At 43.3% G+C, this 72,089-nt stretch overlaps 1 protein-coding gene across 1 annotated transcript; it reads right to left on the bottom strand.

The window, feature by feature from the left end:
• Positions 1 to 15,934: 15,934 nt before the first annotated feature.
• On the bottom strand, positions 15,935 to 51,346 carry LONRF2 (LON peptidase N-terminal domain and ring finger 2). Its single transcript, XM_017818460.1, has 12 exons — positions 51,282 to 51,346; positions 35,265 to 35,383; positions 32,032 to 32,154; positions 30,845 to 31,006; positions 30,201 to 30,426; positions 28,121 to 28,217; positions 27,641 to 27,755; positions 26,210 to 26,331; positions 25,509 to 25,667; positions 22,361 to 22,523; positions 20,194 to 20,343; positions 15,935 to 19,854 (listed from the first exon to the last, which is right to left on the bottom strand). The coding sequence occupies exons 1-12, from the start codon at positions 51,283 to 51,285 to the stop codon at positions 19,696 to 19,698; spliced, it is 1,599 nt and encodes a 532-aa protein (XP_017673949.1). The 5' UTR covers positions 51,286 to 51,346; the 3' UTR covers positions 15,935 to 19,695.
• Between the last annotated feature and the right edge of the window lie 20,743 nt (positions 51,347 to 72,089).

The raw sequence follows: 72,089 nt of genomic DNA, 5'->3' as shown, positions 1-72,089 counted from the left end.
TCTTTCATGACTGGGTTGTATCCCGGGTTGGGAGGATCCAGTTCTAGCCATGAGGTGGTCCAAACCTTATATTGCCAGGTCCTGCCCTTGGATTAAAACAACTCCATGCAAGTGCTACAGGCTGGGGACAGAGTGGCTGGAAAATGCCCAGCAGTAAAGGACCTGTGAGTGCTGGCGGACAGCAGTTGAACATGAGCCGGCAGTGTGCCCAGGTGGCCAAGAAGGCCAATGGCATCATGGCTTGTATCAGCAATAGTGCGGGCCAACGGGATCAGGGCAGTGATTGTCTCTCTGTACTCAGCACTGGTGAAGCCACACTTCGAGTCCTCTGTCCAGTTTTGTGTCCCTTACTACAAGAATGACATGGAGGTGCTGGAGGCATGTCCAGAGAAGAGCAGTGGATCTGGTGAAGGGTCTGGAGCAGAAGTCTTATGAGGAACAGCTGAGGGAGTTGGGGTTGTTTAGCCTGGAGAAAAGGAGGCTCAGGGGAACCTTATTGATCTCTACATCTACCTGAAAGTATATTGTGGCAAGGTGGGGGTCGGCCTCTCTCCCAAGTAACAAGTGACAGGACAAGAGGAAATGGCCTCAAGTCGCACCAGACAAGGTTTATATTGGATAGTAGGAAAAATTTCTTAACAAAAAGGGTTTCCAGGCATTGGAACAGGCTGTCTAGGGAAGTGGTGGAATCACCCTCCCTGGAAGTGTTCAGAAAACATGTGGATGTGGCACTCAGGGACATGGTTTAGTAGTGAATAAGGCAGTGTAAGGGTAATGGTTTGACTTGATGATCTTAAAGACATTTTCCAACCTTAACAATTCTATGATTCTATGACACAAACAACTACGACACTTGGCCAACACCTCCCCCTGCATACAGAGGACATCTTCTGTGATCAAGAAGGGCCACACACCACTAAAACTTCTCAGTGTCTGGGCATGTAATTTTTCCACATAATTGCCTAGATAGGTGCACAACTGTGGACTCCCAGCCAGCTGGGGTGGATGTGTGTGTGTGTCTGTCTGTGTGTGTGTCTGTACATTAGGTTATCTGGTAATCCTTCAGCCTTTTTAGACCAGAATAACTGTTCGAAAACAAACATGCTCCAGTTGTTGTTCCAGAATAGCTCATCAGGTGGCTTTGCTTTCCTGAAAAAGATTATTTCTCATGAATAATCACTGACCTCTGGAAATACAGTGGCTTTTCTTCAACTAGCATGCCCTAGTTAGAACTACTCCCAAGCAACTACTGGGAGATGATGTATTTTGTGGTAGTTATTATAGCAAATTTGCTCAGGTGGAGAAGGTCAGGAGAGGTGTTGACTAGAAATGCTCTTTGACCAACTTACCCAGAGGTTAAGGAGCAATAAGGAGCAGAGTGGAAGATTTTACCTAAGCACTTGCCACTGGCACAAAATTGATGCTGAAAAAAAGCAAAGTCTATTTTTGTCTCTTGTCGTCTGCACCTCAGTCACAGTATAGAATTACTCTGGTCCAGCAATGCCTGCTCGGAGAAGGGCCCATATTCATTCCACCTCCAGGGTTTCCATTAACACAGCAGTTACACTGTCATTTGGGCAGACGGCCCTAGTCAAAGCACTGCTTCATTTGATCTGCATCTGTCCTAAAGTAATATCCCTCTGCCCTTTCCATTCTGTTTCCCTGTGAGGAAGCGGACTGCTGTTTCTGTGAGCAATGACTGCCTCCATTTGACAGCAGAATATTTTGGAGCAATCACACTGAGCAGGCACGCTGCTGCTATGAATTACTGTCTATAGCACATTATGGTGACCTCCCTACTTTCCCTTTCCATTTCATATGAGGATGTAGAAAGGAAAGGCACCCTTGTGTGCATCTTAATCATTCAAATATGGTGCTTTTCAATGATTCTTTCAAGGTAACAGAAAGCAATTTTGTTGAAAAAAGAATGTTCAAATAACATGGATCCTACTCTCCCCTTGTGTTTGTCATGGTGGAATTTACAGGCAGCCCCTTTATTTCTACGGTGTTGAAAATTTGGTATTCCAAAGGTCCCAGTTCAAAATTTTCCCTTTTTTTAACCATCAAATTTTACTGTCAGGGTATCAAGTTACCATTTCATATAACCTCTCCCTAAGGAAATGTATGGATCTGATATTATAATGGATGCTTTTACTTCTACTGTAATTTTCCCCAGTCTCTGTGTCTTTTAAGATAAGAAAAGGCCCCAGCTAGGAAAGGAACCTATAACACAGGGAGTTTGCAATCCTCTGCCAACCTAAGAAAGACAAAATTTTGAGGCTTATTTATTTATATTTTTTGCTGTAGTACCCTGGGAAACCATGAACCAAACCATGCACACATCCCCAGAAAACCTTTTAATTAAAACATCTTGATTTGCAAAGGTCATTCTTTGACAGGGAAAATGTTGAATAGTCTTAGCATCTTTAAAATCTAGGATTCTTATAACTAATTTAGGAATGAAAAACTGTTATCTCAGGGGCTTTCTTTTGTAAGATAGATGAGAGAGATATTATGTAGGGAACATTTATTCTGAACGACCTTATGTTTTCTCTAAGGGACAAAGGATGCTCAGCTCTCAAGTTCTGTTTAGCTATTGTTAATGATAACAGTGACCTCTTGTGGATATTTCTAAAACCTTTTCTAATTCAAGTTATTTTAACCTGGTGGTAGTTTTGGACCTGGTTGTTTTGGGCATTTCTAATAAATTTGTTACTGTCAATAAAAGAATAAAGAATTTCTCCCTTGTCCAAGTTTATGACTAGACCCCTAATTTCATTGTACCAAATCTTTAAATTACAAAGGAAAATAGTACATATATTGAAGAAGAAGAGAGTTGTTTTAAAAAAGAAATGGATGGTCTTCAGGTTTATTAATTAAGCATGATACTGTATCCAGAAGTCACAAACAGATTTCGGTATTTCCAATTAAAGCTGTTGCATCTGTTTGAGCAAAACAAACAGATTGCTTGCTTGTTTTTCCTTAATTAAAAATGCCACTGACCATTAAATTGGCTTCTAATGAGTCAGTAATAACTGCACCTGGGCTAAAGAATTTGTCTTGTGACTTTGGACACAAAAGATATATTCAGACTACTGTCACAGGGTATTCTGTACCATACGTCTCTTTTTGGTTTCCACTTTAGACATGGGTTTAGCCATGCTATGGCTTCTCAAAGTCATAGACAGACACTTGGTCTGCAATTAGCATTCATCAATGTTTTAACTCAAGAGCCTGAGGTTTATACCAAAGCAGCTGAGTCTCATCTACACTTAACTTAAGTGACTCGTAGGTTTTTGGAGAAAAACGGGATGAATAAACACAGGATACCAACATCTCTTTCATTGAATTACAAAATGGTTTGTGTTGGAAGACAGCTTAAAGATCATCTAGTTCCAACACCCCCGCTATGGGCAGGGACACCTTCCACTAGACCAGGTTGCTCAAAGCCCCATCCAGCCTGGCCTTGAACACTTCCAGCGATGGGGATCCACAGCTTCACTGGGCAACCTGTTACAGTGTCTCACCACCCTCACAGTAAAGAATTTCTTCTAGGTTAGTGTCTAACCTAAATGCACTCTCTTTGCCGCTCTTGTAAAAAGTCCTTCTCCATCTTTCTTGTAGGCTCCCTTCAGGTACTGGAAGGCTGCAATTAGGTCACCCCAAAGCCTTCTCTTTTTTAGGCTGAACAAACCCAATTCTCTCAGCCTTTCCTCATAGGAGAGGTGCTCCATCTATCAGGTTGAAAAGTAATTATGTGGCTGGAGATGGGAAAAAATACCTAGTGTTTTTTCCTAAGGACCAGTCTTGGGAGAAGCCCCTCCTGTTTAATAACTCCTGAGGTTTACATAACTATAGAAGTGTTTTAAAAAGCTGAAAGACATCAGCACAGAGGAGGACAAGAATAATGTGTATGAAGACCCACAGGACTGAACTGAATGGAAATGAAATTCAGTCATGCAAAATATCTTTTGGAAGTAGCAATGAAAAGTTATTTGGAAGATAGGAACACAAACTTGGAAATGATGAGAGAAAGAAAGAGTGAGCTTATGATGATCCATCAGTGGCACTGGAATCCATTAAGAAGATTCAGTCTTGAGGGAGGTATGTCCTATCCAGGTGGGGAAATATTGGAATATAATATAGTGTGCATTTCTAGGCATCAGGTTACCTGAAGTCACAGGAATTCAAAAGAGGATCTAAAGCAGGGATGGGTTACTCTGACCATCAGGGAAGAGGAGGAAGCTATCCTATTCCTGCCAGCAAAAGGAGGGCTGATGAAAGTTATGGTTACTCTGCACAGGTCCAGTTGGGCTGGAGGGCATGGAAGGGAAAATATGCAGATCATACAACAACCACTGAGTCTACAGGCTTTTGCAGCCTTTGCTTTGACCAGTCAGTGTTTGCAGTAGGGGAAGGATCAAAGTCCCACAATCATGTGAGTAGCCTGAAGGGACCACAAACAGAATGATATGTAGCAAACGGAAGAATGGACACACCTTCCATATATGCCATTGGATAGACATAAGCAAAAATTTATATTGATGTAAAAAAGCAATCTGTTTCATGAACAGCAACTAAAAGGAGCATGCACTTGGCTGAAACAAGCAGTCATTTGAAATGTGAACCAGGATTTGCTAGTGGACTTTTGGCACATGCTGTCAATCGCAGTTATTAGCAGTGAATGATGCCAATTGTACACAATCATCTCATATTCAGAGGACTTACAGCAGAGAATACATAGCAAATTTTACGAAGTGCCACTGCAGTTGCTTCCTTTATCCAGGCACCACTTACTAACACAAATAACAATTTCCCCAACCCCCCCGGCAAAAAAAGTCATACTCTAAAAAGAAAAGGGAAAAAAAAGCATAAATTTATCTTCCTGACATTGACTGTCCTCTGTAGCTTTTTTCAGGATCCTGTGAAGTTTAACTGACTGGTAATGAATTTTTCCTTTTCTTTACTTATACAGTTAATTCACAGTGAAAATACCATATATATATAAATTTATATTCAGTAAAGCAGATAGCTGATAAACAGCCTAACCACAACATACTCATATTATTTTTTGTACACATCGTACTGAGCATTGTGAAACTGGGACACACAGTACTTAAAGCATTACATTACAATAGGAAACCATATTCCATTACCATTTCACATGGGGGAGGAAGGGAAAAAATACACTGTTCATTTTTTTTTTCTTTTTCTGTAATTACTTCTTAACATTCATCACTTAATATGATTTCAAAATTTCCACAGGTCTCAAAACCTCTCTCTCAAGTTTCAGAAACAGCAGCAGCCAGGTGATCACTGTTTCATGTAGGCAGTATCACTGCCCCACAGCTTTTGGTTGAGCCTTCTTGTCATTAAACCAAGTCTCTGGCCTTCAGATGTTTAATTACCTTTCTTCCAAGTGATGCATGGTCATTTACAATAATGTAATTGTTCTCCTGGCCAGTGTCTGAGACATGAAGTTCTCCTTGAAAGAAGAGGCTGAGGCAGAGCATCCCTGTGATTCCTGGGCTAAACTGCTCCACCAGTGTAGGACCAGCATCAGGGTGCTGCACCCCCAGGCAACCAACACTCATTTATCAGAGGAGCATCACTGTGTCCCACAGTTCAGCAAAAGGGTAAGGGGAAAACTGTGATAGTCCGGGTGAGGGGGCAGGAGGGATACAATGGCAGGATCTCCAGGTTCCTGCCTGGGAGCCTACAAAGATAGAAGCAGTGATGAATACTGCGGTGGTCACAGTGGGTCAGAGCAACATCCAGACCCTTGCAGTGTACTGTAGGGATTAGTCATGCTCTGAGGGCAAAAGACAACACAGAAGATTTAATACTAAAACAAGTAGTTCCCAGGGCTATCAGAACCATCCCAGCCTCATTTTCTCAATATTTATTTCTCCTTCTTGATCAATAGCCTCTAAAAATACAGATTTTTCCTTAGCAGGAACAGTAATTGGAATTAATGTCTCTCTCCTCTGCTTGGTCAACAATTTTCATCAAAGTTACAAGAACTGAGACTTCTCTATCACTGAGAAATCTTGCTGAAATCACCAAGCAACTTAAAATTTTGTGGTGGGAAGAGCTGTCCCTCCAGCTGTGAGGCCTTATGAAGTCCCACTGTTGTCACTGCTGGCAGGAACATTTGGAACCCTCTAGAAAGATGGGAAGGATTATTTCATGTTTTACATGCTCTGGGTATATTTTAACCACAATAATAACTAGTGATTGCAACATAACACTGTCTCTGTCAGTGGTTGTTATGGTTCAGTCCCAGCAGTTTGCAGGGGCAGAATAATGTATTTACCTCTCAGGAGCTGTAGGAAGAAGCAGCTGGTTTCAGTCATCTGGCATTGGGTGGCTGAAAGCAGAGGCACAGCCTTATACCCAGGCAGGGTTTCCTATCTAAAACTCTAGCAAGAGAAATGAAGCATTAAAAGGAGCCTCAGTGTCTCTTTCCAGAAGCAATAGGGATCTGAGTTTCTCTGTTGGCTGCTAAGCAGGATGTGTTGATGCAGTCAGGTTCACAGGGCTCTTTCTAAGCTTCTTTTGGGAATCCACAGGGGACTCATGGCTCCAAGGAGAAGGGATGAATTTTCCCAAAGTACAAATATTATACGAAAACTCCCAGAGGAATGCAGAACATACAGGCAATAACTGTCTGCACAAATGTGCCTAGGAAAAATACTTGCATATGTACAGCCCTCAAAGGCATAAAGTTACAGACAGGAACAGAAGTCAGTGGGACACAGCACAGTGTGGAGGATCACTGTGGGACCCTTCTCCCAAGTGTCTGGGAGGGTGGCAGGGTAGGGTCAGGGTGAAGCCCTTGGACTGGCTTGGTGCAGAACAGGCAGCTGCCTTTTTGTCTGTGCCTTTTTGCAAAAGGCAAGAGCTAAGCAGAGGTGAGAGAAGAGAGGGTGACAAGTCACCTGGTGTTCCTGTTAGTTGTTATGCAATGAGGGGAACTGGGTAACCAGTGGTAACCAAAGTAAAGGCTTCATGTGCTGGCTGTATGTCATGGTTCAATCCCAGCTGACAACTAAGCACCACACAGCCTCTCACTGCCCTCTCCCCAGTGGGATGGAGGTGAGAATTGCAGGGGTAAAAGTGAGAAAACTTGTGGGTTCAGGTAAAAAGCCATGCATGCCAGCAAAGCAAAAGAAGGAATTTTTTCACCCCTTCCCATGAACAGGCAGGTGTTCAGTCACCTCTAGAAAAGCCAGGCTCCAGCATATGTAATGCTGACTTGGGAAGATAAAGCCATCACTCTGAATGTCCCCTCATTCTCCTTCTTCCTCCAGCTTTATATGCTGAGCATGATACCGTATGGTATTGGGATATCCCTGTGGTCAATTGGGGTCAGCTGTCCTGGCTGTGTCCTCTCCCTACTCCTTGTGCACTCCCAGCCTGCCTGTGGGTCTCGTGGGGTGAGGGGCAGAACAGGCCTTGACTTTGCCTGAGAACTGCTCAGCAGTTGCTAAAGCATCCCAGTGTTATCAACACTGTTTCCTGCACAAATCCAAAATACAGCCCCACACTAGCTACTGTGAAGAAAATTAACTCTACCCAAGCCAAAACCAGCACACCATAACAACAGCTACACACAGCTCTGCGGCTGCCTGTGTTGTTCAGGAGGGGCTGAAGTGAGTGAGGAGTGCAGTGACTCAGGCTGGGATAGCAATGAGATGGCTTAGAAAAACCACCCAAGTTCTGGCTTTTTTTCAGACTCTCCCTGCTCCTCTCCTTACCCTCAAGTTCCTTTGTATCACAGTACAGGAAAGAGAAAGAGAGACAGAAAAGGTGTAGGGAAAGAAGAGCAGGGAAACTTGTCAAGGGTTTGCTAGATTTGGAAGATTTCAGAAGGAAAACATTTTTATAAATCATAGACTAATAGCATCATTTAGGCTGAAAAGACCCTTTAGGTCAACACATCCAACCATTATCCCAGCACTGCCAAGTCCACCACTAAAACAGGTCCTTAACTGCCACATCTGCACATCTTTTAAATATCTCTATCACTTCCCTGGGCAGCCTATTCCAATGCCTGACAACCCTTTTGGTGAAAAAATTTTTCCTAATACCCCATATAAATCTCCCTTGGTGTAAACTGAGGCTGTTTTTTCTTGTCCTCTTGCTTATTACTTGTGAGAAGAGATGAACCACCACCTTGCCACAGTCTTCTTTCAGGTGGTTGTGGAGCACGAGAAGGTCTCCTCCTGAGCCTCCTTTTTTCCAGGCTAAACAACCCCAGTTCCCTCAGCTGCTCCTCATAAGACTTTGTTCCAGCTCCACTGCCCTTCTCTGGACATGCTCCAGCACCTCCATGTCTTTCTTGTAGTGAGGGGCCCAAAACTGAACACAGGATTTGAGGTGCAGCCTCACCAGTACCGAGTACAAGAGCATGATCACTGCCCTGGTCCTACTGGCCACACTATTTCTGATCCAAGCCAGGATGCCATTGTCCTTCTTGGCCACCTGGGCACACCGCTGGTTTGTGTTCAACTGCTGTCAACCAGCACCCCCAGGTCCTTTTCCACTGGGCAGCTTTGCAGCCACTTTGCCCCCAGCCTGCAGCTCTGCATGGGGTTATTGTGACCCAAGTACAGGACCCGGCACTTGGACTTGTTAAACCTCATACAATTGGTCTTGGCCCATTGATCCAGCCTGTCCAGATCCTTCTGCGCAGAAGAGCCTTTCTGCCCTCCAGTAGGTCAACACTCCCACACAACTTGGTGTTGTCTTTGAACTGACTGAGGATGCACTCCAGTTCCTCCTGTCCAGATCATTGATAAAGATATTAGACAGGACTGGCCCCAAAACTGAGCCATGGGGAACCCCACTAGTTACTGGCAACTAACTGGATGTAACATCATTCACTACCACTCCCTGGCCTCAGCCATCCAGCCAGTTTTTATCCAGTGGAGTATGCCCATCCAAGCCATGAGCAGCTAATTAGTCCAGGAGAATGCTTTGGGAAACAGTGTCAAAGGCTTTACAAGAGTCCACAGCCTTTGTATCACCACTAAGAGGGTCACTTTGTCATAGAAGGAGATCAGGTTAGTAAAGCTAATGAAGAATACTTTGACTAGACCTTGTTCTGCTGAGGTTTCCCTCTTATCCTCAAAGGCATGGCTGTACTTGAGGAAGAAAATGGGAAGCAGCCTCAGCTGCAAGACTCACGGCCCCTCTGGCACAGTGTGATCACACAGCTCTCTCCTGCCAGCCCTCGTCCCCAGCTGGTACCGCATCCAGCTCATAGCAGAATCAGCACTACTTACAGCAGTCAAACCACACCAGAAAGTCTCCAGAATCAGTTCTCTTTTCCTTGTCTTGTGAATAGCTCTCTCATTGACATGCTTTGGATAGGCTGGGAGAGAGGGGAAGAAACACATCAAGCTGCAACTGGTGACAGAAATGTGGGATCCAGAGGAAGGGCTGAAGAAGAAGCCAGCAGGCAGGATGGGCCCAGCTCTGGACCAGAACAAAGCTGGCCTGTGCAGAATGCAGATGCTGAGAGCATCTCTGACTCTCCCAAGTATGAGGTAACAGCCAAGTATTCCCACAGTGCCTAACTCATAACTCTAGCATAGCTGTGAGCTGATGCTTATAAAGCTCAGAGGTGACCTCTCAGCTTCCATCTTTCAATGGCGAATTGAAGCATTTGAGATGCATGGGTTTAGTCTGATTAGCATCTGTACTTTGTGGCCACTTCCCTCACAGACAGCAGAAACATCTACTTCCTGTGAATGCTGCAGGCTGATTTCTATCTACCATGTGTTCTGCGTTGCTGTTCAGCTTTCTAAAGCTGCGGGCAGAGGAAATGGCAAAATTACCTGTTGAATAGAAAAAAAAAAACAAAAAAAGGCTAAAAATATTTTTCTATCACATCATGCAAACTCTGCTGCCAGTACAAACATCTCTAACTCATTCTGGCAAAGACCATCAATCCAGCTGCCTTTGGGGTTGCCTGGCTGCTTGCTCACTTGAGCCTCCATGAACCCACCACAGACCTTGTGTGGAGACGACTCTTTTCTCTCAATAATGCTGAGTCATTTAAGGTTATACAGGTGAAGGCTGATCATGAGGAATTACAGAAAGGGTCTGAGTGAGAGGCCAGCCCTGGACTCTCTGGTCTGACAAAGGTCTATGCCAGCCCTAGAAGTGCAACAAAACTGGAAAACACAAAGAGAGATTGTGGCTTAGAGGAAGAATCCCTTTTCTTGTTCAGCTCCTGGTGCCTCCTGTTGGTGCCTGTTGTATCTTCCAATACAAGAGCTAGGGAGAAGCTGGTAAGATCCTAGTCCTTTACACACCCTCCAGACACCCCGTGGACATCCGCACCAAACAAAGGTGTGGGTTCAAAAAGGTGTTCATAAAAATACAGAACTGAGATCTACTGAGGGCTCTGAAGCACACAGACATCGCATCTGGCTTAGGAAGTCTCTTCATTCTGGAGGCTGAGAGATGAAGTATTAGTATTACCCTGTACTCCTCTGGGTTTTGGCTACTGCTGAAAACAGAGCACTGAGTCAGACAGGCTTTTATTCCAGTCCAGACTGGTGGCCTTATGCTCCTTTATGGTGCAATGTACTCCAGGCCCTTTGGTCGTCATCAGCCGTATATGTAAGAGCCTGGGATTGTATGCTGTCCTCATTCAGTGGGAAACATGACAGAGGCAATTCCCTTAGGACACTTTCCTGTGATTTCTTCCAAAATTTATCACCACTTCTCCAGTCCTCTACTCCTTCTCCTTGACACACACGTAGCAGACCAAGACCTTATATTCCACTTAGGGAGATCAAGCCAAAACACTGTAAAGCCCTGCATATGTGCTTCTCTAGGAGATGCCTGCTAGGGTTCCCTATGCTAGCCACCAGTGTCCTATCCAAAGCCAGCTGGAGCCAAACTGCTCCTCTCGAAGTCTCACCCCCAGCTGTGCTCACCCCCCACACACCCAGGGCCCCTCATTGCGAAACTTCTCACTACCTAGAAAAACAATCCTCAAGGCTATGCCTATACAAGCAAATTAAGAAGAGCTGAGGAAAGCTTTAGGCTCCTGCCAGATAATGTTACACCCCCTTTCTCCTCACCTCCTTAAATTTGCACAATGCAGGACCCATTCCCAACAGGTTGTTTGTGTGAAGTTGCACATTTTGGATGGGAAAGAGGATTTAACACTGTGGACACACACAGCTGCTCTGTGCCAAGAGCGCCTGTGTCAGAGAACAGTCTCACACACAGCTTATGAACAGAGGCAGAGCCAAAAACGTCTGGTTTCCCTATGTTCCTTCTTCCACCTTGAATGAATCCAGGCAAAGCAATAGCATCACTGGCTAATCCTTTCCTGAGTCTTGTGCTTCGCCGCCCCCCCAACCCCCCGATGTGTTTTGATTTGCAGTGGCTGTTGCTTGGTTTCTGCCCAGGCGGGTGCATGTCGGACGTGAGCCGTGCACTCCTGTTCCAGGACCAGCTCCAAACCAATACGTGCCTGCAAGCAAACCCACTCCCCATTTGGGGACATATGACTCAAACGAGCACAGAAATATTTAACTCCTCCATGCCAAGAGATTTTCCAGCACTACACACACAAGGAACAGAGTGCTGAGCAAGAGGTAGACTGCAATCAGCAGTTGTCTGTCTAAAGGGGAACAGATATCACTGCTAAAAAAAAGATGTACACCCAGGCTGTCTTACAACTGGCAGAACATGAACTCTTACCAATGTTTTAGTACACATTCTCCAAGAGGAATTACCTGTTATTACTCATAAAGATAAAATGAAGAAGCCTTTGCACTGTATAATTAGCACATATTGACAATATTTGAAAGGATCTGGCCAAAGCTGACACTTATGCAGAGTCAATTGCTGCTAAGTAAACATGAAAATTACTTGCTTGAAAGGACGATCTGGTAAAGAGGCACCTCTGTGAAACGAGAAGCCTGCAATTCAGACACACTGTTCTGAACACAACCCTGTAACTGTCTATGCAGCAAACAAAACATTCAAGAGCGTGAAGAGTGGGAGGCACATTTTTTTTACAATTCCTTTATTTAGAAAAGCGTGATGGATTTGGGCCTCTCCAGCAGCAGAAAGTATACCAGAAATAATAGTAGTTCTGAGATTGGATAAAACAATACAAAAACAAAAATGAGGGGGAATTGTAAGATCTTTGTGTACAATTAATTTGAGGAATGTGTTGGTACACTGTGGTACTGAGGTCACAATATTGCAGGATTAAAGAAGGAAAAAGATGCCATGATTATACCACATTACTTGCTCAAAGTCAGAGCCTCCCTCAAATTCTGTATACAAATTTGGAAAAGAAAAAGCTTTCCAGGACATATAGAAAACTCAAATTAACGTTTGTAAGTACATCTGGTGTGGGGGCAGAGGCGACAGAGAACTGATTCATAACAACAGTGAACAAAAGAATAAAAACTTAGTCTATCTTCCAAAGTTTTTCCACACATACACTTAACCTTTGGGAATGGTGCACCTTAAGCAAATGAGACTGGATACTTCAATATTAGCCATTCATCTGGAATTGCTCTGGTCCCACCACAGAGCACAGTTCTTGAGCTTTGGGTGTTCCCCACACATGCTCCCCTTCATTCCAGTTCCAGCAGAGATCAAGGAATGAAGGAATCAAGAGGAGGGGAAGGAGGCTGGGATGGAAACGCACACGGCACACATACTCATTGATTTCTGGTTCAGGGTAAGTATCTTCTGTTCTCTTTGAATACCTCTATTTGAACCACAGTTTCCACTGGCAATGAAATTTTAGGGTGTACATCCTTTGGGTCTTACATCCACATAAGACCTCACAGGTTTACTTAAAATGAAATTGCTCTGAGAGTGCTCCATGTGAAGAAGCACCCGTTGATGTGCCTGTAGAGAACAGTATCCTTTCCAGATGCTACAGCATGTTTTCTGAAAGTATGGGCGGGGCTCCAGGCAGCTAACTGAGGGTGTCAGGAATGAAGTCACCCTTTAGCAAAGCCCGTGATGCAGCTTAGGCTCTGGTGACACGTACTTGAAAGGCAGAAACCAAATTTACTTTAATAGCCTTGTTATACTTCTTGATATAGAACCTGTTCTCTGTAAAAAGAGACTCAACTGCTGGTTTAAATGGAACTGCTGAAAGACGTGTTGGTGCCAGGTTCAGATCTCCATACAACCTCATGGCAATAGATCTCATCTGAACACTACAAAACAGAGAGAATGGGGAAATCTCATTGGTCCTGGGGTCCTTGCTAAGTAGACTTCCATTCCAGCAACGGATGATCTTTCTCCTTCTGCCCAAGCCAAGTAATTTCAGCTAAGAGAAAATAAAGCTGGCATGGAGCATTTAGGCATTTTTCTGACACTGACTCCTTAGCAACAGCAAGTCCATTTTCTGTTAGCCAACAAGGGCAACGAGCCAGCACTGTGAGGTGCCTCAGCCACCAGCAGAAAACGGAAGGTACTTGCTCCAGGACAGAGCTGAGCTCAAAGTTGGATATCTCCCCTCTTATGATAAGGACACCATATTGCATATTCCTCTCTCTTTTACTTTAAAAGTAACTTTGTTTCCCTGTTAGATCTGCTCTGACATGAGTCCTGCTGCCTGAACCTGCTCTCTTACTGCAGCTTTGGCCAAAGAACTGGCAACTGCAGCCACCAGTCAGCAAAACCTTCCTGGGTGTTCGGTTTATTTACCTTTTCTCTCTTTTCTCACTTGAAAAGAAAACCAGTGGATCAGCAAGGGAACAAGATCTTATGATGAGAAGGGACTGGGAATCAGAAGAAATACCTAGGACGATGAGCAGGGTGTCTCCTGTGGGCTTCATGAGCTGAAGTGAGGGTGGGAGGATTTAATGCTGTGGTGAACATGAATAGGTTGATGGGCTGAAGGGGCTACGGCCACTTTCCATACACCATCCTAAAGATGCCATTCTCAGGTTTGCACAGACACAAGACTGTAACTTGAGAAGTTTCAGCTCTGCCTCTGGAGCATCCTGTGTAGGAGAAAAGGGACCAGAGTTGTTTCTCTAACTTCATCTGTGGTGAGGTTAACCGGCCTGACCCCAGCACCAGTTTCTGTGCAGAAAACCCAGGTCCTCCCAGGAGCAGGGCTCCAACGTGGCTGTTGCACAAAAAGAGCAGCAGATGTTTATGAGAAAAAATGTAAGCAACGTTTACAAGTAAAGACATTTCTTCCATGTATGCAGGAAGTCTCAAATTTAGCAGACAAGGCAGAACCCCACATATGGTAGAACAGAGCTATAAAAGTTGTCAGCAAGTGATATTCATCTCGATTTAGAAACAACTTGTTCCTACCAAGTAACGTAAATGCGACTGAAAACATGCTTGTCTTTTAGCTGCAAGTGCAGTATGCACATTTGTTAAAGGAACTAAGGAAAGTGCTGGCATGGATTCACTTTTTTGCACCTCACTTGATAGTATCAGATTTGTTGCTCCAGATTACTCATCTTTCTTATTCTATGATTCAATAGCCAACAGCTTCCAGCAAGTGCTGCTGGACAGAATTAAGCAGCATTATTTTGGTTCCTGGTTTGATGAAGCAGAGCGATACATATAGCACAACAGACCACTAGGGTCTCCACACTCTAAGAATGGCATTACTCAGGGAAGTAGGCACTGAGATGCTGTCTTTCCACGGCTCAACATCTACTAACACAGGACATGCAGGTTGAGGAAAAAAAGTATTTATTAACTTCATGCAGCTACTTTACTCTATTTACTTTTGTTCTCAAGTCTCAGGGTGCACAAGGATCTGGGTTATAAAAAGGAAACCTTGATCAGTCATCTTTCCCCACCTCCTTCCTTTGGTGAACGATATTTCAAAAATGCTGTTGTTGCCCAGTGTACCAAAGCAGCTCAAGCAGCATTTACAGGCACTTGCAAGCAAAAGAGCAGTCCTGTAACTGATGTTTGTTTGCTCAGACATTCAGTGAATACAGGCGCAAAGGCCAAAGTCAATCCAATGCCGAAAGAAAAAAAAAAAGGCTAGCATTTACAAAAAATACCTTCACAATGGTTTTGCTCAGCAGCTTGCTGGCAGCAAGACGTAACTGAGAGATGGGATATTCCCTGCACAATCTGGCTCAACCTTGCCCTCACACAACTCCATTTTAGAATAGAACAGCCTGAGTTGGAAGGAACCCACAAGGATCATCAAAGCTTTGGTGCTGCTGCAGCGTGACCAGTGTCCCACCACCCCCTACAGTGGTGCCAGCCATGGCCAGTGTCTTAGTCAGAAACATTGCCTCTACCTTGCAACACCCTGAAGGCATTTTAATTCACTGGGCTTAGACAAAAAAGCATTTTTTGTTCTTCATTGTAACCACATATTTTTTTTGCATTTATTCTATGGGGCCAGTCAGGTCACGCTTAGGGCTAAAAAATTACCAAGAAGCTACAAAAGGAAAAGCCCACTTCATGATCCTACCCCATCTTTGTCACAACTCACTTCTGAGGAAGCTAAAGGTTCATCTCCTCCATCCTACCTACTCCAAGGGCCTCTTCCTCTTCCCCCTCACCCTGTATTTTGGGGACCTCCAGTTCCCCTTCAAATCCACCCCTAACATTCACACCCAGTGCCACAGGCTGCCCTGGGTCCCCAGCAAACCCCATTGTGCCACCATCTCTATAGCCTCCCCCACTTTTCTCGTACTGGGGCTAAAACCATTGCCATGAAACTTATGAGCCCCAACATCCAACCACTGCTTCTCAGATGCCATTTGCTTCTTAAAACCTCATGAGGCCAATGCTCAGCCCTTGGGGTCCCATAAGGGAAATCAAACTATCATCCCCCTTCTGACAGCAGCACATCAGTGGCTTGTTTCTGCTCAGACTATATTTACGACAGCTCTTAGCTCTTAATCCTCCAGTGATAAAGCTTTCTCCACGAACTCACACGCTTATAAATTCAACCTGGTTTATTCCAAATATCACATAAATTAAATACATTTCCCATGAATATTGCAAATATACATGAAATGAACATTGCAATCTTTAAAAAAAGTTTTGGCTTTGTTTATGCAACAAAAAGTGCCAAATGTGGTTAGAACATGAACTTCTCCTGTATTTACTAGATACAAAAAGGTGCAGATTAATAATTTATATTTATACATATGTACACACTCCATTTAATTTCTAGCTTTAAAACAGTAAAAAATGGTTTCAAGTTTATCTACATTAAACATACTCGTTTGCATCTGGTCAGAAGCCCCAGATAAGAGTTGATACAATCATTTCACAACTGCAAAATTAAGGCGCTACCAAAATACCAGTTCCACTGTGTAAAATGTAACAGGAATAGAGAGTGTACAGCTTTCTATTTATCAATTTAAAAGTGGACTGGAGAACAGGGAAAAAAGAGCAGTAAGAAACATGACAAGTTCTACAGGTTAGAAGTACAAAGAGATCTTGATGACTATCAAATGAACATATTAAAATACAGTAGATAAAAGGCCTCAGTGGCAAACAATTAGTATGCTTCTGAAAGACAAAAAAGGTTAAAATATATATATCATTTTGTAGCTTGAAATTTTACAGGTGAACAACAGGTGTAGAGGTAGAGGGATTTTTTTTTTTCTTTTTGGCCTCTTTACGATGTATAAAGAAGGGCCACATTCACCACAGTGAAAAGACTCATCATATATCCCAGCATCCTTGCTTGGATAGCAAGCAAGAAAAGTGTAATGAGCTAGAAAGGCAACGAATCCTGTCTATCTCTTCCAGGAGCTCAGCTCCAATGCTTTCACATGTACCTTGGCGACAAGTTACACCTAAGCATAGACTGGCTGTAACATGGACATCTCCTCTAGAGAGCAATAAGATAGCTAGCTTTTCCTGTGAGGTACTACTGGATGCTGTAGATATTATATGGCAGAGGTGATTTGGTAAAAATGAAACTGGTACTTTCCCTTAGAAAGCAAGTACCACAGGGCAGTGGTGATTTCATTTATTTATTAAAGCTTTGCTATTTGATCAGCATTCAATGTTTTGGAGGAAAAGTCAGCTTTGGGCTGCTAATATGATTATTTGCATCCATACACAGACAATTCCCTTGTTATTATCATTTATCCAAAACATCAGTCACTGAAATATTCACAAACCGCTTTAAACCTTGACTAAAAAAAAATCCCTCTACAGGGAAAAGAAAGTTCCGCTTTCTTTTCAATATCAATCACTCCATTAACTATGCAGGCCTTCATGAACACAGTAATGTCACTTCCTATGTAGAATGTCTTTACACATTACAGAACAGCAGTAAACAACCTCTCTTTTTCCATAGGGTTTTCTCTCAGAAGTACCTCAAAAGTAGGTATCTTGAACAAATCACTTTTGCAAAGAAGAATATTAACATTAACGTTTACTGAGGCAAAGCCAAGAAGACACTAACTAGCACCTTGATATTTTTTTTCTTAAATGCACTCCTATCTGTAAAATTAAGCACATATAAGATCGGGACCAGCAATATACAAATACAATTGGCATCCTCTTTCAGCTAAGCTAGTAATACTCAAAACTAGGCAGACACACAAACAAGCAAGATGAGTGAGTCTCGAAGAAATACACAGCATGGAAAGGAATGGGAAGAACAGGAAGCTGAACAGAAAGGATTGCAAGATCAAATACAGTCCATCTTCTGGTCCGAGAATTAGTTTGTGAAATCACCTTTCAGTAGCTCAGCTGACAGTGGGCTGAAGACCTACTGACTTCTGACATTTCCTCCCCCACGTACTTAACCAGTCCTTTACACTTCAATGAATTCCTCTTCCTCATCTTCAAATCCTGGAGGAAATGCATTTAACTTGAATTTTGAGTATTTTGGTGGTGGTAGCAGAACTTGCAGAAGGCTACTGTAGAGGTTATGACATCATTGGTTGTACATTATGCACTTCACAATTCAGAGAATATACTTACAAACTACTTAAATAGAAAAGGCGTGTTCAAGGTAGAGGCAGTTACAGTACATTCAGGGTATGTTACAGAAACCATTTGTGGTAGCCATTTGCTGAAAGGAAAAAAAACTCTCAATTTTTGTTTCCCAGACCACACAGGTTATAACTACAATACCCAAAGAGAGCAGGAAATATATCTCAATCACGGCATTTTAATGCAGTCTTCTTCCAGAATTCATGTGCAAAGTGGAAAAAAAAAAGTTTAAATACCTCTTCATTGACAAATAAGGACAAAAGAACTAAAAAAGAAACCAGGCACTTTGACCATGTAGGTAAGCAGCCATTTCTTCTTACCAGACTTCTGCACATGAACAAGTCTTTACATTGGTCTTGCTATACTTGCAGCACATGGAGATTCAAGTCAATTTTTTTTCCCTGTTGGTAGTATCAGTTCTAGTTATAGGAAACTGTGCCAACTGAATTGGTAACACTGAGTTATTTCATTGGCAGTTGAGCTAATATTGATCATTTGACTGACAAGCGATCAATTTAATAGCTATCAAAATTAGATAATAACAAAATAATACATAAAAAATAATCAAAGAGACAAATGAAGGTTAACACCTGACTTAAGCTTGCATTGAGACTTGCCTTTATAGGTTCGGTTTGTGACTCCTTTCACGGTGTTACTGTGGACTGATTCCCATCACATACAGCAACTGGTACTAAACTACAATACTTTCGGTTTGAAACACGTTCAGTAGAGATCACCTCAATGTAACGGGAGGTTGGCACGACACTGCAGGAAGGAGGGAGATGGAAACCTCCCCATCTTTCATCCTCGCTGGTCCCACTCGCAGAGCAGGTGCTCAGAGTAAACTGCAGCATGCCTCCCTCCTACTTGGGGTGAAATCATTATTTCACAGCAGTGTTTATCATACTTTAGGGAGCGGCTTGATTTGAATTTAGCGGTAAGACCTGCTAGGATTACTTTGGTTTTTCTTTTCAAAGAAACCAAAGTACACCTTTCCAAACATTTTGTACATACTCATTCTGCTACAACACATAAATCACAAAGGAGGGATTACCTAAGGCTACTTAATAGTGTACTTATTCAGTAGCTATTATTCTTTCATCAAACATCCTCAGATGCCTTGACCACAAATGCTTGTTTTTTCCTCAGACTACTATTTGCTGAAGAGAGAGAGAGAGAGAGAGAGAGAGAGAGGGAGAGAGAAAGCGAGATGTGGGTTTATGACAGAGTGCCTTCCGATTCACTGACAGACAGTAGTGTCAGTTATAGTCTTCATGCATACTTCTGCTGGGTAGCAACAACTCCTCTTCTGCTCACTACAAGTCTAGGAAACACCTCTTCAATCCATTGTTCAGTTTCCTTTTCCTACCAAGTGAAAATCCAAATCACATGCAGGCCAATGGTGCTACTCTAGTACTTAACTCTCTTGCAGGCTAGAAACATCAACTCTATCGCAGTACTTTGAAGCAATTATCCACATCCATCAGCTACACTCTAAATGTAGCACAGCTTTGTAGAGGCTCAGTTTTCATCAGGATAACAGGAGAGTGTGCAAGGTTTGGTGAATACCCAGGATAACAAACTGATGCAATCGATGGATGCAGGACATAGTCAGAAAGGGCTGCTTTTTTTTGAAGGAATCTTTGAAAAATACAAAAACAACCCCTCCCCTTTGCCCTCCCCTAGAACGACCTATCATGAGATGTTTTTTCAGTGCCCACTCAACCGAAGTCCATGTTATCTGGGTCTTTTGCGAGTCACAAATATCAATACGCGTCTGATGGCAATAAGACGATCTTTAAGGGAGGTCATAGCCAATATAGCCAGCTGAGCTCTGTTTTCCAGAGGCAGCACTGCCAAGAGCCACCAGTACCAGGCAGGACCACTGGGGTTGCTCTGCAAAAGAATAGAAAGATGTATTCACCAATTATGTATTCACCAGCACTGCCCCATTAAGAACATCGCCTTCCTTCTCACCTTTTATTTGCTAAAAAAGTTACCACAAAACAGTTCAAGCAACAATTAAACACTTAATTGCAGATGTTCTCCTTGTCTATATATACCACTAAGAACTTATTCCTTCAGCTATCAAGTTACATAGATACGCTGTTTTCCATGCTTCATGGGTAAATAAGATTTAAAATGTACAAAACCACGACAAAAATCTGTCAAAAAACAGTCTACTGTAAAAATTTGGTATAGAATAAGGCTGTTTAAGTAGGAAGGTTCTATTACCTGTGGCTCTGGTTCTTTTCCTGGCATGGACCCAAAATGATTGAGAATTTGCACTTTCATATTGTCTTTAAGAGAAGTAAACCAGGCAACAGCTTGATCATAAACTGAATCATGAAGACGAACAAGTTCTTCATATTCTGGTCCTTCAACCTTATTGTTAAAAGAAGGGAGATGGAACAAAAACAGGTTTGATACCGTGGAGCCCATATGCTTCCCCAGAAGCAAACGAAGCAAAATAATGCAGTGACTACAGCTGTTCAAATGCCCTTATCTAAACCAACTGTGCCTAAGTCTCAGATTTCAAACCTGTGATGCTGGAGTTTTTTTACTCTCCCCTAGGTGTTCTGAAGTGACATTTCTTGGAGCAGTAACTGCCCTGCTAATATCCATTCCTAAATACTGGCACAACAGAAGATTCTGCTCTCTAATCCTAGGACATCATATTAATGATCTCAAACCCACAGCCTCAAGTCCCTGTCACAGAACAACCCTTAACAGTGGTATATTGTCTGGCAAGACAAAACAAGCACTACTGCCACCGAGCACGGAGATGGGGAGATCTATGGCCCTTAAGAGACCAGCAGTATTCCATAGAAGTGTTAAAGTCATGGTAGGACAGCCAAGGAGAAGGAGGAGGACAGACACCGGAGCAGGCAGGAAACAGGGAAAGTGGGTGCTTTCCCAATACCAGAAACAGCCATGAAGAAACACACCCTCATTGAAGCAAAGAGTGTTTTAGTTGCACAGCCCTAACTATTAGCTATTAAGGGGGAAAAAAAAGCATAGGCAAACCCCACTACCAAATGGTGATTTGTGGGGGCTTTTTGAGTTTTGATTTTTGTGGTTTGTTTTTTGTTTGGTTTGTTTTGGTTTTTTTGGGGGGGTTGTTTGGGTTTCTTTCCCCTTTAACATGTACATATCAATGGTGTGATTTCAGCTATGCTACTCAGGTGCACATCTGATGTAGCTGCTGTGGATGCCTTTCACAGTTCAGGAGAAACAGCTCTAGAGGGCAATTAATCTCATCTTAAGGTAGGTATCTAAGAGCAGATAAAACAGGCATCTTTGGACTGAGATTTCTCACCATCTGATATAACATGAATGTAGGGTGCTGAACACAGACACCAGTCTCTCACTGGAGACAAGGTAAAATCTCACTGATTAGGAAGAGGTGGGTCTCTGGCGCCATGTACAAACACTGCCTTGATACCTGTGTTCCACCACTCTTCACTGGGGATTTAAACACAGCAGAGCCCTCACTCTGAGAAGACCACCTACTCCAGCCTTTCACAGGCAGAGACACCTCCATGAGATCTACCCTTCATGCCCTGACAAACAACTGCATCATTCTGCACAGGTTAGAAAAGCCCTACTAAGACTTTACAGACTTTCACGTCAACTATGAGAGTGAGCTAAAGAGCTGTATGACCCAACCAACTCCGTCAACTGGCATGAGATTACTACTAAACTTGATGTTAAGAGCTACCAGGGTTTTACAAACATGGTCTGAAGATGATCCAGGAAGCTATTAAGCATGGCCAAAAATTCACCCTTTGGCCAACATCCATCATAAGCACCTCACTTGATGCAGGTTTTCTAAGAGGACCTGTTTTTAAAAGCTACTCCCCTCTCTGCGTTTCTCTGCTCTCAGTCAGCTCTGACAGAGGTTTGTACATGGCACAGTTAACTACATGTCACTCAGAACTCATTCTAAGAGCGGACCCTCACATTTACTTGAGGACCAGTTCTGTAAATGAGAGTCTGGAGGACATAGGAAGTGTGCCAATTGTCTGTTCAGTGCAAGAGAACAGTCAGTTCTCTACCAACAGGAGCATGTCCTTTTAGAAGACTTTAAATTCTGTACCAGTTTTAAAATGTTACTCCGACCTCACCTACACATTCATGACAGACCTCAGCATCTCAGAAGCTACTCTGAGATCCATGAAGGGAGTGTAACACTTTAAGCAGAGATAATTATAAGGGCAGAAAGGAAGAAAGGGAAAGAAGAGACAAAGTTTGTTCCACGGTTTTTAAAATAGAGTTTTAGAGTATTTGTAATGATACTGGTTTAAAAATAATGCACAGCTAGCTTGAAATGCAACAAGGAAAGGCTATTTAAGTGAATCCAGCAATACATGGGTATGAATAACTTTGCACCATAGATCACCTTTTTATCTTCAAGATACTCGATGTTTGCTGTGTTATATCCATCTCGTTGGCCATGGCTTAAGACCCTAAAACGACGGACACCAACTGTATCAACAACTGAGCGTCCATCAGGAAAAAACTTTACGTCCCTGATCTCTAATATACAGCCATGATCTGCAAATCTGAAATGACAGAAGGGCATAAAAGTGGAAGTCATCAACACGTGTTTACAGACATCAGGACAAATACTGGGCCTAATTGAGCACTTCTTATTTGAAAGAGGATCCTGCTTTGGTGACAATACATTTCTGCTTATTCCCATAAGCCACACAACCCCCACCCTTTCTGCCTTCCCTCAGAGGACCTGGACAGCAGTATTTTCAGGGCATGTTTGTGGGGTGGGATGGTTGGAAAGGGACAGGAAACTAAATAAAGCATGTTTCATTCTGGGAGTTGCCAGTTGCTGGTGGCAAATTCACCTGGTTTGCAAAGAAAACAAGATGGGTAAAGATACCATAAGGAAGCCCAGAAACTGAAGAAAAATGTGAGGGCTATCCCCCTACTCCAACATGTAAGCAGAGGATTGCAGGCTTTAGAAGAAAAAGGCTTCTATATAGCAAGATTTTTGTTGCATCTGTTTCCTTAAAAAAAAAAAATCAAAACAAACCCAAAATACTCTTTACAAAAGCACATTTGTATCCATTCTATTTTAAGTAGGCACAGGTTTTAATCACACCCTGGAAACGAGCGTGCAATAAATTTTTACTTTATCAAGATTACCTACTCTACCTTTGTGCTGTAGTGATTTCACTAGAGAGGGTGATTGTACAATGACTCTTCACCACAATACATTTGCAGCTCTACACCTCAGCCTACTGCTAGGCAGGAGAAAGTACTGCATGTATCTAGTCTCATCTCAAGATACCAAATCCCTGCAGGGTGTGATAAATTCTTTATCAGGGAAACATTTGTTTTACCAGGGCTTGGTCATTTCTTACAATGGAGTGATGAAGAAATTACTTCTGTTTCTGCTTTACCAGAAATTGTGGGTTTGTGAGGGGCAGAGGGGAAGCTCACCACTGCAGACAACTGTTCTCTTCCAGCCACTCCACAGGAAAAAAATCAGGACAAGCAAGAAGAGTACAGCTGCAAACAGCTAAGCCTTGCTGCTTTACCAGTAGGATTGATTTAAAAAAAAAAGTGAGTTTATTAGTTTATTACAGCAGCATTACACTAAACACTATTTAAACAGCTACATGACAATTGTTTTTAATTAAGGATTTTAGTGACATTCATACTGGATTTAGAAAATAATACAGAAGTGATGATTTTTTTCTTTTTTGTTGTTCTTTGAGAAGTTACTTTTGGCTAGAAAGTGACCTTAAACAAAGAGGTCAAGAAAGCACCTGGAGACGGATATAAAATGTACTGACACATTAGAAGTTTATATTCTCCCAGCTTTAACTTAAAATGGAGAAATAAAACAGAGGAAGGTAATGAACTGAACGTGTTTTGTCACTGTGTTTTTCAAGGGAGTTACGTATCCATGTCTTAGTAGATGAGGCAAAACAAGTTTCCCCACTTGTATTCCCAAGTTGATTTCGCAATTTTGAATAAACAAAAGAACTTCTTTACTTGTGTAAGAAGCTGCAACAGCCTGCTAGGTGTCTACAGCTACAGGCTTTCTTTGCTTCAGTGTTTGATTTAAATTATCATACTCAAAAAGTTTAATTATTTTAGTAACTTAAAACAGACCACACACAAAAACCTAATCACACGGATTGCATTTTAAAATATCCTTCATAATGTTTTCTAACAAACCAATTATTGTGTTTTGGGGATTGTAAGCCCTTGGCCCTCTGTATTATACCTGACTCCAAGGAAGTTTGGCTCTTCCAGAAGCCTTCATGGATATAAGGAGAGTTTCACTAATGTCCTAGGGTCATTCTGTCCTCACTCTTACAAGTATTTGCTTCCACGAAACTGGTAATAGACCTGAAAGGAACTGTGGAGCATCAGCTGCTGTTGGAACCTTAACTCCAGAGTGCAGCACTGACAACATGCCAAATGGCATTGCAGCACAGCCACAGCTGACTGGAAGCTGTAGCATCTCCTGTATTCCTATAGCCACCTTACTGTCCAGTCGGGGAGAAAAATAAAAAATCCTCCCCAAGAAAACATGAAGTGGACAAAGCAAGGCTGCCAAGCCTCAGTATGACTGCCCTCCTCTCACCTCCAATGATGATCACTATAAAAATGCTGCTCCTGAGGATGCCTGTTTAACGTGTTCTTAAGAATTCCCATGCCTGTCATCCATTCTACAGCCTGCATCATGCCAACGTATCTTCTGAAGTCAGTAACTATCACATCTCATAAGGCAGACCTCTCAAGACCACCTCGTATTTCTGCAATGAGCATAGTCTTATCACCTTCACCCAAAAGCCTATTATCTGTAAAGTACGTAAAACTTGAAGGTTTTCATAGGATCATAGAATAGTTTTGTGTTGTAAGGGACCTTTAAATGTCATCTAGTCAGTCTCTGCATAGGAAGCTGGAAACGCATCAATGTCAGAATTCACAAAAATGAATTAAAGGTAAAATCGTATAGAAAGACAATGTAACTCACTCGCTCACCGCAGATAGTTTAGACATTGCAACACAGAGGTAAAGACAAACATCAAAATTCAACATTCAGCAGCAAAACAGAGTTCTCAGCCAAAGGTATACTTTGTCTCATTAAAATGATACCACTCATGCGGAAAACCTATGGGAGGTCTGGATTTTTTACCTTATTTTTGTTTTGTTTTGTTTTTTTAAACTGAGCAGACAGAGGAGGAACCTTATACAGCCAGCCAGCTTTCACTGGAACAAACAGGCCAGCAAGCTTTCCAACCACACAGCCAATTAAGTGCTATTTTTGGAGCCTGCAGTAGCAGGATGAGTTGCATTCTTGCCATCCATCCAACAGGGGAGCAGTAAAATTACATCTTTGTGTCAAAAGGAATGTTTAAAGTACAGAACTAAGAAGTAAGCAACTTTAGTATTGGTTCACATAGGACTGGAAGGAACCACAGTGGTTTGGGGAGACAAGTATACTGTGCTGTAGTATTTCCTTATCATCACAACAGCCTCTGCAACAACAGGACATTCTTAGCTCATCTCCTTACCCTTTTAATTCATCAGCTAAGCACATGCCAAACTGCTTGGTACCAGTTTCCATGCATCTTCTTATCATTAGGCGATAACGAGGTTCAAAGACATGTAGCGGACAAGGGATGGTAGGAAAGGCCATGGTACATACGAAGATGGGAACATCTTTATTCAAACTGCAAGATAATTGTTTAAAAAAATTCACTTTGTTTTCTGGCTACTGCTATATTCAGCATGAACCCTTAATACAAGACTGATTCCAGTGGTTTCCTTAAACTCATTCTTCATAAATGTATGTCTGTTAAAGGTTTGTCATTTTTACAAGACAAATATATTTCAGACTCTTTCAGTTTATACATGGCATAAGATGCACAAGTCACTGACAAAAACTAGATTCTTGAACTTTTCCTGACCTTATCCATTCATAATTTGAATTCTACTCCCAGAAAAACCCTATTATAACTTTTAAAGCTATTATATTGTTTCAGAGGAAAAGGCAATTATCTTTATTTTAAGAATATTGTTGCGCCTCTCCAACATCCATGGATATGTTACTTGTTTATCTGCAATAAATATGTCAAAAATACAAAACATCTGGCAGGTTTGTTTATGAATTCATTCCCTTTACGCATTTTCATAAGCAAATGAAGCTTCTTCAGTAATTTAGATTGAAAAATACAGTTTTATAACAGCTGTCAGTAGTATAAAGAGAGCCTACTTTGACAATTCCTTCATTTCTTCCTCATAAACTTTCTTTCTTTCAGATAACTCCTCCGGCAGGTAACGGACTATCAGTTCTTCTGTAAGGACGGTCTTCTTGTAAGTTCTGCTTGCCAGAAACTGCAAGGAAGAGTCAACTCTTAAGTCTGATAACAAGAAGACAGGTAACATCTCTTCCTCCCAAGCCATCCTTTCCTAAGGCCAAAGAACACATTAGTTAGGACCATACTGATTTCTCATCCTTTTCAGCCTTAGGCATTGAAACTTCCACTTCAGGGTATGTGGTTCACTCCACTGTCCTTTTACCTGTAACCCCCCATACCCTTTTTTTGGCAGAAGTTGTACTACCAGGAAAAAAAGGCAGTCCTTCCTCACTTTTGCAGATGATACATATATTTTTTTCACCTAGAGCTGTCAAGTTACTGGCAAGAAATACTCTAAGAAATATCATGTCTGCAGGAGCAGAAGTGTTCACCAAGGAGTGACCATTCCTCATTCACCACAGGCAGATATACAGTCTGGAGATGTGGTATGAACAGGACTATAGCTGGCACTCCCCAGGCATGAGCCTGACATGATACTGGAAGCCTCTATTTCTTTAAGAACCAGCAAAACCCCTTGTCTTCCAAGAAATACCAAATATATCTTGGAGAAAATGAGGTCTGTGCACAGCTTGATGCTGTTGGTAATACTGTTTTGTTCTGGTTTCACAGAATCATAGAATAGTTTGGCTTGGAAGAGATCTTTAAAGCTCAGCTAGTTCAACCCCCCCTGCAGTGAGCAGGGACAACTTCAACTAGATCAGGTTGCTTGGAGCCCCATCCAGCCTGACCTTGAATGTTTCCAGGGATGGAGTATCTGCCACCTCTCCAAGCAATCTATTTCATTGTTTTACCACCCTTCAAGGTAAAAAATTTCTGCCTCATATTTAGTCTAAATTGACCCTCCTTTAGTTTAAAACTACGACCGGCAACAGGCCCCACTAAAAAGCCTGTCCCCATATTTCTTATAAGCCCCCTTGAAGTACTGAAAGGCTGCAGTCAGGTCTCCCTGGAGCCTCCTCTTCACCAGGCTGAACAGCCTCAATGCTCAGCCTGTCCTCATGCTCCACCTTCAGATCATGTTCGTGGCCCTCCTCTAGACCTACCCCAACAGCTCCATGTCCTTCCTGTGCTGAGGACCCCAGATCTTGACACAGTACTTCCAGCTGGGGTGTCACCAGAGTGCAGTAGAGGGGTAGAATCATCTCCCTTGACCTGCTGCTGAGGCTCACAAGTAGAGCACAAAAGATCCCCACACAGATGTTTTCAGAAGAACACAACTTTGTCATGGCTAGCCTTCGCAAACGAAGATTTAGGATGGCTCTATCCACATTTGTTACAAACACAACTTTGCGCAGTTTTGTTAATTGGGTCAAGGACATACTTACTTCTGACAGCTTTTCTTTGCAGAGTGGGCAAAGTGGATTATGGTCAAGGCAACGCTCAAGGCATTTGAGGCAAAAGGTGTGTCCACAGGGTGTGGTAACAGGTTCGTAGAACAACCTTAACATGAAAACATGGAACAGAGAAGCTAAGCTGCCAACAAAAACAATGCAGATTCCCAAAGAGTGAAAGGAGTGATTACTCCTAGCCCTCTCTTTCTTTCCTGCTTTTGTATAAAGTATGGGTGACAATTTTATCTAAGGATATAAAAGATTTTCATTTTTAGAAGTGGTAAACAATGGAGAACACCATGCATAATGGAGAAAACTGAATCTGTAAAGATTCACCAGATGTAAGTTTCAGCAAAAAGGAACAGAGTAATGATTTAGATATTCTCTCACAGGTTTCTCTTCTGACACCATGAAAACTTTTTTCAGAAGCTAGAAAGGCTTTCTAATATTAATTCCAGGTCAGCGCAGTCATACCTCATGCAGAGGGAACACTCAAAGTCTGATGCATCCACCAGAGTTGTTGGTATCTCACTTGAAGTGTCGGTGGTGTTTTCAGGTAAAACATCTGCATCTAAGTAGTTTAGAAAATTATTAGAGTAAATATTTAAGTATTGTTACATTTTCAGATGGGGTTTAGGCTGTTTTTTCATAAAGAAAAGATCCTGATTTTGTCTTTTACTTTTTAAGTTTTATTCCAAACAAACATATTTCCCATCTGAGTTTTAGGTTTTTTGACAGAAGATCTTTTGGAGAACAGAGGATGATGTCTATAGCCAGAGAACAGAACACCCATTATTTAGAGCTGAACACCCATTATTTGCTTCTCTAAAAATGATTGTGTTATGTGGTTTTTTTAGTCTAGTTTTTAAAATACTCTGCTACTGCTTTTCCTACTACTATCACCACCTCCACATCAGCCAGGCCAGATGTTTTAAAGTACATTAAGTCCAGAATTTAATTTGTATACATCCAGTCAACATATTTCATCAGTGTTTATCACAGATTTCTCAGCAGGGTTATTTTTTCTTACAAGTATAAAAAGTTTACATACTTCTAGACTAGGCTGCTGTGCAAATCCCACATTTCAGACAGCTTAAAGTTAAAGGACTACTGGAGTTGCATTAGCTAATGCTGATTCTACCAGCTCAGCAATCTGCAAACACAGAGGCAAACACTTCACTTAAAACTCTGCCCAGACTGATGTTTTGGGGGTGCTTTATAGCCCTGTGGTGTTAGGGTATGAGCTTTAAACTTTACATCAGCATTATTTAAGCTCTTAAGCTCTCAGCTCCAGCTTTGGATTACATTTACATAGGCAATTTCTGCAACTTCTTTTACAATTCATATCTTTGTTGCTCAGTGACAGTTGCAACAGAACCATGAATGGTGCCTTCACACTCTGTTCTGTTGAACAAATTTTTGACCATTTAAAAAAAACCAAAAAGCTCAGCTTTTTATGTTAAGTTAAACTGCTAGGAGATTTTGTTAAATGATAGCTTATGCTCAGCATCTGATTTACCTCAAGCACAGACAGGGTAGATGGTGTGTGGCCTACAAAGAAAAACAGCACTATCTTTAACCTACATCTCACCTGTTAGCATTTAGTAATAGCAAGAACTAACTGTATTAATTCTGCAAAAAGTAACATGGCACTGGGACCTAGCACAGACAAGAAATTAGTGGTTATGTGTAAAATGCAATCTCTGGCCTTTGCTAGGAAGATACAGGTGGGTCAGATTTCACAATCTATTTACTGAGTCTGCAGTTCACAAGCAAGTACACGGTTTTCCCTTCACAGCAACATGATCAGAAAATGGCTATATATTGATCATTTGTAGAGGTGGCGGACAGACAGCAGCACTCAAAGACTCTTAATATTTCAAGACAGAAGTCAAACTAATCAAGGTGCGGGTTGTTTTTCTTTTCTTTAAGGGAAAAAATGCAAACTAGTACAGAAGCATTTTTAAAGTTTCTTTTAACCAATCATTCCACTACTGTGAAATACTCGCCTTCAGCATTTTGAGCCCTGAGTACTAAAACCACTCTGGAGGTCTTTGTTAGAAGCTTGAGTAGCATATCAATTGTAAGCACAGTTATCAAGTAACAGAAAACTGGGTGGGCTTATTACCCTTTAAAAGGCTTCTTTGTTTGCTTGGAAAATTTCATGTAAAGTTGCATGTGACCGTTTCTGATGCCAGTTAAAGATCAGTTTCCAGGCTTACTGCATCTTTCAATCATAAAGACAGACAATGAAGTTCAGCTATAGCTGAGACCTAGAAAATGGAAACGGCACCAGCAACACAAAGACTAAACTGTGAGTGGGCTACACGTTGGAAATGGCCCGTTTGAGAAAGAAAAATACAATTTTCATTCAGTGAACTGAAACTGCTCTGAAATAAGGTAAATAGGCTGTTACACAGACACAGAAAACAAAATATCATTCCAATTCCAATAGGGAATATTTCATTGACACCTATATAAAGGGAGGAGTAAAAGAGTTTATAGTTTTTCAGTATGTGCAAGAGAAATTGCCTTTCTAAGCCACAACACAAACCTTTTTTAGGAATCTTACTGGGGACATCCAAACTCTGTAAATCCCTCATATCACTGGACAGCTTTCTTTTTAAGCCAACCCCAGGTAAACTGGAGAGAATAGCTCCCAAAGACTTCTTGTTGTCTTCAAAATAGAGATCCAGAACATGATGGGAAACAGGAGAATCAGTGCTTCTGAATACATCAGATTCTTGGGACGGGGTTTTTGTTAACCTGAACACAGTATCCTAAAACAATTAAGAACAGTTATATACAGCATGAGACAATTTTGCTTTGCTTTTTTCTATTAGTTCTATCAACAATAGGTCACTCTCCAGTTGCATGAAATAGGGCCATTTCTCTCCCTACAGCTCTTGTCTCTAGAAATTATGTTCCTGTTATACTAAAATCCTTAGTGGAAAAAACTTGCCCAAAAATACAACTGACCCCCACATGAAGGTATCACATTGCTTTCTGAAGAAAAAGTTTCATTCTCTTATTCTTCTGAGAAAGTACATCCCAATAAGAGATACAACAGCAATGGAGAAAACAGGCTTACCATGAAAGTAAATGCCTACGTGAGTGCAGACAAAGACAACGTCACACAGATCAGACAGATCCTTGAGTTACTTTTGGTATTTTTATGTTGAAAACTTTTTGTTTTACCTTTGAGGACCCAGCAACAGAGTTATCTTCCACAGCTGACTGTGTATTTATGCTACTCAGAAATGCAGGTTTCAATCTTGTATGGGATGTTCGACTAGAGAAAGGTGCTGTTAGACTATCATGCACATTTTCAAAGGCTGGGAAAAACATCTCACACATTATCTAGTCAATTAAGAGAAAAAAAAAGAAAAAGTAATAATTACAACATAGATATTTATGTTTGTATGAACACAGATGCAAAAACTTCACAGTTTGTAGATGCCAAGAAGCTTGCAACAACCAGGACACCCTGCATTCCCCAATGCCCATGGGAAACCTGAACGGCAATCCCCACCACAACCACAGTCACATTCCAAGGTGCTCTTCAGGTGCCCACCTCATTCTCCAAAGGCTTCTGCTCTCCAGGAGCATCCAGGGCAGCAAACAGGCTGTTGCATCCTTCTCCTGACCCTACCTATCTCTATTCTGACCCTCAGACCCTGCCTTCAGAAGTCTTCAGACCATGCTCTCCCAGCTGGTTAACAAAGATGCGTGTAAACATTCCTCATGCCCTGCATCCATGTTCTCTATCCTCAAGCAGATTTAACCCCTAGCTAAAAGCTGTGTAGAGCCAGTTACCCCTCTCACCAGTCCCCACCAAGTTTGCCAAATCCTCACTGCATTTTTATAAAAAGCTGCCTGTATCGACTTTCACAGAATACCTGATGGTGGTTGGTTAGCACTAAGTGTGTCTAACTTCTCATAAGGGACAAACTGCTACAAATACCACAGGATTTTTCCAGGAAGGGCAGCACAAAGCTTCCCCTTCTCAACTCTCTGCCACTCCCCACATAAAAGTGATTTTCTGATGGTACTAAAAGTAGGGGCCTCAAGCCTGTGCAATCCAGGTGCTTACGTACCAACCTACTCAAATTTGGCTGACACACTACAAGCATAATTTACAAATTACAGCAGACAAACCTACAGATTTGCGGTGTAATTCACAAACATACAATTCCTCTAGTAAAGAATCAAACCAAACCGGAGGGGTGCTTCACATAGCATAATGCTAGAAAGATTCACTAGGGAATCTACTGAATCAAATTATCATTTGGCTGTTTACTGTCACTTGAAATAACATGAATTTTACTTGGCTGTAGGAGTAAAAGAAGCATGATGGCCAAGTAGCCAGTAAATATTTTTTATACCTTTTGGGCTTCTTTCTTCATTGAGCTCCATTCAGGATTTAAGGCAACACAATAAAGAAACTCCTTCAATGCTTCCTCAGTCCTTTCCAATCCAGAAAGAGCTTTTGCTTTCACATAATGGCCCTGTTCACACAAAGGAAACGTACAAATCTAGAGATCATTTCTGAACTAGCAGCAAGACACCAGAAACAAACTTGAAAGTTCCCATCATTCTGCAGGTGAGAACAAGATGCTTTTTGGGTAACAAAAACGCACATGATTGAAGGAAATTCAGTCCCTTCTGCTGAAAAAAGATTCCCCAGGAACCCACTGCTGCATCATCCCCTGCCAAAGGCATTGCTCTGTTCCTCAGAGGAGACCTGAAAATGAAACAGTATATTTGTCTCCCCAAAGACAAAGTCTACTACACATCCCACTGGGCTTGGATACACCAGAGAACAGTTTCATGTACCAAGGCAAACTTAACAGTAATTCAGCTGCATGGAAAAGGCAGTGATATGAGGAAGGCTGGAGGTGGCAGCTGAGGGAGTTCAGGACACTCACTCCTCCTGGGTGTCTTACCAGGACAGAGGTGATTTTTCACATATTTTATTTGGCTACAGAAGACCACAACATTATGAATTTAGGGCAATTTACCAATGCTTAATCTAAACTTTTTAGCCCATCCTACCTCTCCCATGTCCTGGGAGAGGACACGCCAACAGGCATGGTAGCCAGCTTGGGAACAAGTCCCACTTTACTCGCTACTAATAACAAGAGAAAAATGTCTCACCTCTGAATTTCCCTGTGGACATCAAACTGCAGTTCAAATCTGACTACGGAAATTACTTCCTTCACAATGAAAACAAACTAAGTGTGCATTTAAACATTTGCCTCTCACTTATTAGATAGAAGTGTGCTCTGGAAGTCCACCTCTGACCCACACGAACATCTACTGAAAGTACAGCTTTACTCATCTAAGGGACTGGCTAGATAAGCAGATACACTTTTCTGTCCTTCATTCTAATGCCAAAAGATCCAGTACCGCATAATCTTCCTAAGCAGGTAACTCCCTCATTCTTTCAATACTGCCCTCCAAGCTGAGACCTGTTAAGATCTTTACCTTTACACTGTTGGGTAGGAGGCTCGTACCAAAAGGAAGTAACGGGCACTGCCTAGGCCAGATTAATTAGCACAATATCATTTGTTGACCTGAACAAGAAGCCTCAGTACACACCAGCCTCTTCAGGTGACATAATTTTTCTTTTCCTCAATGCAGTAAGAGAGGTACTGTGAGACCTGACCCTGACCTTCTTACCTTGATGCTTGCACAGCCCCTGTAAAACCTTAAGAGAGGTCTTAGCATGCCTGCCATCTCTGTCAGCATTACTTTCCTGCACTGGGGAGCCGACAAGCTTTTTTGGCCTCATCCTTTAGAGCCGTAAGAGCACTGTCCTTATCCAACCTGCAAGGGAGGACTGACCTGGGCTGTCTACAGACAAAGTACCTAAAGATCCAACACTGGGAGTTAGGCCCAGGGACCAGAGGTCCCTTATACTTCAGAGACTACTGCTGCCACCTTCCCTTTCTTATTTTCACACAGCCCTGCAACTGAAAACTCCTCCCTGCCTCAGAGAGTCTATGGACCTGGTTTTCACAGCAACTGAAAAGAAACCAACTTATCTATGCTGCAGTGACTACAGCATACCAAAGAACTTCACAGTAACTTGGCAAGTCTTTAAATTTCAACTGTCAATAAGCCAAAAGGTACTGGTAGGTGAATGCTTGCATCCCAGGAGCAACTCCTAGAATTACTTTTATTGTTTGGTTTTGGTTTGTTGGTTTTGGGGGTTTTTGTAACTACACAGCAAATGTTTGAGCTAATCTCTGTCACTGGATGAGATTTTGCAAGATACAAAACAAAGCAGATGCCCAGGACTCCTGGAGAACACACATTCTGGATCAGCACAACTTACATGGATGTCCTCACAAACACAAAACCATAAGTGAAGTACGTGTGAGACACTGCTAGTTATGCCATGATGACAAATTTCATTTTCAATTAACATTCTTCAGAGATGGGATTAATAAAACCTTTATCTGCCTACAGCTGACACACATCACATTTCCACAGATTCAGGCAAACAGAGAAGACACTTCAAGAAAACATTTGAACATGTGTAATTCATCTTTCTGCCCCAGCACAGAAGCACAGCCAACGCCACCCAAGATGGGATTCCTGACTTCATGAGAAATTATCCTAGACAGAAAGGCAAACTGGATGTGGGGTAAGATTATGAACTGCCTTCCAACATTAAAGATTTTAATGGGTGACAAGACACACAGCCTTCAGAGACTCAGTGCTTCTGAAAGCACCTCTCTGCTTGCCCCGCATCATCCCTGGCTGGAAATGAGCACTAGCTGCAGCCCCCTTTGCTGAGGCAGGCAACCAAGGCCTTTATGCAACTCCTCCTTAGTCTCCACAGGAAGCCAAGGTCTGCCCTCCCCAGTCCCCCATGTCACCCTCTTTCCAGAAAGCACCCAGAGGCTTTAAGTGGTCTAACTTGTGCTGCAGTTTTGCTGCTGAAGGGATAGGGACTGACTGAAGGTGTAATCCTAGGTGGGGTGAGTTGCTGGACATCTAGTCTAGCCTCAGGCAACCAATGGTAATGATGGGCATTTCTGATGCTTGCTTCAGACTGCCCACAAACCAGTGCTCTTTGTAGCACTTCCTTTCATTATGAAAAAAATCCCAACCCCTCTATGAGTCACCATGACAGAGGTGGAAATCACAGATATGAAATCTTAGGATTAAAGAAGGGGGAAAAAACAATCCTGAAATACAGTCTGAGGTACTCCTCGGAAAGACACATTGGCCAACAGCCTGTCAAGACCATCCACTGCCTTGGAACATCATCCCAGAGGGACCTGCAGGGCCATCCTGGGCTGCTGGTGCCTTATAGATCCAATTCTGCTTCCAAGCTGCAGCACTATCTGTAACAGATAACAGGTGCCAGCACAAACAAAACCACATCGCTGCCTGCCCACTACCAAAATACCACCAGCTGGAGAGATGCTAAGGACCTTCCAGACTTGTCCTATGAAGAATTGGCTCTTGGTAGACATTTTCAGCCCTCTTAATGCCACAGTGTTTTTCCGACAACACCCTCAGCAGCCACGCTGTCCCCAGCACAGAGAAAAGCCCAAGAAAAAGGAGTTTTCATTTCGTTCTTTACAGCATGCAAACACCGTACCGCAGGCCAGTGGGGTTTGTTTCGGCAGAGGACATCTGCGTCGTGAAGAGCTTGCTGGTAGTTTTTCATCAACGTACAGAGTTCTGCCCGCTGTGCTATTAGTGAACACTTGCAAGGAGCTGGAAAACAAAAATGATTGCACGGAACTTCATTAAAAGAAGCACTAGGACATGCTAAATACAGTAACCTTATATCCAGCCAGAGTAACTTAAAAAGCATTACTGCACAACGATTACATTTATACTCTCCTGTAAAGGAAAGAAAGGTCAATTCCTTCATTCTTTCCTTCTCAAAATATATTCCTCTCAGCCTGGAAGCAACCTCCGTGTTTTATCTAGCAAGACAGCTTTCATATTCACATACAGGATGCCACCTGCTCTTTCCCTCACCTTGCTTACAGGACATTTCAGAAAGCAAAAAGTGTTTCTCCCCTCAGTGAGAAATCACCAGCGAAGGACTTGAAAGAAATCACAAATGCAGGACTTCAGCTAAAACGTTCCTGGAAGCCATTCATTAAGAAAAATGCATGCAGCCTTCACACTTCATATCCACTTGCCTTCCTCGGGGCAGGCAAACCTTTCATGATCACACACCTTGCTTCTGTATCCACAAATTCATGAATCATTCAGTTTGCATGGATTATGAACTTCTCAAGCATTATTATTTTGTTCTTTTCTCAGGCCTCTCGAACACATTTTAAGCTGGAAATCTTCCTCCAGCATAAAACTTCATAGAATCACAGAAAAAAACTGGCTAATCTGCATTCAGTTGGTCCACCAGGACCTCCAGCTCTTTTCTGCAGATCTGCTGTCTAGCCCAGCCCATCCTGTTGCACAGGGTTATTCTGTCCCACGTTCACCTGCATTTGCAATAGGCAAGGCTGATCAGCCCATGCCCAAGGTTGTTGGTCTGAATGGCAGCCCTGCCCTCCAGCACATCAACCTCCCTCAGCTTGGTGTCATGGACAAACTAGCTGACAGTGCGCTCTTGGCTGCTGATGGAGCTTGTTAATAAGGTGCTGAGCTTTGTCAACCCCATTACCAACACCTGAGCAATGCCACTGGTCGTCCAGCAGCTCTGAAGCCATGAGACACCACCTCATGCCTCTGATGGTTCAGTCGATTCTCCACCTCCCTGCCACTACTTCCCCAGCTTGGCAAGAAGGACATTGCAGCAGGCTGAAGTAGCAGCCTTGCAAAACACATGCTAAGTCCCAAACAACACTCTGCTTTTGTCCACTAAAACAGTTACCTCATCTTAGGAAATCAAATTTATTCCTGGTCACTCTTGACCTTCATGTGCTGGGAAAGGCCTCCAGAGGGCTGGAAGCTGGCTGCTAATAGCTAAGTACAGTAACTCTTACCAAAATGTGAGCTGGTTAAAACTGTCAGAACCAGTAATAAACTTTACAAAGGCTCCAAGGTGCTGAGAGATGGTATCGCATTTTTACAAATTTTAAACTTCACCTCCAAGCTAGCTCTCTCAAGATTTTTCCATCAAATGTCACCTTTTGCACATCCTCACGCAGGGTTTCTGTCTCCGTACCTTTCCTGTTCTCTCCAGCCTGCTTTGCTTCACCGTTTGCATCTCACTTCAGCCAGAGCATCATAAACACGTGCTCAATAAGACCACATTGCCAATACGAAGCCTGGGCACATGCACACGTGTGCATGGACAGAGAGTAAGCACAACTGCTGCAGGTGTCACCACTCATTAAGTTCAAGCACCTACCAGGATGGATGGCCCAATATCACATCCCTCTCCCACCTCCTCCCCTCCCTTGTGCTGGTGCAGCAAACCAGGCTCGCATGGTTGCGCTGAGAACCAGAGCAAAGAATCAATTGACCGAATGCTAATTCAATAAAAACAAATAAATAAAAAGGTTTAAGAGGATCAGTTTCCCCTCAGCTAGTTCACTGCACAGCCACACAAATATGAGTGCCGGGACAAGGGATGAGAAGGAGAGTAACAGCAAGGAGTACTGCTGCCTTTTTTGGCTGTAGCATGGACTGACACCAGATATACTAACGGCAGAATGACATATCAGGGGTGATGCTGCTCCACTGGTCTCAGATGGTGACAGCTAGAGAAAACACTTAAAATAAGGAGGTCTGCAAAAGCTAGTTCAAACTGGGGTTCTGTGTGGTTTTTTGTCTGATTGGTTTTGTCTTGGTTTGCTAGGGTTTTTTCAACTATTACACTTGGAAGCTTCTGCAGTGATCCACATTTCTAGCTCATAATTCTTAAAGACTACAAGTTGAATGCAATTGAAAGTAATTAACCGAAGATCTTCAGAAGCAAGTTTTTTGTTTCTTTTAGCAGATGCTCAAGTAGGAAATTATTTAACTTAGCTACATTTGAACAGTGTAAAGTAAGAATGCATAGTCTGTATTTCCATCGTTGTATCTGCTGTACAGCAGGTGTGAAGAGTATGTTGAGGGGGATAGGGGCAGTAAGCAGAGGTAGGCACCTCAGCAGGCAGACAGGGCCCTGGGTGGGGCATTTTCTGGCACCACAGGGAAAGGAAGTAGTGTGAGATTAAGGGGCAAGGCAAATCAGCTTCCTGCTTCTGTTTACTACCACACATTTTGAGCATGCCGATGCTTCCCTGCACACTATTCAACACAGTTCATACATTCAGCAGACCCAGAGAGAGAACAGCTTCATCAGCTCTTTTTCAGGATCTTGTCTCTGCTGCAAGACTTCTAAACAAAAAAATGCCAGCGCACAGCACAACAGTGTAGCAAAGGCTGCAGGTCCTCCAGAAGCAAAGTTCAAAGGGTCTCACAATATGAAAGGAAACAAGCTACCGAAAAAGAAAAAAGGGAACCACCCCGAGGCAAACCAGAAAAGCTATGTGTGTATTCAGAGCTTGTGCTTCTTGTTCACTGAAGACTCATTCAGAAAGTGTAAGGTGTGGCCTATCTTAATGAGTAATCGGTAACTGGCAAGGAATGTTTAGTTAACTGAGAGAAAGGATAAAAAATCTCAACAAACCAAACAGCATCGCTGAAGAGAGCAGTATTTATGAGACTATAGCATAACAGGTCTTCTAAAATGAAGCATCTAGACAAGATGCCACAGCTGGAGCGCTGCCCAGCCACCTCCATTCAGGCTCCCCCACTCCCAGAGCGGGCAGTGCAGCCTGAAATCTTGCCAGCTCTGCACCCAATCCATGCATCCCTCATTCCCAGCCTCCTGCTGTCAGCAAGACTGTCCTGGGAAGATCTTTGGGGGGTCCACAACTGGTCAGGGCAATGCTAGATGGACTGAAACCTCATGTTCTTTGTCAGTGGAAGTGTGGCATCAGCTGGCTGACTCCAGCTTAGGGTACATGTGGAAGTGTACACCACAGCAAGGATTGTGGTGATTATAATTAATCACAGAAGGTGGACGGAGAGGGCTTGAGGACATACAGTTTGTGAACACTGCTAGATGCCAGTATACAAGTATGCCAGTATTCAAGGCCAGGTTGGAAAATGCCTTGAGCAACCTGGTCTAATGGGAGGTATCCCAGCCCATGGCAGGGGGGCATTGGGACTGAATGATCTTTAAGGTCCCTTCCAACCCATAACATTCCATGATTCTATACTATAACAACTGTCAAGTTTATTTGGTTAAAAAAACCAAACAAAAAAAAACCCAACACACAATAAATAAACACAAATAAAAAAATTGCACAATAGCCAAATTTGTTTTAAAATAATGTACTCACTCTTTCTTCTGGAGGTAAAGGAGGGGGGAAAAAGATTTTTTTTTTAATGAAACAATTTATTATTTCAGGCCAAATTAAAAAAGAAAAGCGTAGAAAATGTTACTGTTTCCAAAATACCAACAAATGGCATTTCCTGAATCAAACTCCTTCTGGGAGTCTGCAGCTGCACAGCAAAATTTATGTCCTTGTCAGAATCAGGGATGCACTGCTGAGGCTCCCAGGATCTGTGGCTCCGGGCAGCTGGGACAGAGAGACTTCCTCCGAGCCACAGGTCCTGGGAGCCTTCCCACGCTTCTCCCTCCCTCCCTCTCAGCCTCCCAGCATAATCCCACTGCAGCACACAAAACTGGCTCATGTAGGGCCCAGAGCCGAGGGAGCTGAGTGGGTCTTTGCCTCTCGAAATTTCCTTTGGACTGCCAAATATTGCCTGCCCAAAGTGTGGTTGTCAGCTTGGATTTCTCCAAAATGGTTAACTTTCCACTCACACCACCTTTGTGCTCATCTGCAGACGTTTGTTACATTGTGCTTTTACTTATGCAGAAGCTAACACTCAAAATTACTTTTACAGATATGCCCAAGCATTCAAGTTTTTAAAAAAATTATGCTGTTGAGTTCGAGAGGCTGGCAGGAGAACATGACTCCCCAAAATCTCCTTGGGCCAGGAAGGGAATTAGAGTAATTAACAGAATTTTGCCCAACTGATCAGAGATGATAATAGAAGTTTTACTGTAATAAACTACCACTGAGATTTCTTCCACGAACTCAGCAGAGAAAGAACAAGCTTACAGTTACTAGAACTCCCTAATCCTCCTTATCTGACATTTCTTCCTAGAAAATCACATCTTGTTCAAACCTATTTCAATCCTAAGCGTATTTCCTGAAGGCATGAGCAGAACTGAAACAGTGTCATCACAAACACCTTTCAGTCTTGCTTATAAGAGTAAGTCTGCATGGTACTTCAGGGGAAATTTTTCCCACATTTTGAAGAAACTTCTGCCCTAGAGAGATAAAGAAATCTGGCTTGCTCTGTTATGTTATGCATTCAGTTCTGAACAATTCAGTATTGAAAGCCTTTTCATAAGCTTGGAAAATAATAGGAAACATATATTTTCATTTCAATGAGAAATTAGCAAGGTTTAGTAATTAACTGAACAGAAAGTAGTTTTTCTCCCCCAAACTTTAGGGAAGCATGAAAAGTCCGCACACAAAAACTGGATGCACAGGGTTGTTTGGTAGAGGGTGGCACAGAGAAAGGGCCACATTTGATAGAATTAACAGAAGCAGTAAAGACATTCAAATAAAACTTTATTTCACAGCGAAGACGAAAACCAGGATCAGCTTCCCAAACCTGATTAAGGGGGACAATGAAGATGACCACATACTTGCAATCAGCAGGCCTGTTTTCTCAATAATCAGTCTACCTTAATTGAATTAGCAACTGGATTTAAAAAAAACCTATGTATTTTCTGAATATCATGGCTTTTCCTCCTTGCATTTACATCACTGTCAGTCTTCAGGAAGTGAAGTAACCAAAGATCACAGAGGAAATGTGCAAGAGCTTTTAGTCCACAGAGGATGCAATAAAAGACACCTTTTCCTCTCTAAGTCCACTTCTGCAACCAAGCATCTTTCCACTGCAATTATGAAGCAGGCACTTGCAGACAGTACTCTGCAAGCAAATATAAAACCCATTTCTGCCAGATGACCAACACTAGCAGACAGCAGTGTATGACCTTAGGAGCTCCTGAAATAGGCTGTGATGAGGACACAGAGCACAGAACCCCACCATTCTCTTCCTGGAGACTCTGACACTAGGCAGCAGCTGGTTTGTGCATGCAAAGGTCTCCCTCCTCATCCACACTCACACTGCCCACACCAGTGTAATAAAACAGACTCTATCAGAGGAGGCAATGTATCAAGCTCTACTTCAAAATATTTTGATTTCTTTTACCTTCATGCAGATATGAAGAATTCTTCATGTCTTTCTTCCTTCAGAAGTGCCCATTATGAATTTAAAAAAGCCTCCCTAAGCCAAAGTTTTCTCTCCTGTTACATCCATGGGAAAGCTGATTCAGACATCACCAGAAAGCCCCAGTACAACTCATCTGCACTATACAGCTACAGAGCTGGTCTATGCCTGACTGGGATTTCACCTCTGCACCCAACCTAAGCACAGAGCACTCCAAAATGAAAGAAGAGAGCAGACCTTTTTCAACTGGAGTGGACAAACTGCAGTCACCACTTAATTAGCAGAACTGAAATGGCAATGTTCTCCTCTTGCCCTCCCACCCAAAGATAGAGGACATCAACCCACTTGCTGCTTTGCCCTGCAGTACGCTTATCCATGTGCTCGGTGGTCTGGGGCACAGGAGACAAAGTAACTCCCTTGTATTATTACTCTGGCTCAAAGAACAGGCACTGGCAATAGATGAGCTAGATTATTTTTAGGAAGATATAATTTTAAGATTGAACTAACTTCTCTCCTGGCCTCTGTATTTTGCTGTTCAAAAGCCCAGGCTGAAGAACACAGATCTTTCTGTGTGCTGAACAAAATGCTGTAGATTCCCAGCAGTTTTATTTCAGGCTCAGTAAGTCCTCAGCTACATTATTGAAAGCTGGACTGTCATTACCACTAAGCACAGCTAATCAACTATTCCCATCATTACTCAGCAGAAACACCGTAATGGAAATTATATACTACCTAGAAGAAGAGCTGCTACAGAGACAATGCGACTAGCTTTGTAGCCTTGATTTTGTGTTGTACCTCTAGCCTCATGAGGCAGAAGCATGCCAGACCTACATCAACCTACAGTTTAGTCTGCATTTCTGCAAAGCCAATGATAACCTTCTTCCCAGAGCAATTAAAAGATGAATTGCAGCAGCAGCGGCAGAAGTCCTGAATTCAAGAATGTCCCAGCATACAGCTAAATGTAATGCATTAGATCATTGCCCCCTCCTATCCAAGTTCTAATGTTTCAACACTCTGCTAGATGCATGCTACTCTTTTCAGATAAGACAGCATGAAACAACACCCCCTCCTTGTATTTCCAGTTCCCACTCTACCCTTTGGACATTTGGGCACAGCTTCGCATGATGTACCCCAAGTCCATCTGTGGCCACTTGGCACTGGCATAATAAAAACAGTAAGTACACAAATGTGTCTTGCTTTATGGTGAACTTGCCACCGGCTGCCGCAAGAGAGGAGCCCATAAGAAAAGATACAAGGACTCCCTGAAACAACATCTCAGCCTCGGCCATATTGATCAACATAACTGGTCTACTCTGGCCTCAAATCAAGAGGCCTGGAGACACACCATCTATAACGCTGCTGATGCCTTTGAGAACACACGCAGGATCACTCTCAAGGAGAAAAGACAACGCAGAAAGAATCGTGTCTTGCAGAATATACCACCTAAGGAGTCTTTCTGCTGTGCCTTTCGCAATCGGACATGTCTATCTCATATTGGCCTCATAAGCCACCAGCGTGCCTGTAACAAACATGGATAGAGCCTTCCTAAATCTTCGTTCACGAAGCCTAGCCATGATGATGATGACACAAATATGACTCATTTTCGATGCTTACTAGTTCACTCAGCATTTAGTTCAAGGCTGGGAAAGGTTTCCGACCAAAGCCTCAGTCAGAATGGAACTATTATCTCAAACAGCAGGTACAGAAACTGCCCCAATCAAGATACCTACGGACTGAAGTATGATATAACGAACAAGATTCAAAACCAAAACAAAACACCTCATGAGGTCAACCTCCTTGCCAGATCTCCAAAGCACCCAAAGAAAATTCCTGACCCTCCCACAGAAACAGGGAACTATGCTAGATGCACGTGAACCTGTGATTGCAAGGAGACTCCAAAGACACACTGTGCTTCGAGACAGGCAGGACCAGCCAAGTAGGTCTCCCATGATCACAGTTTAACAAGATCAATTTACAGGCAGATATTCTATCATAAAGTTACTTTAACAGTGACAACCTACTTGCTTTCTTTGACACAATTAGTACATAAGCAACCATATCTACTAGTTACTTTTCAGGTCTTTATAACCTTTGCTTTTTCCAGTTAAAGCTTGTTTCAGAATTTCTGACTTTTTCAAAAAGGGCCTTCTTGTTTCTCAGTGACTACCTTATTGCTTCTGTCCTCATATAGAGCTGATCGTGTAATACACTTGTGGGAAAGAGAGAGTACCGCAATACCCTACTAATTTTGAGAGAAGGAAGCACAAATCAGTTCTATAAATGTCTTCTATCAAAAACAAAAGACATTCTGTTATGCTTCATCAAAGAGAAAAAAAAAAGAGTATGCTGTTTGAAGAGACTTCAGAAATTCCTCAGACTTTCTGATATGTATGTATAGTTCACTCTCTAGGATTGCTGAAATAGTTCAATTATTAATAGGAAGTTACATCTGGGTTACATAGATGAAGAGGGAAGGGAAAATACAGTTATATACCACTTAAGATACAGTAAGTTACATGAGCAATGTAATCACTTTAAAAAAACAAAAACAAAACAACACAAAGACTGCCTACAATACAGCATGATGCCTCCTTCCCTTTGCCAGTGATGTATAAGCCTCCTGACCACCTTGGACGTGGTCTTGCAGCCCTTGTAGTGCCTCTGTCTTCAGCAGATCCCCTGGAAGCAGCCAAAACCCTCCAGAGATACAACTACAGGATCTGAGCAGTCAACCGCAAGCTCTATACAAACCAAGAGTAACATGAGCTTCTGCTCCAACGGACTTGACACATTTCCAGTTGTGTCATATATGAAGTATTTACTACTATTTTTCAAGCACTATTTCAGTAAAAGAGGAGGGGCAACTACGGGACAGAACTCCGCAAAATATTTTAAGCTTAAAAATAGTACCACTAGGATTACTGCAACAGTCAAACTCCTACTTTTACACATTTTTCTGTAAAACAGAACTAAGGAGTTTTGGAGATACACTTTAAGTGGATTCCAAGACATGATTTTACAGAGGGAAAGGAAAGTTCCTTTTTTAGCACAAATCCTCTAAGCAGCAAGCATCTACTGTTTTTTGTAGCAGGTAATTTCAGAAACACTACCTCTCATTCTTCTCCTAAAGTCACCTTCCTTTAGGAGCTACAAAATTAAATATTCTTCTGATAAATTATTAAAATGATTGAACCATTTGCTGTTGCAGGAGTAACGACAGCTGTCTACCATGGCTTTTTTGTGGTTTTTGTTAAATGGCTGGTACAGCATCAAAGACTTACTTCTTTACTACTGCAAACTGGAAAGTGTACCCAAGACCCTGTGAGGAAGGAAAATTTGATCAACCTCTTTTCTACCACATCAGAAGATGACCTTATCTTTTATTAGCAACCTTCTAGAAATGGTATACAAAATAAGAGACCTCTAAAGTGCACTAAACACACATAATTCAAATATAGGTGCATGTGGAAGCTCTCTAGCAGTTTTCTTTGAACAACGCAACTTTGGTGTGCAAGTGCACCATTAACGAGTGCAAGACCTTTGAAAACAGCAGAATTAATAAAATGTATACTATGGCATCAGTCACCTCTGTAAAAATTTAAGCACAACTCTCTAAAGATTAGAGTTCAGCAGTTTCCCTTTCTAGACTCTGCTTCTTCTGATCTTGACCCATGACTAACACAGAAATCTATCACCTCTCAGGGCTGCAGTAGGAAGTCACCAGGAGGCTGTTCCACCAGCCCACCAAGAAATTCTTATCATCCTTTCACCCGTTACCTGAAACAACTCAGAAGCAGGCTTGGAAGAAAAACGCCTCAGCAAGTAATTTTTGAGGCATGGCAAAATGCTCGCCCATACCTATTTTACTCATGGCTGTAAGCACTCAGCGCAACTCTAACAATGCGTGGCTGGAAGTTTACCTATCCATGCTCTTCAGGAAGCAGTGCAACCCCACAACCTGGCATTTACGTAGCAGGACAATCTACAGTCGTTGCACCTGAATCACTGGAGGTCTGTAGCTCCCTTTATATCTATCTTCTACTGTCTCTTGGCCTGCCCCGCCCCCTTCATTCAATTCTTACACAGGGAGAATTTGGAAGGCATCAGATAAATTTCCATTAATTGTTTGATCACAAAATAAATTAGTGCTGTCTTGCCACACTAAGCTTTCTTTTGGATCAGATCAATTTATGGTGAACATGCACTGGGATTAAAAGGGAGAGGTTTCTCCAAGGTCTGGCCAAGAAAGGCAGATTCTCCTCTTTCCACCAAAGCTCCGGAAAGCTCCTATATTTTGTTTCTAGAAATGCCCTAACCACCACCTCGTGGGCTAGAGCTCAGTGTGCAGCTCTCCATCCCAGGAGACTAGAGATGGAGCATCTCCAGTGCCCAGGCAGAAGCATCCCCCTTGCTTGCCCTGCAGCGTGCTACCTCTGACACTATGGGCCTGGTACAAACTTGCCTTCTCTCCTTGGCCTTTCCTGCACCATTCTTTATCCTCTGGAAACAGAGATCCATGTAAAGGACTTAAGAAGAAAAGACCTCCTTCACATATATATCTATTCTTCGCTGTGTTTTAAAACTCTGATACAGCTGAGCTTTATTTCCTACATGCTCGTTCTGAAACCCTTGGTCGGGGGTGGAATTAAAATGCTGAGCAATTTGAGCAGCTGCATGCATTCGCTATCCCCCCTCCCAGGACAAATCTATTTCTGCTCAGAAAGAGCCCATCACATCAGAAAGTAAACACAATCACTTTGAGGGTTTGCTGAGCTCTCACAGCTCTCTGGAAACAGCTAACTTCGCAGGCTTGATAAACTTTGCAGCAGCAGGTAATTACATACTGGACCCAACATGTCTCATGCAGAAACAGGGTGTCCTGAAACACCACTGTCCAGATACAATGTGTGCCACCCTGTTGGGAGCCAGCCACAACTGCACAGCACAGAGCAGACAAACAAGTAGCTACTTCATCACACCACAGGCACCAGGGCACAGTCATCCCTTCCACCAAAAGAAGCTTGTTTGAGATTAGGGTCAGGTGGGCACAGCAGGGACACAGCCCTTTCCAGCAGAGCTGCAGCTCTAATTCAGGCTTGAGAGACCACCCAAGACTGGCAACTGCAGACACAACCTAGGAACCAGCACTGCTACAAAACAGCAGCAGCAACAGGAGCCACAGGACTACACCACTGGGCTCTGTATCTCTGAGCAAACATCCTCAGGCTTATTTACAGGAAAGGTGCAGGATGCTAACAGGCTTTCTCAGTGCAAAGAAGGGCACAGAGAAATGCTGGCTGAAGACATGAGCCACTACCATCCCAACCCTCTGACACTCTGCATATGTGTTGGCTTACAAGTGCACCCTCATCCTGAGGAGAGCTTGGTCTCCTTTAAAGCTCTGTACTTGGGAAAAGCTCTATTCCCAAACTCCCTATGAAGTAATAGCCACCTGCTACCACCTCTGTAACTGGGAACTGCTTTGTAGAAACAAAAACAGAACTAAAACACATTACCAAAAGGACATCCTCAAAATACATTAATTTATCTGAAATCTAACTTTGTTTAGTTTCACGCACACAGCTTAAAGGATCTGTACGCCTGGATACACAGAAACAACTGTACTCCTCGCAGGCACATGCCCTTCAAAGAGCATCTCCATCAGAGAGCACCAGGTGGAGAAAAGAGCGTGCAGAAAGCACTTACTGCACAAAAAGGCTCCAAATCCAAACAAAACAAAAACAAATGCAAAATCCAAAACACCAAACCCAAATAAACTAATCCTGCACACATATGTAATATATTTCAGTTTAACTGACTTAATAGTTCATATAATCAAAAGACAAGTTAAAAGAGAAGGGATCTCAGAGAGGAAGCCCACCTCTGATCCCCACACAAATGAAATTCAGAAAGCTGGGGTAACAGCCAGGAGAACAACATTTGGACAATATTTGATATTATGATGGCTGAACAGCATAAAGCTTGGCACAAAAACTGATCCAGCTGGAAACAAATGTTTCTTTTCAAGCAACCTGACATGTGTTTGCTTTGAAGCTGTCATAATTAGATGCCTTTCAATAATGAGCGATCTATTCCAACATCTATAGCAGCAAAAGAAAAGCCAGTAACTTTGTATAAAACATATAAAGCATAGATCACCAAGCTGCGGGCAATTCACCAGGACTTAAAGGATCAAATAGCAAAGCTGATTTTCTTAAGAACAAAAAACCCCACACAACCACACCTGAAACCATAGCAGACTATCGAGAGAACACGGGAGCAACAGTGATGGTGTAGGTCCGGTAGTAAAGGACAAAAGACAAACGTACTTGTTAAGAGTATGCTTTTGTAACAGTAACTAGCTGAATCGGAAAAAGTTGACAACTTGAAGGACAAAGACCTCTTCCCAGACCTGAAACTAGCAGATATTCCAGATCACACCAGAAATAAGCGTACATAACAGGAGTCTTTTGTATTTAGAACTGAAGCACCCTGAGAACTAAAATGTAAATTGGAAGACAGGAGGTCACAGTCATAGCAAGAACTAAAATGCAAACCAGAAGAGAGAAGATGACAATCAGAATGAAAGAAGTCATAGGTAACTGGAAAACTTGCTTTAATATTGCATCACGCAAAGCCAGTTGTTGCAGATGGAGCAAGAAAGTACTCCACAAAAAATTGAACTCCAGTAAAAAGTACTCCAGTAAAAAATTGAACTGTGTGTCCTGCCAAGAAACCTTGAGTTTTACCTAACTTTATACCACAATTGTATAATCAATGTGTTCATGTGCCTTCAGTCTCTAAAATGAAATTTTAAGGACACCCAGGCCCTTGACACTCAATAGTAGTACATTAACATTTGGAGGTTTTAAAAAGTAGTTATTTTCTCACACATTAGAAGTCTGTTCAGCCTGGAGAAGATGAGACTGAGGGGATGTTACCACCCGCCCCAGAAAAAGGGAGGGGGGTAACCCAGGTTTTTATCAATAATTCCCTTGGGGTGGATTAGAGTGAAACGACACTGAATAATCGGTGTCTGAAAACATATACTGGCAAGGTTTATTTTAACAATTCTGTATCAACAGGCATGCTAGCATTTCTGTGTTGTCATATAACAATGTGGCATAGAGATAACCTTTGGCGGGGGGGAGAAAATGCATAGGGGACAATTTTGCATCAACAGGTACGCTAGAATTTTAGGTGCTGTCATATAACAATGTGACATAGAGATAACCTTTGGGGGGGGGGAGAAAATGCATAGGGGAGAGAAAGGCAGGATAAGAGTAAGGGAAAGAAAAGCTGAGAGTGGACAGATGTATATAGTCACCGCTCACAGGGTCCAGCGATGAAACTTGGTAGTTGCAGCTTCCATGTCTGTCAGTTGAAGTGGTGGCCTTGATCTGCTGGGGGTGAAGGAGGGAAGCCCTCACACTCCAAGAAGTTATGAGTTATTATATCCATGGTCAGTGTCACGGGCCATGCCTCGAGCCTCGCCTCGAGCCTCCAACCTCTCCCTGGGCCCTGCGCAAGAGCTGCTGTGTCTGGCCTGGTTCCCACCCTTTTCCCGACTGGCAGAGGGGAGGGATGGGCTCCTATGGGCCATCAGAGGTACAATGCAACAGTCAAAAGCCTGCAAGCTCGGCTCTTGCCTTTTCAGGGCTTCACACCTTCAGCACTGGAGGGAGGGGCCGGATTGCTCATCAGAGGTATAATGCAAGTCAAAAGCCTGCAAACTTGGTTCTTTACTGGAGGGAGGGATGGGCCCAACTGTCCATCCGAAATGCAAGTCAAAAGCCTGCAAAAGTCTCCTAGAATGCATAAGTCATCAAACATTTCAGTCTCTGACAGGGGAAACCTCATCATGGTCTATAGTTTCCTCATGAGGGGAAGCAGCGGGGCAGGCATTGATCTCTGCAGTGACCAGTAACAGGATCCAAAGGAATGGCCTGAAGTTGTGTCAGAGGTTTAGGCTGGATATTAGGAAAAGGTTCTTCACCCAAAGGGTGGTCAGGCACTATAACAGGCTCCCCCAAGGAAGCGGTCATGGCCCCAAGCCTAAGAGACTTAAAGAAGCGTTGGGACAATGCTCTCAGGAATGGTGTGTTTCTTGGGGTTGTTGTGTGCATTTTAAGTCGCCCATATGCTAACACAACTACCAAAAAGGCATGTGTTTTTTTTTTTCCTTTTTATTTACCCTGATATTTGACTAGAAAACAAGAAGGCAACTCCAGCACGCCAAAAATCAGTACCTGATGAATATGTGGGAAGAATTTCAGAACATGAGGCTCATACAGCAGTTTAGCCTGTGAGAAATGGCACAGGCTCACACAAAACATCAAAAAAGGTGAAGGGCTGGCAGGCGGGCTGCCCTTCAGCAGCAGGAATTTGGATCCACTACCGGGAAGTTACAACATGTAAGCCTGTGAGTTTTGGATTTCAAAAGCTAGCAAGATACCTACTATTATTTTATTTTTAAAAAGTCTTATTAAGCAATTTTAGTGCCACTGACAGAGTGAGGACTTTCTGAACAGATTCCTAGCATGCTGTGAAATCACAGAAGACAGAAATAAGGACACTGCAAAGGAGTTATCTTGAGACCCTGATGCATAGCAGCCATAGCTGGAGACCGTGCTCCAGGGACAGGAAGGGGAAGGACATGCTGTGTGAGAGCACCAGCAGCACACTAGTCTTCCCTCTCCTTTCACCCCCATGCAGACACAGCAAAAAACACAGGCAACAGTGAGAACTAGTTCTTTATAAACGACTTCAAAAACTAATTTAATTGATGAGATGCTACTTTCCCCTGCAGTAGGACCCTGAACCCAAAATATCAGGAGGCTCCACTACTGAAAACTCACTGTAACCACCAGTGACCTACATAAAGCCTCTCCCCTCCCTCTGCTTCACCTTCCTTCTTGGACTCTCCGTCCTGCCCTACTTTAATAGATTATTACTTCAGCTAAACCGCGTAACAGTTTTACAGGGACACTCGGCTAGGACTGAAAACTTGCACATCTAGTTGCAGCAGTGGAAGAAACAGCAGAAGTGATGGTTTCTGCAGCCAGGATCAGCTGTGAGGTGATAGTATGCCATATTATCCCATCTCAAACTCTTATTTCTTCAATGCCTATCATGCAACCGTGGCAAAAAAAAAGTGAGTCAACGACTAACAAAACAGCGTGTTTCTCTACACGACAAAATAAATTAAGAAAAAAAAAACCAAACCAGAGCCATTTATGTAACAACTAGGAACAAGGAAAGCAATTTTACTCAATGCAGGGAAGGAGCTCATTCACAGGGGAAGCACATTTTGGTTTTACACATCTCTTTCGAAGATATTCACCCGCAGGATTTCGTCTCTGTTAACATGACGGAGGCTTTCTGCTCCCTTCCTCCTCGATTAAATCGGACATCCATCACGCTCAGACCAGAGGAGTGGCAGATCCCGGGAATTTGCCGAGATACCGGCTCTCCCCAGCTCCACGCCCCTCTCCAGGCGCTTCAGACATTCCCGGTGTTGTACCACCCCCTGCGCTCGCAGGGCAAACAAGCCGGGCGCGCGCACGCACACAACCACTACTACACGGCTACAACCGAGCGAACAGGATCCACCTACTACTCGGCGCAGAGCCTGAAAACAACCTACTTTTCATAAACTAAGGCTGCCATCGGTTTGGCAGAGGAGGAAGGCAGACAGTGCCATTTTTATTTAAAGCCAAGCTCCTCAGAGAACACTGCACGCAGAAATCCTTCGTGCCAACAAAGAGGCTACGCTCAAAACATGGGCGGACTATCTCCTCGAGGCAAAATGCAGGTTTATCTTAAGTATTTTACGCAGTGTAAGATAAAGGAAATTTTCTGAGCCTTTACGCCTACTGATACCTCATTAGGTGTTTTCAAAGACTATATCTTGCTGAAGCTGCAGCTGCACATAGGTGAATGAATCCGATCCACACACTCATTTCTTCCATGAAGCCGCGGTGGGGCTCAACATGACCACTACTGCGTATCCTGCACTTAATGATGGCTTCCCCATAAATAGAAAAGCGGGTTTTCTAGAAATACTGCATAATGAGTCATCAGCTACGAGCAGCTAAACACCAGGCACCTTGAGAGCAAGGACAGAAATACCAGTGGAACAAAAATAGCCATTCACTGGGAGGGGGCGGGCGAGAGGAGACCCGCTGGCAGGATTCCTGCTCGTAACCTCCACACGCCCCCCGGGTGCCTTCTCCCACCATTCACCGCAAACCCCCTCCCCGCACGGCTGCGGGGGCCGAGGTCAGCTCTGCCCCTGCCTCGCCCCCTCCTCCTCCCCGCCGGTGCCACTCACCCATGTCCAGGGCCTGGTTGTACTTCTCCAGGGCGGCCGGCAGCTCCTGGCGCTCCCGCAGCGCGTCGCCCTCGGCGCGGAGGCGCCGCGCCCGGCTCTCGGCGCCGAACCACTTGTGCAGCAGGTTGCCCAGCACCACGTTGACCCGCGGGCGGGCGGCGGCAGACGGCGGCGGCGGCGCGGCGGCGGCGGGGGTCGGCTCGGCGGAGCGGCGCGGGCGGTGGCAGCGGCCGCAGTCACCGGGCTCGGCGCAGCGGCGGCAGTGGGTGTGCCCGCAGTGCAGGGTCACCGGCTCGCACAGCAGCTGCCGGCACAGCGGGCAGGCGAACAGCTCAGGCGGGCGGCAGCACGCCGGGTCGCCCAGACCCTCGCCCTCTGCCCCGCCGCCGGCCGCGTCGCTCCCCCAGGGCGGCAGGCGCAGCTCCTTGTCGCGGATGCTGAGGGCGACGCTCTCCGCCAGCTCCCGCAGCTCCTCGGGCCGCAACCGCGCCAGCCGCGCCGCCGCGCCGTAGGCGTCCAGCGCCTCGGCCATGCGGCCGGCCCTGGCCAGAGCATCGGCGCGGCGGAGGCACAGGCCCCGCTCGGGCTGCGGCAGCCCCGCCAGCTCCGAGCCGTAGATCTCGGCCGCCAGCTCGAAGTTGCCGCCGCGGAAGGCCTCCTCCGCCACCTGCAGCATCTCGGCGCAGGGTCCCCCCGCCGCCGCCCTGGCTCCGGCGGCGGGGGGCAGCGCGCAGGGCCCCGGGCCCAGTTCCATGCCCGCGCGGCGCCGCCAGCCCCGGGCCGCCCTACTCCATGCTGGGCCCGCGGCGCTGCCGACTCCGGCTCCTTCCTGGGAGGGGACGGCGACGGAAGGGAGGGAGGGAGGGAGGAAGGGATGGAGAGGGGGCGTGTCACATCGCTGCAGCAGGGGGGCGGCTCCGGGAGGGGGAAGGGGGAACAGCAGAAGGGATGGGGGGCGGACTCGCTCCCGACTTATGTAAGGGGCGAACGGCCGGGTAAAACCGCCCCCATCCGGCAGCCCGGGCGCCCTGCCCCGGGGCGGCGGGAGCGCCGCTTCCCTCCCCTCTCCGCTCCCTCCGGCGGCTGCTGCTGCCGCACGTGCCCGCCCCGCACGTGCCCGCGCGCCGCCGCGCCCGCACGTGCGCCCGGTCCGGCGGAGCTGCGGCCCTGAGGGAGCGGGGCCGGGGGGCTTCCGCTGTGCGGCTCCTGCTGAGCTCAGCCTCTTCCTTCCCGTTTCCTGGTGCCCGGCATTAACTGCTTCCTCGCAGGCACTGCCGGACCCTGCCCTCCCGCCGTGTGCCGGGACCCCCTCGGCGCTGCCCGCCCGTCGGGCGCGGCCTCTCGGCCAGCAGCACCTCACGGGGTGGGTCGGGACACGTCTACCGGCTGCTGTTTGTTTTTATTTCCCCAGTCCCCGAGAAAGCAAGCAGGTGCTGTCAAATAAATAAATAAATGAGAAAAACCAAATTCCCAAACCCCACAACTCTCAGGAAAAATCCTTTTCTGTAAGTGGCAGCCTCGCCAGCGCAGCTTGGGATCCGCGAGTCATGCTGAGCGCTGGCTCGTGCATCGGCAACAACAATAAAGATAATGCAGCTGGAAGTTAGTTAATCATGCGTGAGTCAGAAAGGAATCCAACTCGCTCCGCAGGAATAACAGGAGTAAAAAAAAAAAAAAAAAAAAAAGCAACGTTTATTTTAGACACAGCTGTAAACAAACCGCTTGGAGAAGCGGAGAGCCTGTCAGTCCAACTGGAAGGTACCCACATCCAGCTGCTTTTTAGACTGCAGCTAGACAGTGGAGGGTATTTTTGGCTTAGCCTCTCTCCTGCTAGGCCTCCAGCCCCCAAATGTTGGCCTCTTAGCCCACGTCAGGAAAATCTCATTCATTAATTATTGTACCAAATAGTCTTTATCCTATGAAAGTGTATTGATTTTCTAAATAGTATGACATTATCTTTCTTTAGATATATGTAGTTTATGTCATATACTGCACAGTCAGGCATAACTAAGCATCAGTATTCACGGTGAAATAAGCATCATCAAAGGACCCAGCTCACGGCAAGGAGCAGGACCTTTGTTTGTCAGATCCTCAAAGCCATCCATGATGGATAAAGGATACCCCCGGACTACCAAAGTTGTGCCAGCCATCTTAAGCCCTCGGATACCTCTGTGAAACCCTCCCCTTATCTGGCATAATAGATTAGAAACTCTAGCAAGACTGATTCCAGGGATGTTCAGATCAATAAAGAAGCAGGTGGATGATGTCTGTAGAAGTATTGTTGTTTTCCGGAATGGTGATATGTTTGTGGTAAGTTGCTGCGTGACCCATTTTTCACTGTTTGTGTTTCTAGCAGTTGATTCTTTGAGCAATGCTCACTGCTCTAACACTTGTACTGTCCTCTTTGGCTCACGGTTTCTATCCAGAAGGTGACCTCAGCAGCTTGTCACTATTTCATCATTCTCTTTCTTGACATGTTCACTTGGAATTAGGATGGAATCCCATTGCCATTTTACCAAAGTCACCTGGGGACATGATTCATAGGTTAGAGGACAGAAACGGTGCAGCCAGTTCTACTCTGAGGTATCAAGGACAAGCCATGGCATCTTGGACAGATGATGAAAATGTGGACTCATTGCTTAAGCCACCCTACAGCGTTATTTTCTGGTTCCTTGCCTGACAAGGAGCAATGGCATTTTTGCTGATTGCTCCCATCCCACTCACCTGGCCATTAGGCTCTTTGGCTGGGAACTCCCCAGCAGCCCTCCTTGCTTTCCTGCACGAGACAGCAAGGAAGTCCGTCCTGGTGTGCTGCTTTTCCCCATGTGTCTTGGGATTGCTGCATGATGGTCCTTCAGCTCTAGCTGTCCCTTCTGATGGGTGACTCGGGAGGCAACGGCTCAGATGGTGGTATTGAACATTGCCTGTCAGCCCCTCCATTTGCTGCTGTGCTTGTGTCAGCTCATACTGTGCTGGCATGCTGGAATGGCTTCAGTCCTTTCCTCATCAATGCTTAGCAGGTGCTTCTAGAAAAACCTACTGTGAAGCGAGGCTACTACTTTATTTAGCAATGTGATCAATAGCCTCTTGGCACACAGCATCTATTTTTTCCCAAGACATCTATTTGCAAGGAACAAAATTACCTCACTGCTGTTCAAACTGACTCAGTGTGCCATCTTTTCCCTGCTTCCCATGTGCAGAATTGCTTGCCACCTGCGTCTGAACGCACCTGCGTCACTCTTCTCCTCAATGTCTATTTTGGGGCCCGTGTTCTTTCACAAGTTTTCTTGCTCCAGAGCATGGTTCATTTGTACATCTGTCTGCACTTTGTTGTTTCCCTATCTGAGCGACAAAGCCACTTTAATACAATTGCCTTTTGCAAAATCGATAAGAATTCACTGAGCTGCAGATCTTGGAGGGATGATGAAAACGTGGACTCACCACTTGAGCCACCCCAAAGTATTAATAATTTTCAGGAAAGATGGAAGGATTAAGAAACAGCAAAAACTAGGGTTAAAGAAACCAAAGTAAAATTATTAATAATCTATATTTAAGAAGCTCATGCTTCTCACTGAAATTATCAGTATTATGACTACTCCACTGAATGTGACATAGGAGACTCCTGCCAAGAAATTCCAGTGGAACAGGTACTCCATGACATGGTCATGTGGTTTATGGCTTCTTGCTGGATAAACTACAAGCAAAAAATTGCAACAGCCACAAAACAGAATGAATTGGCCATAAAGGACCTGAAAGCTGACACCAAAAGAAACACTAAAGTTGGTTTATAACTTTTATTAGAAGAAAAGCTGTAGCTACTGCATAGGACTGAAATGTCTACCACAGGAGATACAGGACCTTCTCTTGTTCTCACCAAAGCCATGGCAAAACTTCTGCTGGCTTCATCAACTTAAAAAAACCCCACGCAAACCTGTTACCCAAAATTAGCTCCTGTGTAGAAGGCTGTTAAGAGGTGCTCCCCGTTATCAGTACTATTTTCCTGTTAATAGTACACTTCCCCTTAGGAGTGGCCTCATCACACTCTCTCAAGCAACGTGTAGAAGTCCATCTGCTTTCCAAGGGGAGAATTATAGGTACTTACTCCACTGAGTCACTGTTACACAGTTCAAAGTTGTCTTGAGGTTTCCTTTAAGTTCACAGCCTAATTTTCAACTTCTTCCTGAGGCCCAGCTTCCACAAGGTTTTCCCCAGGGTAGAATTTACTTGAAGCTTGAAGGGGAAAGGAGAAGATGAAGCAATTTTGAAATGACAGCATTTACATATTTGGAGGGCATTTTTAATTTCTCTAATACTTTTCTAATCCAAGGTAGTTTGAAGTATTAAACTCCATTTTGTTTTGATGATTTTTTTTGAGGAAATCTGTCTTTTATTGTTTCAAGATGAGTTAATTAGGATATAATCAGTCCACAGGGTCACATACAGGTACCGTGCTAAAATGTTACAGAAATTGTAAAGTCAAAGACACAAAAATTAGGGTACATAATAATTAAGGCTCTATATGCTTATTTAATATAGCCTTCATGCATTAACCTGATACGATTTTAATTAATGACATACTATTTTCTCTGCAGGATGCATGTCTGTTGTGGTTTAACCACGGGAAAGAAGATAATTAATGGGCATCCAAATTGTAATGTTCTCTCTGGTCACTCTGCAGCCCCCTTGCACCTTTTGATTTGTATTAGTCATAGTTTGCTGTGGTAGCACAATTACAGATTTCCTTGTGTGCTTTTCTATAAAATTCAGAGTACAGCACTGGAATATTCCCAAATATGCACATATTTATATTTGCAGCAAGAGCATGAGTCAAAAGGAATAATAGTTTGCCCTTTAGCAGCTGGGAAGTTGAGGTAAGTCCAGAGTGGCCACTAACTTGGGGCACTGGATTTAGGGGATGAAATTTCAGAATATGATTTTTCAGATGTGCAGATTATTTCAGAAGTACATCTTCCTTCAGCTGAGCAGCAACTGGACTGAGGTGCTGAGACTTCGGCCTGAGTTTGGGCCTCAGCTAGAGCACTCTGCAAACAAGAGCTATGCAAAATACAGACACCACCACCACCCCCCAACGCATGATGTAAATGCCTCACACTTCGGCAGAGAGGAAACTCACAGCGGAGTGCCAAATGCAGTCCTTCCAGCCAGCACTCAACCTGCTTTTCTCTTTCCTTAATCACTGACTCATTTATTACAAGCTTTCCAGCTTTTAAAAGAAAAGGTCACTGTATGATTATTACTACTAAAGTCTTTGCCAGTTTAATGAATTTGCCCCAACTGAAAATGCAAAAATGTATTTTTTTTTCAAGAAAGCCTTTTTTTTCAGAAGTATTTTATAAGAAAGTTGCAGGATAGTGCCAATGATGAAAAAGTTGCAAAGGTGCTACTTAAAATCTACCAATGTTAAACATAACAAAGATATTTCCCTCCCCCCCCTCCCCCCGAAGAAATATAATATGTTAATCCAGCTGCTGTGAATCGCAGGAGCTAGGATTATTTCTGGAGATTCTCGTGGTTTTTTGCAACATTCCAAAGAGGGAGATGGGTATTGTCTTTTCAGAGTGACACATGTATATTGTGTACAAAAGGTGTTATTCATAACTACACCCTTCATGGGCTGACAGGAAGATTAAACAGCTTAATAATTGTCCAACAAATCATTAACACATCCTACGATGCAAAAGAAGCCAATTAAAGTGTACTACCATATTCCCTTCCAATAGCTTCTGAGATAAGCACTGCAAAGAAAATCCCCTTCCCTAACTATGATAACAATCAGTCTTTATAGAATGAGAATGTATTAGCTTTTGTAATTTATGTATTAGTTCACATTATACACTGTAATGTAATGAGGTGGTATTGTTCATTCTTAAGTAAAACAAACTAAAGGACAGCCCAGTCCCAGTGGCTGTGCTACTTCCTAGCATAGAATCGGGGAATTTTTCAGTCTCATTCAGTAAACATCAGCTTGGATTTTTTGGAATAATACACAAATATTTTCCACTGTGGTGATTCACATACCTGAATAAATATCAAGACTTGTGTTTCTTTCTATTGCTGGTGCCACCAGGGCTGTTGTCAGGCACAGAGCTGAAGGAGGATGCCCTCAGGTTGAGTGCTGATCTCCATCCACCTCTGGTTACACAGGGTCAGTTTGCCCACTGAGTGGGAGGGGGTTCTGCAAGCAAATCCATGGTGAAACTGGGTGAAGTTACACCTCTATGCAATCCCTGTTTAAACTGTGGCTTAGCAAAGCAGCACTTGCACTACTCTGGACTCCTGTACATGCTTAAGTGCAGCAGCACCTGGCCCAGGCTGAAAGCTAACAGCCCAAGCATTTACCCTGCATGGGTGGAAAGCGCTGTTGCCCATGCTCATGTCACACCAGGGTGTCCTGGAGTTCAGTGAGATGACACACACACTGGCAAGGGACTCTCCTGGCATCTGGTAATGAGCTCATTTTAAAAAGCAGGATAGCACGCTACAGTTCATGATATCACAAATCCCTTCTGGTGCCAGCTACCCACATGGGTGGTTATGCAGCTGGATGGTGGCACAGCAGGTGGCATCTCCATGGGTACAGCAGACATCTATTGGCATCTGGGGACCTCTCCCATTTCTGGAGCTGTGCACAAATATTTTTCAGGGAGATGGCCTGCCTTGGAAATATGGATGGGGAGAAGCTTTTCTCAAGGTATGATCTCTCCCAGTCCTGCTAGGCCACCATTTTCTTCTCAGATGTTTTATCTCCTTCATGTTATGCTTGACTTTTGAAACATCATTAATCTTACATCTCTCTTTTTACATGGCATATTTTTCATCCTGTTTTCTGGCTAGTGTTACCAGCGGAAAAAGGACCCATTGAAATGCAGCACCTTGATCCAATTCATAAGGGGTTCCCCTATAGTTTTAGTGTTGGTGTGACACCACCAGCAAGTCTTCCCTGAGAATGTGTTTGGGAACAAATTTTCTAGAAGCCTGGAGAAGGACATCCTGGTGTTGTGTTCGAGCATCTTATCCTTGGTCACAGCTTCTCATGCCTTACGGGCTGTGGCCCAGGTACTACCCTTTTTAAAAGAGGTGTGAGGGCTTTCATTTCAGGAGTGCTACCTGGGATTCACCAAAGGGAAAGCTGGACCTCAGGCATGAACTTCTTTCCCAAATTTAAAATTCTTGGTTGGTGGCAATCTAGCATGAGAAAGGCAAATAACATCAGTTATCGATGGGGAGGCATGAACATAATGCTCACAGGCCATTATGGTCGGCAATATGTCAATTTATTATTTAAATCAGTTAACTTTTATACAGTTTAGTTTGCTCAGGGTACATGCTCACAATAAGATGATTGGATAGCTCAGTCTGTGCACGCGTCTCATGTCTCCAGTTCATTGGACCTGATGTCCTGTCCACGCGATCTGAAATCATCCTTGGCATAGAAACCTCTTTCTAATTAATCTGCTCTTAGGGTTTTACTAAATTTGCAGGTGTTTCATTATCTTCAGTTTCTCAAGGTTTTCTTTCTATAAACATATTCTGTTCTCAAACCTTATAATTAGACACACAGCTAACAAGTATAAGCATCACATATTTTCACACAGTCTATAAGTATAAACAATACACGCTTGCCACTTCCATGGCAAGCAAGGCCTACAGAGTGCAGGAAAAAATTGTTCACAGAAATCTCTGTTCCGGCAACAATCAGTTAGATGCACACATGAAATACTGTTTTGCCTGAAATTTTCTTGTCCTGTTTCAATCAATTCTTTACTGTGAGTCAGCCTATGACACATTTTCAAAAAAACTCCCAGACATTATGCTAACAAAATTAAATGTGGGTCAAATGGGAAAAACATTGCAAAGAGCTGACAGTGTTAGGGCAGAAGAGAGATCACGTTCTTACAGGTAGAGAGCACTGCCATGTCTTGTCCCCCCTGTAAACTGCTGATTGCTGTCTTCGTGACCCTGCTCAAGGAATACACTCTGGGAGTCTCTGCTGCAGCTATCAGTGATTCCTAGTAAGGTGTTTAGCGTGGGTCTCTTACAGACCACCCATTACCTTGAGCCTCATTGCTATCATCAGCTCAAGCACCAGAAACCTCCTGATGACATCCCTGGCCCTAGAAGTCGAGCAGCCTACAAAATGCATAGGCAGGTTGGACAATAAAATCTGGAGAGAACACAGCAAAATAAAAATATATCTGCTGATCTTTTCCAGCCAAGCCCAAACAGGACAAGGCAAGTTTCCACCTTCTAAACAAAAGTGTCTTTTTTTTTTTTTTGACAGAGCCAATTATTGAAAGAAGAGTATAGTGTTTTTTCATATTTTGATTAAACACTGATTTTGGGTCACCACAGCAGAGCAGGCTGCTACAGTGGAAAGGTCAGCCATCCTGTTCTACAGGGTGCAGCTGAGGGGGTGAATTTCATCAGCTGCCCAAATCAGGGCATCGCTATTTCCGAGTCAGAACCTCCAACATTTCTACTGAGTGGGCTAGGCTGTGGAAACATGGGCTCAAAGATCACTGGATGGTCACTGGGTGACTTAGAGAAGGAGCTGGCTCCAAGCACCTAGGCCAAGAAGGCAAACTGGATGTTTGCTACTCCAAGAAATGAAAACCCATGTGCTGAGACTCTCCTACAGCACGAGGAGGATGCTGAGCCACTAAGAAGAGTGAGGTTACATGGCGGGGATCAGCACGGATGACAGCTTTAGGATGGTGTCACCAATCCAGTAGGTTTGGTTGCACACATCTCCCCAAACTCAGCCATCAGGACACAGGCAGGATCACCTGCCTTCTTTGCCAGGCATTGGAGAGGGCAGCAGCACGGCAGCCACATTATCCATCAGAGATATGGCCTTCAGCAAGGGAGTGGCCATTACCTCAGAAGCCAAAAAGCCAGGCAAGCAGGGCTGAACAAAGCTACAGAAGAGTCTGAGGGGATTTCTGCTCACACAGAAGAAGTGAGGCAATAAGATGACCTGAAGAAGGAATAAGAGAGTAATGAACAGGGAGGGAAGAAGGTTTGAACAACTGATTAGTAAATGGCTACCATCAGAAAATTGGCCAACTCAGTTGTGGGAACAGCATGAGTGAGACCAGGAAAATGGTACAAGAGTGTGAAGAGACAGGATATCTTGTTTGGAAAACACAGTGCAGACAGGAATAAAAATATTTAGACAAAACCAGAACATTAGGGCCAAACTGTTGGAAACCAAGATTACAGATCTGAGTAACAAGAAATACAATGATACAGATGGTTCTGATCAAACAGGTTAGCCAAGGCTAGGTACCCACCAAGGGCTGTAATGAGCATGCATCATGACTTATTTTAGCTGTGGGGAGAAAGAAGCTAATAGCTGAAGCTGTGTTTGGGCTGACATCACTCAGAGGGGCATTGAAGAGGAAAGCTCCAACGGACAGCATCCTTCTGCCTTAGGACATGAAAGAAAGGGAATCAGGAGACAATAGCCAGAACACTTCCATGGAGGACAGGATGTAACTGCAAAACACATTGGGTAGGACAAAAAAAAGCAGACTGGGATGACCTATAGTAGAATTAGAGTAGCATATTGATAGCATTTGGAGGTGAAGGGGCAGGCAGGCAGGAAGGGCAGCGTTGTGTGACAGCTGCAAAAAATGACGTTTACCACATAGGCTGGTAAGAAGCTGAGGGGAAGAACAAGGTAAAGGGTAAGAGAAGGCAGGAGGTGAGAGGCTGCAGCCTTAGGGGAAGGAGAGGCAAGCACTTTTAAGCTTCTATAGCAGCAGTGCCATGGGGAGATGAAACACAACAGGTTCCTTCAGACACCTGGGATGTCTTCTCAAATGTCTTTTAGCTTTGAAGAAATTAGGAAGATTCCAAGTTGGAGAGCATTTTGAGCAAAAAACACTGGATTCAGCCACAGGACCAGAAAGACGGAAGAACAGAAGTAGAAAAAGATAAAATCCTTGCTTTGTTTGATAGATTATTTTTTTAACCTATGTCCACTAGACTCATGCATTAATTACTGAAGAAAAACAAGATCATGTAAAGGAGTTCACAGCCAAAAATAAGGTTATGTGCATGTAGATTGGCTCAGTCACAACAAAGATAATCCTTTATGCTGCTTTATTCACCATCCAGATTCATTGGGTGTTATCCAGCTAAGAATTATTAGTTTTAAAACTAATCCAGATTTAAGGAAGCCAATAGTAAAACTTCAAAGGATTAGATCAGCCCCTTTAATGAAATATCTGAATGCAACCCTATCAAAAGAACTGAAAAAGCAAAATGTAGGTATTGACTCCACCATAAACAAGTGGCTATTTTGTGAATCACCCTGTTCGGGAACAAAAGAAGAACACTGGGAAGTGAATGCCTGTGTAATAATCACTACTGCCCCAGTTAAAACTAATTATTTGGAAAGAAGTTAAGACAAGAAGGGAAAAACACTTCTGTGATTAATTGCATTTGCAGTGTGTTAGCTAGCATACAAGCAAAAACCTTTTGTACATGGAAAGTACAAAAATAAGTGTAGGACATTTGTAGCCATTTTGATTCAAAATACTTTTTAATGAATGCAGCAGTGACTAAAATGAGTAAAAACACAAGAGTGTCTTCCATTAAGATATTTAGAATGAGATCTCTTAAAGCTGTTAAGGTTTCCAGTGAAATGTAGTCTGAACAGCTAGCAGGGTCATGCAGAACCAGATACAGCTTTCAAATGTGTGTGAAGCTCATACATAAAGCTCATTCTTCTATTCATGCAACAACATAAGTAAAACATTTGTAGTCTCTCAGTCATGGAAATACATGGTACTTACTTCTAATGGCTATAGGGAGGTGCATTTTAAATGGTCATTCTTATAAAGTCCATAGCTGACTGCTAAAGCTGACCATTCATTTACTGATTATCACATGAATAAATCCTTTTCCAGCCTACTCTCAAGCAAACCATGCACAATACGTAGTCTTAACCCTCCCTGCATACATACACACACCTATTTTCTGGTTTTATTAAACTAGTAATCAGCAGACTACACACCACTCTGATCTGTTATAGCAGTCTCTTCTCCCCAGACTGCTTGGCTCAAATCCTCTGTAAACATTATTTAGATGGTGTCTTTCAATGTCTTTATTTTTCTAGGTGGGGCATTAAACCTAATCCTTTAATAAAGGCAGCAGATTTCATGGACCACAGAGTCAGTGTCAGCTAACCAGGTAAAGTAATACAGGCAGGTGTCACTGATGATTTACAACTATATTCAAGGCTAAAAAGGTGTGCCATATCTCACTAGGCGGTCAACTGGCTCACTTCCACCTGAAATTCAAATTGGTCACTAAGAAAAAAGACTCACGGTGTCTGGAAACTTAATCCTCATGTCTCTGGTTTGTCAGGTCAAAGAGAACAAACAACAGTGTCATTAAGTGTGAATAGATGCAAGTGATTTGCAGAAAGATACAGACTGCTGCTACATAGCTGCAAAATTAAATGTCTTCTGGATATCATGCCAGGGGTTTAGATTTACACCATGAAGGAATAAAAGACATCCTAATGCTTCTCTCTTGAATTCCTTGCTAGGTCAGCTTGATTTGATTTTTAAAACAAATTTCTGGAAACAGGGATTGAGAAACATAACAATGCGATTTTTTTTCTTTTAATTTATCCCTTTCCATTTCTCTTCAGCCCACTTATCATGGGACTGACATACAAGGTCAAAGAAGTTGAAAAGCTGACTGTTTCTTCAGTGCATGCCAAGAACAGAGCCTTATTCCATGAGGATTACTAGAGTGGTGATGTACATGAGAGTACTAGGACATAAAACCCACTGCTACAAGTCAGTCCCAGTTCTTCCCACCTCTGATGATTGTTGTGGTAAGGCGCAGGATCCTCCACCAGCATCTATGCCAGAACAGACATCACATCTAATCTCCCGGCTGTAGTGAACTGAAGCATCCCACATTTGATCAGATGAAGCTTGAAGAAAGTTTAGAGTGCAAATGAATAATAAATATTTAACTGTGATGATAACGGAAGGTAAATACCTGTCAAGGTAATTAAAACTAAGACCTTTTACCATGACTTCTTCGGTAATGGACCTTTGTAAATTCAGGTCAGGTTCCTTTCTCCTCCCCTTTCCTAAATGTGCACCTGTGGTCAAAATAGAGTCAATTCAGGAGTACAGTTTAATGGCTGTGTGATGTAGAAAGTCAGAAAAGATGACTACAGAGTCTGTACAACCTGTGAATCAGTCCAGGACAGAGATCCCTAACACAACTTTTCCCTAGCTTCTCTGTGGTCGTTCTGGTTCACAAGTCTCTCTTGGAGTTGTTTGCCCATGTTTGGGTGCAGTTTCACTCAGAGCTTGCACAGCAGCATTAATAATGCCCTGTCTTCACCAGAAATCCCAAAGTACATGCCTAAATAACAAATACTAGGCACAGGAGTGGAGGAGTGGTGACAATGCTTGACTCGCTGCCAGGAGATCTGTGTAAAAGCATTCGCAGCAGGGCAGCTTAAGGGTATTCTGATTTAATTTAGAACTCAAGCATAATTTTTCTTAATTAACTAAAAATACTCTCTTTGTTTCCAAAGTCTGAGCCTGGCCCTCATCCCAACCCATAAAATGACCAAAAACCCCCATGATAGGCCAAATAAGCAATAGTGATGTAAGCTAATCATTACCCATTTACAAGGATTTTCTCCATGCACATTTCATTACCTTCACACAAATACCTTATGGCTTCTGCAACTGTAAAAGGATTACTAACAGTGGCTTCCCTTCCTACCATACACTGAACTGATTCAAAGAAACCTCTGCCAATCTGAAAAGCACTTTTATTACGGCCGGGGAATGCAAAGGGGCAGGTGTTCTCCCCAGTGCACTCCACCGAGCCAAGAAATAACATAGCCTTTTATACAGTTTGAAAGTAGCAAGCTCAAAATTATCTTTACACACACTCTTTTTGCAGTCTTTCTTATCTAAATAGACATCTAGTTTTACCTCCTATTCTTACCATTATGGAGTAGTTACGTAAAGTTTTATCACTTCAAACAGTTACAGGTTATAAGTACACGCTCCTTTGCAGTTTGTTTTATCTAAATAGACACTTAGTTTTACCTCCTATTCTTACCATTATAGAGTAGTTACGTAAAGTTTTATCACTTCAAACAGTTTCAGGTTCCCCACCCCTCTCTACGTGCTAAAAAGCCTTCCCCATTCTCTAAGCTTTTTATCTCAATTGCACACAGTTCGGTCAGAGACTTTTAAGCAGTTTTACATTTTGCAAAGTCACACCTTCATACCTAAATATCTTTTATTTCATTCTCTATTTCAGAACATCCCAGTTTCTATGTGGGTGTCAATCAAGGCAATGAGTAGCAGCCATTAAGCACTTACTGTGTTTCTTTGAAAGGCACAGCACAGCACACGCACAGTGCCATTCAGGTGTTCCAGAGGCACTGTCCTCCAGTAAAACTGGGTCCCATAGCAGTAGTGCTCCAGGTTAAAAACCTCCCAGTGAGTCAACAGCATGAGCTGTCAGGCCAAAGGAACTCCCTGACAAGTGAAATTGCTGTTTGTGTTCTGCTCAGCACACCACACCCAGTCTATGTTACTTGGAAAAGAGCGTGTGAGCAGGAGATCACATTGCCTGGGTACGAAGGTGGTGGTGGAAAACAAGGTAAGAAGGTCAAGAGTACAGCCAAGCAAATGTTGCTTTCTTTGTGTCTCAAAAAGGGGGTTTTGAATGCAAGGAATTCTACAAAGAGCCTTGCTTGCATGCCAAGAGGTTGGAGAGAGTAATGTTAATCAGATGGAGAAAAAAAGCTAGCAGCAGATAGGATCACTAAATGTTCCTTTCTAGCCCACTTACAGTGACTGGCACTTGGCAAGCATTTCACCTTCTGCACAGGTCACTTCATGGAACTACATGTTCCATGGGCTCATCCTCCATATAACTTCTGTTTTCAAGAGAAAAATGACAGAAAGGTAAAGGTAAGCAGTAAGTTGAGGAGAACTATGCTTGCTGCCTCCCTAGACCATAGTAACAGAACAATGTGGATTGTGAAGGATCTCTGGAGATCATCTGCTACAAACCCTGTTCAACACAGGGAAAAACGCAGAGTTAGATGAAGGCACTCACTGGAGAAGGTTGCTGTGTACAACTGATTTTCACCTCCAAGGATGGCAGTTTCTCAGCTGTCCTGGGCAGATGCTCCAGCACTGACCCACCATTGCTACCTGTTTGGTAGTTTAAGAACACAGTCTGTACAGCTGAGGAAGATACAGTGTATAAAAGGGATGGGGGGGGTAAGTTTATATACAGTGTGCTCCCTGGCAGGTTGGTCTCCAGCCTGTGCTGATGCCTGGATTGTTCTAACTCAGGTTCTGAACTCTGCACTTCTTGGTGAGTTTCAAGAGGTTTCCACTGGCCCAGCCCTCAGGTTTTTCGCTGCTGCTCTACCATCCAGCATAGCCTTCTCCTGCCCAGCACACAATTTAATGCCATCCTCAAAAATGGCTGAAGGTACGCTCTGGCTCATCATCCGAGATCAATGATGAACATATGAAATAATACTGACCCTTTGCATTGACCTTAGGGGACACTTTTTTTACTATGCTTTGCCACCTGGACACTGAGTCATTGATTATTACCTTTGAGTCTGGCAATCTGGACAACTTCTAATCCATCTTCCCACTCCCTCACCCACCCTGAATTTCATTAGGAGAGTCCTGTGGGACACCACATCAAAAGACATTTTAGAGACAAGATAAATGATACCCACTGCTGTCCCCATGTTTCCAGAGCCAGCTGTTCCTGCACATCCAGGCTGACCAGGAGTGACATGCATGTGGTGAAGCCATGCTGACTGGTCCTGACTGGCCACCCAGTACTTCATGAGTCTGAAAATGGATTCCCAGGGCATGTGCTGTGTGATTCTTGCCAGCCAACGGACGGAGAGAGGCTGCTCACCCTGCTGCTCCCTAGATCCTAATTCACTAGTATTAGTCTTTTTCCCCATCATCAGAGAGATCTCCATGATTTTCCACTGATGATCAGCAGCAGTCTTATACTCACACCACCCTCCAGCCCCAAGTATTTGTGAGGAAAACTCATGCAGTGTATGAAGACTTGTGGAGTGCATTAATGCACGTACCATAAGAGACTCACAGAGACAAATCCTTCCTGGAATTCAGATTGAGATGAATGGCAGCCCTGGCATCCTTCATAGGTTCTTAATGCCAGTCTTCTTGCACAGTCAGTCCCTTGCTTCTCCTCCATCTCCCACCCTGTTGGATTTCAGTCCTGTTATTTTTCTCTCCCAAGCTTTCCTGAAGTGGTCAGTCTCCTTATCTATGCCTATATCCCAGATTCTGTACTGTGGCTCTGGTGCATGCCTTTCACATATGCACCACCAGAGCAAACTAGTGTGAATGGCCCTTCAGAAATACCCTGAGCCCATGCCCTTTGGTATACATCCTTATTCATACCAACCCCCTTTTCCCCAAAACCTGAGTATCAAGGGTGCAAAGCCAAGGTCAAAAGTTCAGTAGCACTGAAGTTAGAGTGGCCTGAACAGGTGTGAATTTACTAAGAGAGATCCTAGGAGCTGATCTGCAGAGCCAAGGGTGCTGAGGTCACTACATCCATACTCAAGGGGTTTCTGTTCAGCATGGTATGTTAGATGCTTACATGCATCTGAGGAGCCCACTTCTTGTGCCCCAGGAACAAGACATTTGAACCACAGCATCAAAGGAATGGCCAGTCAGAGCTTTATTTCACAGGAATGCTCCTGACCCACACTGTAACTTCTATCACGAAGTGATAGATAGTCTGTGGATAGATAGCTCTGGATTTCATAGCCAACATTAATACCAGCAACTCTGGGCTCCAGGGAAATGTGCCTGCTAGTCCTGGGTCCCTTTCACCTTACAGCTATGCATTATGCTTGTTTCTCCTCCTTCATGGCTGAGCAGCTTTTCTCTGCTTAGTTTTGTCCTTTCAGGGCATGTTTATATGACACTGCCCAGAGCAGGACTGAGAAACTCCCCATCTTTTCTTTTTCCAGCCAGTAATTATTTTTCCAAAATGCCTGTTATCTACTGCACAGAAGGCCTTAAGAAAGAAAAAACCACCCATTTTGGAGTGTCAGCTGACGTACCTAAACCTAAGTGTCTTATTCAGACTCCAGCCTTGTCTGACTTCAGTTGCAGCTGTGAACAAACAGGGCTCATACATGTCATATCTGAAGGTTTGCAGTTAAAGAATGAGGAACCTGTAACCAGTGACATGATTAGTGAGAATCGGGGTTTGGTGACATAATAAGCATCATGCAAAACTTTTGCAGCAACTGCTGGCAGATTGTAAGATCATAATTTTTCTTCATGCAGTTCTCCCCTCTCTTAGTATCCACCTTCTATTTTCTGAGAGAGGTAACAAAGCAGAACCACAGGCATTTTAATTGTCTTCAAGACCTGCTCAAGCCAAGAGCTCCATTTCTCCAGTACAATGAATGAGACATGAATTCTGTGGAAAATATTGTAACGTGACAACAGAATGAAAATAACTTCTATGCTAAGAAGTGTGGGCAAGAGGGGCACGGGGGAAGCCCCTAATATTGGCATTTCCCAGCCTTTTGTACCAGCTTGTTGCAAACTCATCACTTCCTGAATGTAAATTTCTAGACATAGGCCAAACAAACAAACAAACAAACAAAACAACCACACAAACCACCACCACCAAAAAAACAAGCAGACAAATAAAAAATAAAACAACCTCCCCCCCCAAAAAAAATCCACAACAGAAAAAGCAAAGCAAATCCAATCAGCTTCAGCATCATTCACAGGTTCTTAGTGCAAGTCTTCTTGCACAGTCAATCCCTTACTTCTCGTCCACCTCCCGCTCTGTGGAATTTCAGGCCTGATTTGTTTTACCTCAAGTAACAGGTGTTAAACAAAGCAAAACTCAAATAACTGCACAGAAGTCCAGGTTCCCTGACTCTCTCTCAGGTAGAGCAGACTACACTAAATCTTTCTGTTCCTTTAGCTCAAGTAAAGTGCCTAGCAGACTCAGTATGTTTCAGAATAAAACTTTACAAAGAAAGCCCTCAACTACATCTTAGAAGTTTCAGATGGCAAATGAAAGTACCATTTGCGGTCTGGAGCATTAGGTTGCTGCACCGATGGCAAACACATACACCTCTGATGGTTTGTGTGTCAGGGAAAAACTAAAACAATGCATCAAATTAAGCTCCTGACAGTATTTGGTGTACCCTGTGTTAGCTCTAAGCACTGGCAGCCTACATGCTAAGTTCACTCTGCATGACTGAACCCAGAGGTTACAATTCTCTTTTAAGGGTATCTGCTGATAATAAAGCCATAAATATTTTAGTCCTGCTCTGTCTCCTACAGGAACTTTTCACCTTTTCTAAACATGTTACAAATACCTTCAGTACTCTTACCCTTATAGCACAAGTTTTGTTTACAGGATTCAGTCATCAATAAAACTTATTTAATATGCTGTCCCTCCAGCGACAGCTTCTTCATGTCTGATGATGGCAGTTCCACTCTGCAGAAAGTGCTCCTTATTCTCCCCTTCAGGGACAGGAAAGAGGAGGTGGATTGAAGCTTCATGATTCATTTTCTGGAGGGGATACCTGTTTGAGTGGGATCAGAAGAGCCTACAGCAGTGCTGCCTTGTAGAGGTCCTTCCAAGCTATGACATCTGCCTGTACTGTGCCATGCTGATATTCAAGTCAGTCTGGCCAGTTAGAGATGGCATATCTGGACTTGGAGCAGAAGTCTAGTTTTAGCACACTGTCCAGCCTCTCCCTTGGATTAGGAAGGGAGAGAGACCAGGGATCCCAAAAAGGAAGAAGTTACTCCATGAGACTCTTTACCTTCTGTCTTGTTTCCTACCAAGTCACTTCGGTTTGTGTCAGACATCAACTCAGACACGGACAGGGGGAAGCACTATAAGCTTTCCACAAAAACCATAAACTTTTCACTAAAAACAAAGTCAGGGAATTGACTCTGTGCTCCTGGGTCCTTTCAAAATTTGACATTTCTTTCATCATTTCCAAATGTGATGAACAAGAGCTAAAGATGATGAGGCAGGAGATGGCAACATCTCTTCATATATATATATATATCTTCAGATATATAACCCATCCCTTGGCATACAAGACTGAACTGAATGTACACAGCTGTGTGAGATTGGCCCTACTTGCCTCTGCTGATCCTTTTCCTCTCAGCTGGATCACCCAGCACACACACCAACCCTGCTTTGCTGTCCTCTCACAGCCACAGGTCACTGGGCCTCACTCTGCAACTACATGAAAGGAGGCTGTAGTGAGGTATTGGTCTCTTCTCCCAAGTAACAAGTGACAGGACAAGAGGAAGTGGCCTCAATTTGTGCCAGGGGACATTTAAAATGAATACTAGGAAAAAAATTCTTCACTGAAAGGGTTGTCAAGCATGGGAACAGACTGCCCAGGGAAGTACTGGAGTTACCATCCCTGCAGGTATTTAAAAGCCATGTAGATGTGGCACTCATGGGCATGGTTTGGTAATGACCTGGCAGTGTTAGGTTAATGGCTGGACATGACGTTAGAGGTCTTTTCCAACCTAAATGATTCTATGATTCTATGAAGTCAAGGCCTCTGCTGCTTGAACACAGTGGCACAGCAGCCTGTTATTATTTTGCTTCCTTTGTATACACCAAAATGACAACACAGAGCCTCAGGATAGGAAATCTCCTCCCATTTTCCAGCTTCAGCTGGCTCCTGGCCAATTCAGACTGGTTTGTCTGTGACTGCATTGTCTTCTGGCTCTCCTCCTTCTCTGGATGTGAGCTTCTCCCACTGCTTCGTTTGTCCCAGTACAGATTTAGACAGGAATTATACCCCCTCTCCTTTCTTAGGCTGAACAGTTTCTGGTTGTTCTGCTCAAATGCCAGCAGCTCTGCATCTCTGCTAATTCCCCCTGGTCACACCTGATGAGAACTGGAAATGAGGTCAAGGCAAGGCCTCTCCACAGCCTTAGTCACCTTATTCATATTTACTGGCCACTACTGGAATTATTTATCTGGATGCATGCAGAATTGAGTTGTAGCTTTCTCACAGTCATGTTACACTGTAGTGTAACACGTGGCTTGTAGTTCTTCATGAAAGCCTTCTCACTGCCCTTCTGGTGTACCTATAGTCCAGTTACATACTTTCCAATGCAAAGTGTTTAAACCTGAAACAGCTCCAACTAGAAGCTGAAGAAAGAGGCCCCAAAATAACAGAGGTATGAAATCTCTGCCAACATTACTTTAGAACAGGAGAAGACTGCACAAGACAAATCTACCATGCTCTATCTTAAAGACTCAAATCCACAAGTAAGAGGATTACAATAAAAAAATATCACTATCTAATGAAGTAATTTTTTTGTGACCGGCAAGCAATCATATGACAGACCCTTACATGGAGATAGTAGCAATGCAATTAAGTTGTTTTCCATCAGAATGGCATTTCCAGTGATCTACTAAGTCAACTCTAAACCCACAAAAACCAATTGCAATTTACTCCAGCACCTTGCTGTCACATAGAGATAGATGTATTTAAACAGTGTGCTGAAATTAAAACCTGATTAAAATACTGCTGTTATCACTGGTCATCTTCCAAAAAATCAAAATTATGTTTATGCTGTCTAGTAGTCAAGAGAAGTAAAACAACACACTGGTACTCAGAAAGTGAGCAGTACCAGAGAAAAGCAAGCGTGTGCATGTGTGCCACTAAGACACCAATGGGAAACCCACCTACACTATCCACTACACTTGACCATAAGGCCAAGAACCCAGGTCCTAAAAGCAGTCAAAGTAGATGGAGCAAAAGGTATGTGAAAAAAAAACCCTGTGAAAGGGAGTGTGGAAGCCCCTTACTCATGCTACTTCTTTTTTGCTGCAATTCTGTTCCTAATCCCTTTCCTCTCATGCATTTCTAAATCTGTAATCTTAACCACAGATATATACCCCAATGGGTTTTACAGCAAAGAGCTAAACTGAAAAGATAATGAAAGGAAAGCAGATGCTGGCAGACAAAAGCAGCATACAAATAAAAGTCCACTTTGGAATCCTGTTCTCTCCAGAGTATTTGCTGAGCCTTCTTACTTTTCACAAGTACAAATGCTACAGCATTGCAAAGAACAGTCAGAAATCAAGAGTAAGTGCAGAGTCAACTCTTACTCTACAAAATGCTTAAAGTAGAATGAGACCAAAATAAGTGGATCCAAAGCAAAGATTTGTGATGGCAGACTTCAAATTTTACTTGCTGTAAAACCTTACTGGGAGCTATTCAAAACATAAGAACAAAGATTCCAAATACAGAACAGAACAGTGATAATTTTTCCATAAGTGAACTCCTTCCCAACTCATGAAACATCTAAGAAGTAGGTCATACAATCTTGATGTTCCACAGTCACCACAGGTCATTCATGATTGATAACAACTCCCTCAATTTTCTCTTTGTGTTCCTCAAAATTATGGAGGACATTTTGTATTTCCTACAGCCTCTTCTGCCCTTCTGACAAGAGAAAAATGACATGTCATACTGTGCTATCATCCAAAGACCTCTCTGGGAAAGAAAACTGAATAAAACAGAAAGGCTGTAGACAAGAGGAAAAAAAAAAAGATGTATAAGACAAAATGTTCCTATGTCTTAAATCACAGCAGGTGCATAACACTTAGTTGTTGAGAGAGCCAGTTGTCCCACAAGAGCTTTTTCTTCTCTCTTTGTATGCTTCCAGCATAGCTATACATTTTTCC

Source organism: Lepidothrix coronata, unplaced genomic scaffold (genome assembly GCF_001604755.1).
Source record: "Lepidothrix coronata isolate B3197 unplaced genomic scaffold, Lepidothrix_coronata-1.0 Scaffold68, whole genome shotgun sequence".
Taxonomy (NCBI): Eukaryota; Metazoa; Chordata; class Aves; order Passeriformes; family Pipridae; genus Lepidothrix; species Lepidothrix coronata.
This window is presented reverse-complemented; position numbering and strand designations above follow the sequence as displayed.

Excerpts from the sequence above, each read along its gene's own strand:
- LONRF2 (XM_017818460.1), bottom strand. Across the intron at positions 27,756-28,120 it reads GAGTGTTCCCTCTGCATGAG|GTTGTTCTACGAACCTGTTA; the intron begins GTATGACTGCGC and ends TTTCATGTTAAG. Across the intron at positions 20,344-22,360 it reads AGTATCTTGAAGATAAAAAG|GTTGAAGGACCAGAATATGA; the intron begins GTGATCTATGGT and ends TTTAACAATAAG.